Here is a 60,808-nt window from a genome sequence, read left to right as displayed (position 1 = left end):
GTCCACACCAGCCTGACCATGTCATGTCCATGTGGCCGGGAACCAGGGAAGGGGGCAGATCAATGGTTAAAGACACAGACTGGAGCCAGACTTACCGGGTTCAAATCCCAGTTCCAATAACTAGTTATTTCAGCTCTTTGTGTCTCAGTTTCCCCCATTTATAAATGCGAATAATCATGCTATCTCATGGAGTCGTTAGGAGGGTTCAGTGACTGATATTTGTAAAGCGCTCAGAATAGTAACTGACACAAGGTAAACCAACCTGTTTGCTAATTAAAGGCAGATCAGCCAATTGGCCTTGTCCAAGGTGCTGATGCTCCTAAAGCCTTGGTCCTCCTGGAACTCCAGGGCTTGTGTGGCCAGGATGTGGCCTCATCCTCTCAGCTGTTTTAATGAAGCCACACACTCTTTGTGCTGTGTTGTCCTTCCAATTCCAAAACTCAAGGGCAAGGGTTCCACAAATGTAACTGTGGAGCCCAGATCCCCTAATCTTGTCTCTGACACTCCCTGGTTTGGCTCTGCAGTCCATTTGACAGGCCAGAGCTGCAATGCTCTCCTTATGTGAGTGGGTATGCCTCGAATGCCAGCCCTACCCTGTCCGTTCTCCCCATGATAGGGGATTGTTACCACCAAGTGACTGCAGATGTGGGTCAGGGGTCAAAGGCGACTACAGGGAGGCAGTTTGGTTGCCGTGGTGCAAGAAAAGAGGTTTAGCAGGGTCCTGGGAATGGCTCGAGGTGGACGGCAGGCAGGTGCCCTGTTGCTGGGCTGACTGTGACCAGGTGCTACTGCTGTGTTAGGCCTCTCTTCTTCTGACTCCTGTCTGCCCCTCCTGGGCTGGGGTCTGGATTGCAGCCTGGAGCTGCAGGAGTGTGTGGAGCGCTCCCCACCTAACAACTACCCTCTGCTGCAGAGATGGTGGCTTTGTGGCTCCTGGGCATTCCAGGCTGTGACCCTTGCTGGGCCTCCTCTGGGGACAGGGTGGTCCTCCTTGATGTACTGCAGCCCAACCCTTACCCTCATGCCCTGCTAGTCTGACCCGACCCAGCTTTCCCCAGGCCTGAGGCTGGCAGAGCCGGTAGCTGATAAGCAGGACTCCAGGACCCAGACAGTTGCCAGCTCTTCGAGGAGTCTCCCTCTGGTCTCCTCCCTTTCCAGGTCATAGCCAAGACCAGGGCCAGCCTAGAGTAATATCTCCCATGCCAGTGGTCTAATGGGGGCTGACAGCTGAGGGCTTACAGGGAAGCCGGTTCCTGCAGGAGGCAAGGTCTGTGGAGCCTGGGATTTCCAGAAGCTTGAACTTCCTGCCCAGGTGGTTGCATGCACTCAGGCCCAGGGAAACTTGGATTTGGCTACCCAGACCCAAATTCAAGGACATCATCCTAAGGAGGGCACCATCCTAAGGAGGGGATCCAAGAGGATGAGGAAACAGACACTGATTTGGCTTCGTGAAAACACAGTGGTAGCTGGGATGCCTTTGAAATGGGCAGAGGTGATGAGAGGAGGAAATATACATTCATCCTATAGCTGACATGAACCAAATACTCAAAAGGATAAAATGTGTAGGTGATACTATTCTGAATACAATATTAACATTTAATTCTCCCCATGACCCTAGCAGGGGTCACTACTGTCTTTCCCATTTATGAATGATAAACGGAGGCAAAGGGAAGTTATGTGGCTTGCCCAGGGATTCACACTGTGGAGTGATGGAACCAGGTCTTGAATCCAGGTACTGCAGCCCCAGAGAGTTGCTGTAAGTGTACATCACCTTGTTTCACCTTCCTGAAAACTCTCTTGTGGGAATCTTATTCTCACTCTTCAGAAACAAGAAAGCCTTCGGAAGTTTTACATAACTTGTCCAAGATTTCACAGCAGTGGTAAAGCTGAGACTCAAACCCAGGTCTAGTCCAACTCCAGACCCTTCACTCTTTCCACCTAACCAGAGGTCTGCAAACCACAGACCTCAGGCCAAATCCAACCCACCACCTGATACTTATAAATAAGGTTACTTTCATGCTACAACAGCAGCTGAGAAGTTGTGACAGAGACCTTTACAGAAATAGTTTACCAAGCCCCGCACTAAACTTATAGGATGAACAAAAGGCAGCAACTCCCACCTTTATCTGTCACTGTCTGCCTGACAAAGTAGTCATTTACATCTTCATATGAATTAGCCCATCAACTTCATGCCGGCTCCCTGAGTGTATCTCATAGAGTCAGAAACAGAAAGGACTTTAGAGAATCACCCAATCCAACATTCTCATTTCACAGCTGGGAGAGCCAAGGCTTAGCAATGACTTTTCCAACATGACTCAATCATCACATCAGAGTAGTTGGTCTCAAGTGGACACTGGGGGGCCAGAATTTTTCCAGAGCATTGATCCCTAACAGCATTGATCCTTCCAGTCCTGTTTGAGACTGTGTGATGAAGCAATGTTCCCAGTACCCTGCAACAAGCTCCTGTTAGGTGACCAAGTCCTTATAGCCCTGCAGTCTCTTCCCACAGTTCTGTGGTACCCGTCAGGACTTGTCTGGTCCCCACTCTACCTTATTTCCATAGGGCAGTGAATATAATGTGAAGAGCATTGACCCAGGCATGAGGGGACCTGACTTTGCCCTTCAGTAGCTGCGTGACCTTAGGCGGGTCACTTCTCTGCTCCAGCCTCAGTTGTCTCATCTGTCCAGTGGGCACGGTGTTCCTGTTGCTGCCTATCTTGCAGGCTCATTGTCACGGAATAAAATGAGGTATTTGCTGTGGGATGATTGATATGAAAAGTCAAGCCAGGCCCAGTAGCCCGCACCTGTGATCCCAGCTACTCAGGAAGCTAAGGCAGGAGGTTTGCTTGAGGTCAGGAGTTTGAGACCAGCCTGGGCAATCTAGCGAGTCACTGTTTCTACCAAAAATAAAATTAGACAACTGTGGTGGCATGCACTTGTAATCCCATCTACTCAGGAGGCTGAGGCGGGAGGATCACTTTGAGCCCAGGAGGTCAAGACTGCTGTGAGCTGTCATCGCACCACTGTACTCCAGCCTGGGCGACAGAGTGAGACCCTGTCTCAGAAACAAACAGACAAAAAAACAAAGTCAACACAATGCGGGGTGACTGAGATTCAGAAATAAGGTCTATTGTCATCCTCATTTAGTTTGGGGTGAAGGGCAGAGACCGATGCCATGTGTCATCAGAAGAGAGAGGCCCCCAAAAGTAATATATACTTGTGGGTTTTAAATATTTGAAAACTTGATGAATGTATGGATCCTTTTTCCCCAAAATTGAGCACAAATTCATTCAAACAAAAGTTTGAATTTAATCTCAGAAGATTCTGAAAAATTTTGAAACCCATTCATGAACACTTAGTTCTGACCACTCCCGATCCACTGTACAGAGGAACAAATTGAGCCCCAGATAGAGACTACGTGTATCAGTGCCTTTGGGGAGGAGATAAAAATGAAGCTATCCAATCTCCAGAAGTAGGATAGGGTGCAATTAAATTGGGGAAAATTCAGAAGCCCACTAAGTGCCTAAGGTGAGGCTTATCTGTGCTGCTCCGACTTCTCCTACTGTGTTGTCAGCCTAGGGGACAGGGTGGAAGCGTGGGCCACCAGATTCTCCATCACCCCCCACAAAACAGCTGCCCTTTCCTTCTCTGGACCAGCCTCCCTCCCCTCCTCCCACAGGACCACTGCTTACCAGATCTCGTCAGGCACAAGGGAATGCCAGAAGTGCAGCTGCCTTCTGTTTGATTCACTATAATAAAGCCCAACTCCAATTCTGGGTTGAAACAAAATGATCAGAATGATAATAGCCTCTCTGGGATATCTGCCCAACTCTAATTTGTGAGGCCAAACCACTCCTACCCCAGGGTCCTTGGCATGAATGTATTTGCATCTCCCAGTGCTGCTGTACAAGGCAGGCTTATGACTGTCAAAAAAAAAAAAGAAGAAAAAAGAAAAAAAACAACCCTAGGAACTCCAAATGGAAGGAATCTTAGAGGTTGTGCAACCTCCCTCCCCATGATTCCACCTGACATTGCATCCCCAGGAGACACTGCCTGCTATCTGCTTGCATATCTCTAGAGCTGGAGTTACCACTTCCAGCAACAGCCCATTCTCTATTCTGGTAGAATCTTGCAAGCTGTCTTCCTGGATTTCCTACCATTGGCACCATTTCAGCACTTGGGCCCACCACACACTCTCTGACAGCCTTTAGATATTTGAAGACATTGACTGAACAGTTATTTGACAACACCTCTTTTATATTGGTATCACTATCTACTTGCTGGCTTGCATTAAAAATAATTACTTATAAGTTCACATCTTCTCCAAACAATGACAATACTCAGCTTACATCTTCCCCAAACAAAGACTTAGATCTTCTAAGGTCTAAATGTGAATGTATCCCTCTCCCCAGAAAAATTCACACACGCACCAAATTGTGTATTTAATTCAATCCGACAGGAGGTTCTGAGCTCCTTGAAACAGCCTTAGAAATGAAAACTAAACTAAACTAAACCTGGTATCACTTGGTGCCCTCTTTTTATTTAAAAATATATGTTAATCTCAAAGCTAAGATTACAGATTTAACTCCTTCCAATCTCCTTTTCCATAGGTTATAAAAAGAGTTATTTGATTAAAAGGAGGGTCACTATGACCAGACGCTCTTCTTTACTAGTTGGAAGCTGATCATAGACACACCCACCTCCCTTACATAATTTGTAGCATTCCACCTTCATGGAAGAAAGCATTCAGAACTCTGCTACCAGATACACAGCCCAGGAAACATTATTTATTATTCTGTACACTTATATTCCACGAAGAGAACAACTTTTAAAATCCAAATCAGACACAGAAATCTGCATGACATTGGAACAGTCCATGACACAGAGAGGACACAATTGAAACAGTCTTTATTTACACGGAAGCAGAGAGACAGAGGGATGAGGGCAGGCACCCCAAAAGTGACTTCACATTCACCAATGTTTCAGTGGCTTCTGAGACCACAGCAGAGCTGCGGATCCTGGGACTCACAGGGTATGACAACGTGTTACCCTCCAAAGCCTCAAAACAAAAGGGTTGGATTGAAAACAAATACCAAGTGTTTCTGGCATCAGTTGAAAAATATCTGAGAAAGAGGAACTATTGAATGTCCCGAAAAATCAAAGTTCTGGAGGCTAGAAATCTGACATTTCTCTGATAGAGAGATCACTGGTCATCAGTTCATTTTGGGAAATTCTTACAGTTAAGTGATGTGTTTCCTTCATTGTAAATTTAACAGGAGAGCATCATTATGGATACATGCAGGGTTTTCTTTAATGGAATGGGAACTTTGATGATCTGATATAACCCCTGATTTTAAAGACAAAGAATCTTGAAGCCCCAAAAGATGAAGCCACTATCCCCAGGCCACCCAGCTAGTCAGCTGCAGACCCAAGTCTGTAAAACTATATGCTGTGCTTTTTCCGCCACACTACACATCTTCTCTGTTTTTCTCTCTTCTGTGGCTTTCGAAGGAAATAAACAAATAAAGTGAGTTCAATGGGCTTCTTTACTAGGAAATGATTTCTTTGGTAAGAATGCTTCAGTCTCACATTAGCGAGGCTGGAAAACAGATCATATAGCAGGAACTGGCTCCCATCTGAGCGGTAACTCCTTTTGAGAATTAAGGCAGCTTCGGGGATTTCTGTTCAGCAGGATATCTGGCAAGAGTTGGTAGCTCTCCTTCTCCCTTGTCTCGTTTTCATCTAGAATGAAAGCTAAAAGGTGGGTGCTAAATAACTAGACATTGAGTAGATGTAAATGTGATGTTCTTAAACTGATATTTTACATTTCATGAAAAATAATAATTCTTTAAAAACCTGACAAAATATCAAATGCGTCAAGTGTCATATACAGTACACAGCACCCTTGTCCCGGGTGACCTCTGCTATTAAAAACAAGCTACAAAAAGGAAGTCAAAGATGACTTAACGTAAAGCCCATACTCTCTCTCCATTAAATGTCGGTGGAAAGGTAAACCCAAATGATCTCCAAGCACCTCCCCGAGAACTTCCAAGGGCTTTCTGGGTACCCCCACCCTCCCAGGGGACCCAGGCTTGGAGCCAGGTTCCCATCCCAGATTCAGGAGCCAACTTCCGCCGCAAGGCAGCACCATTGCGTTGGTTTGGTGTTGGTTCAGCTAGCACCACATCTCCGATTCACCCCGGGACAAATGTCTGGAGGCAGAAGGGGCCACATGCAGATGGCAAAGAGGAAATGGCAGGCTCTCTCGGAAGCACGACCCTGCTCTAATGCACAAGGCTTTGCTGACTGTTTGCTCTCATTTCAACCAAGTAGACTCAGCTTTTCACATCCAACTATTCAAAAGAGTGATTATTTTCATCAAAAGAGAGCAGCTAAATAATTTCCTCTCTGGAAACCAGCTAGAGGAAAATAAATGGCATTCTCTCGCCCCTTCCCATCCTCCAACACATTGTTCTTTTGCTAAGAAATTTTCCTTTGCTGTTTGAATGAGTTTTTTAAAAATGACAGCCCTGGGTGGGGTGAACCCTATTGTGCAGAGAATATTCAAAATAATCTGGGCTGAGAGTCAGTGGATGTGAATTGAAGGCCCAACTCGATCTGTTAGTTGCTAAAAAACCTTGAGCAAGAGTGACTAAAATGCTGGGCCTTGGTTCTCTCACCTGGGAAATGGGGAGATAGAAGCTATAGCCCTGCAGTCCTCACCGGGCAGATGGCAGGTAATGTGCATAAAAGTGCTTTATTACACACAAACAAACAAACAAACAAATAAAAACAAAAAACGAAAAGAAAAATGGTAACACCTAGGAAGAAGTTACCTTTTATGGGAGGATATAAAGTCACTAATGGGGCCCAGACCCCGACCTGATTGTTCTCCATTCTTAAGCCTCACTGTTCACAGGGCTCCAAGACACCTGCCACCTGGGCTGTCTCAGGCATTCAGCTGACCTTTTTATACGGAAAGATTCAAAGTCTCCTGATTTTCCCTCTTTTCTCTATAGAATGACCTGAGGACCCCGACCCAGCAAGGAAACCTCAGGACCCTGGGAGACAAAACCGTCTCCCTGCCCCACCCTGGTCTCCTCATAATCCTCTTCATGCAGGAACCACCAGGCTCAACAACACCCCAATTTGAGGCAAAGCACCTTCTTGACGTGCGAATGCAGCGGCTTCTTTATTTTTTCCCAAGATCCTGCAACAGGAGCTCCCACAGTCAGAATAAGAATCCCTCCAACAAGGGTGTAAGAGACTCTAACCATAAACAGAAACTCCTCCCAAAGATGCCACCAATTTAGCAAACTAGGAATCATTTCTCTTACGGAACTAAAACTAACCACCACCAGAGGGCACCAAGTGCAAGTTTGTATCATAAGTAGATCCAAGTAGAAACCTAGAAATTCTCTGAAACCACCAAACTGTCCCATCCACTCCCAAAATTCTCCCCTCCACTTGAGAGAGTATTTCTGGGCTGCTTGTCTCACCCTGCCCTCCAAGGTGCCACATCTAGTGCATGAGAGTTTTTGCAGCCAACTCTCCATTTCTCAAGACCCCTGGTCCACTCCAGGTGGGATCCCCAGAGGGAGGCTGTGCAGGTGTGCAAGAACAATAAATTAACACAACAGCCTGTCTGGCTCCCTTTGGGCACCCACCTGGCCTTGTGAGGACAGCACGGTGAAGACACACATGAGGCCTCACTTGGTCCCTGCCCCCGTTTCCCCAGGCAGGTCTCAGGAAGTGCAGATGGGTTTCTGGGCTCCGTGTCTTACAGAGCAAGAGCAGCATGAGGCCTCAGTAGATGTGGCTTGCCATGTGGCCTCCACCAGCTTGTCTGATGTAGGTACCTCCTAGAACCTGCTCACTGTGGTTCATTTACCCTCTTCCTCCTGGCCCCCATATCTCTGGGCCATCTGACCACCAAAAGCTGGAGGAATGTTCCAGAACACACACATCAAACTCAGATTGGCCAGTGTAAAATTAACTATGAATGTTTCTACTCAAAATCCCTCAAAGCATCTATCCACTGACTTCATTTTAGAGACAAATAAATCTAACTCCCAGGCTGAGGTTCAGATATGAGAGGGCTGTCTAGGGTGGGCAAGAGGAGGGTCTATGTACCTTCCCCAACCACCCCACTAAACTCAGCCAGATTTTGTTTGATTTTTGCTTTAGTTTTAGTTTTTGTTTTTTTTGCGGGGGGGTATCTGATCAAAAGCCCATCCTCTCTCTGATTTGGTGGACTAAGAACTTCTGTGCCCAAAGTCTAGGCAAATGTGGTGGGGATTTCCGACCTCATGAACCTAGCTTCGGCAGGATCCCAAAGTGGGAGAGACTTCCCCCAAAACAGCGGGGACAGAACAGAAGTCATTTTCCTGTTTGCTCCTCTCCTCTGAGCTAACAGCCCCCAGGCCAGATGCACAGAAGGTGAACAAAAACTACAGTCACGAAATCATTTGTAAATGGGAAAAGAAGAGAGGATCAGAAAGGACAACTTCCAGGGGAGGAATCCCAAGATGGTGTCCGAGGTGGGAGCGCAGCGGATGCCTGTGACCTGGACATTGGCATGGGGGTTCCTCCTCCTCCTCCAGGCAGGCTCAGATGGCCAGCCAGTGTTGCAACTGCAGAGAAAGACAGCGAGGACTTGATGACATGGTGGGGACAGAAAGGAGCAAGGGCCAGCTGGCGGGGGCAGCAGGAGGTAGAGAGGAGGCAGAAAAACACCCCCTTCCTTCACGGACCTCAGGGAACGTGCAAGTTGATTCCCTAACTGTCACAGAGGCCCAGAAAGGGCAGCAGAACCTCCCCAAAGTCACAGGGCAAGCCTGGGGCCATGGGCTAGAGGGGAGCCTCCCTGTCCCCCATCCCGATGTTTCCAAGGGGAAAAGGCAGCTCACACTGGGTTTCTGGGTTTTCTGGATGTGATGTCTAGCCTTGGGCAGTGCACAGCAGGGAACAGCCAGGGCCCGCCCTTGTAATCTCCACCCCAGGGGTCTAGGCTTCACCCACCTGGAACTGTCTGATGTCCCTCTGAGCCACCAGGTGGTGCTCGTTCTCTGGCGTGATGCCATAGGCCAGTCTCTGAAAGGAAGAGAAGGGGAGGAGGCCTCAGCTTGGCCCAGGGACACCCTTCTGGCAGCCTGGCTGCACCCCCAGATGAGGGCCACCTGCTATTTGATCCTGCAGCCCCACATGGATAGCATTTGGGGTCTGTACAAGACACCTCCAGCTTTGCTTGTGGAGCTGGTCCATTGAGTCACTCATCCAGACACTGTTTCTTGAGCTGCCTACTGTGGTCAGACATGGGGCTAGGCCCTGTGGATCCAGACTTGAAGGAGACCCACACAGTCTCTACTTTGGGGGAGCTTACCGCCCATGTAAGGGACTGGCAATGAACAAACACACACATCATCTTAGACCCAGAATGGAGAAAGTGCAGCAGGGAGAGTGTGGAAGGAAGCCTCTGGCCCTGCAGGGAATCAGGAAAGCCCTCCTGCAGTGGAGGCACTTGTGGGGTCTCAAGCCATGTGTTCTGAACCAACAATTGATCACTGATAGCGGGAAGCCTCTCCACTCCCAAAGTGTGGAGAATAGAAGGCTCAGGTCCCAGTTCCCATGTCTAGAATGAGGTCACTGAACACTGATCCTCCCAGTGACCCGGAACCAGACTTAGGGATTTCACAGACAGGAAATGTATCACAAAGAATGAGGGTGGGGACTGTCTGTCTGTTACTCCCTTCCTTGAGTTTCCGCGTGGCTCCCAAGGATGCCTTCCATCCTTATTTTGTTTACCTGCCCTTGATTAGAATGTGAACTCCATAAGGGCAGGAATTTTTGTCTAGTGCCTCAAATACTACCCAGCACATATCTGCGTCCCAATAAATACCTTCCAAGTGAGTGGATAAAGGAATGAAGGAATGAAATCATCTTTGTTTTGTAAAGTAAGGATATGAGGAAAAGATTATCACTATTAGTTTATGAAAGAAAGGGTATTTTAATCAAATAGGAGTGACATAATTTCAGAATAAAGGGCAGTTTCCTAAATATTTATATAAATGTGTGTGTGTGTGTGTATATATATGTATGTATATACACACACATGTACATATATACATATGTATAAATATTGACATATATGCAGAACGCATAGAAAGAAATAGTTCAGAAATCTCTGGTTTAGGCTGATCAGATTATTAGGTTCTGGAAAGAGGCAGGTGAAAACCAGAAGGAGCAGATCACAGTGGGCTTGGATGGGGAGAGCTGGGACATCTTGGGAAATGACAAATCTTAGACAGAGACATCACAGTGAGCTGGGTTCAGGCAGTCTGTCTAATCAATCCTTAGTGAACTCCAGGGCTGAGCTCACCCCCAAGTAACACGTACTGAACACCTCCTGTGCGCTAGACACTGTGCTAAGTACTTCCTTTTTGTTTTGGGGTACGTAATATTATCCTCAATATACAGATGTGGAAACTGAGGCTCATGGGGGAAAATAACCTGGCCAATGAGGTGGGTCCGTTTGACCCTAGTGTCTGTGTCCCTCTGTCCCTTCCCCCACCCCAACAGGAATGAGAGTCGTCCCGTCTTCCCCCTCAGCCCCCTCCCACCCTGTTCCCCTGGGGAGGACCAGAGCTCACCTCCCAAAGAGAGCCCTGCGTGCTGAGGAACTTATAGATGACGTAGATGGGCACCAGGACCATGGAGGACAGGGCGATGCCCCACCCCACCCAGTTGGCCCAGGGCGGGAAGATGTAGTCGTCGTAGGTGAGTGGCTTGAAGTTGATGATGCTGACCACAACCACGAACTAGAGATGGGCAAAGAAGGGAGAGAAAGGAAGACAGGACAGAAGAGAGACAAGAAAGGAAAGAGAGAAGGAGGTGGAAGAAAGGTGGGAGAGAAATGAAGAGAAGTGAGCATCACAGCAAAGGGAGGAAATAAGGAAGGAGGGGAAAAGAGAAAGAGATGGAGAAATAAGAAAGAATTCAAGAAGCAAGTGATAATCAAAAGGAGGCAGATATGACAGGGAGCAAGAAAAGAGGAAGAACAGAAGATGACTTTGGAGAAGGCATAACAGCCCCCGGGGACCTGGCCCCAGCTGGAGAACCCCCTAGTAAGGTGGATGTCTACCACGTTATCCACAGGGCCAAGCATCCCAAGTGACCCCTCTGCATGACCAGGGCCTCTGGATCCCAGAGCCTCCTCCCCTAAGAAGCAAATATCCTCACCCAGCTCCATCCTGGACACAGCCCCCTCCCCACATGCGGGGCTTCCCTGCAGACACTACACACCAGGAGGAAGGCAGGACTGACGAACTTCCAGCACAGTCTCCAGTATAGACCCGGCCTGAACCCCATCATCTGCTGGATGTCGTTGCTGAACCTGTCCACTCCTGTGCACACACAGGGCAGGCCTGTTACCATGGCCCCCATGACAGCCAGGGCCAGGTCCTCCCATGAGGTTCTGGCCCCAGGTGGAGAGCAGGACAGTGAGGCAAGATGCTGATACCCTGGAACTAGGGAGACTCGGGGATGGGAACTTTGTAATGCAGAATGAGGGAGAGGACAAACTCTAGGACAGTATCCCCTTTCATGTGCCACCCCAATTCACCTGTCAGAGGGAAACCTGGGCTCAAAGAGGTGAGGGGATTTGCTCCAAATTCCAGAGCCAGTTGGCCTGACTCCAAAGCCCAGCTCTTTCCTCTTGGTTACTCTTGCTCTGACAATAACAACAACTATGCATACAGCACATTCCCTGACTTCAATCTGATAGGAGAGCCCAGACTCTTCCATTGAATCTCTTTCTGAGTGGCAGCAGAGTGAGAACAGGACTAACATGTTGGTGTGACACTTGGGGGGGAAAAACAAACAATTAACACATTTAAGGGTTTGTAAAATATTCTCTCAGTTCCGTTCCAGAATAAATTTGCCAGAAAAAATACAAGATACCCAGTTAAGTTTGAATTTCACATAAATAATGAAAAAAATTAGGGTAAGTATGTCCGATGCAATATTTGAGCTATACTTATACTAAATAATTATTTGTTATTTATCTGAAATTCAAGTTTAACTAGGCAACCCGTGTTGTGTTTGCTAAATCTGACAACCCCCTGGTAGGATGAATTATATGACTCAGGGGTCAGCATTTTCCTAAGGGTTCCTCTTTTAGGAGTTGATGCTCAGGGGCCTTTGCAGCCTCCTGTTAAGGGCAGGTTCATCCAAAGATGAGCCGAGGATTGAGATTTGTTCCCAATAAGTGACTTGCTGGACTCTGGAATTTTAGGTGGCTGTCCTGGAAATGGAAGGCCTCCCTGCACCTCCAGGTGCAGGATTCTAGGAGGACTGGGAGCTGAGGCTTTTCCACACACTCACATACCATAAAACCAGGAAACTCCGATGGCTTCCATGAGGACAGCAAAAAGGATGGAGGTGCCCGCAGCAAAGGTGTCCAGGAGGGTCAAGACATAAATTCCACCCTGGCACAGGGAGAGAAGAAGCCAAGAGGCCCTCTTTGGTCAAATGTGGGAACTGATCGTTGTGTCTGTCAACTCTTACCTGCCCCCTGTCCCACTTGCTCGGAGCTCTATTTGAAAACTCAGGGCATAGGGCTGTGGTGCTGTTGTATTGACGTTACAGTCACCTCAGTTTCAGCCAATAAAGAGTTAGATGGGTTCCAAAGGGACTTTTGCTGCCCCTCAAGTCAATAAGCAATTAACAGGGCTGAATGGAATCCTCAGCATCAGAGATGGAAGAAGACTACTGGGCCTAACCCTAGTGGGTCAGGCCGCTGAATTGAGGATGCTGGATCCTGCATTGTTCTCCCTGAGCTCAGCCCCAGTTCTAAGGCTAGGAATGTTTGACTTTATTGAAATGCGGCCTCAGAGGCCCCCAGGTGACCCAGAGCCCAGCCCCTACTTACCTTGGTTATGCAGAACAGGGCGAGAAGGAAAGTGCTGAAGGTGACGCCAAATGTGAAGAGTTTCCGGTGTCGCTTCAGGACCTGGAAGTCATCTGCCAGGCCCGTGATGACAGCCTCCATGCCTCCCATCTGGAGGGAACCAGGAGGGGTGGGGTGCAGGAATTAGGGTCTCCCTGGACCTCAGTCTCAGGCCCCAGGGTTCCTAGAGCCTCCTGCAGCCCAGGACTCATGTAGGCTGCCTTGCCTCTCTCGAGAAATCAGCACGTCCTGCCTTCCCCATCCTCTCGTCACATTTCTGTCCTGTTCTCAGGCAAACTCAGAACTCAGAAACTACGTGGGAGAGGGTGAGGGTTAAGTCAACACCTGTCTCCCCTACTCAACAGCTACCTGTCTCCTGACACTCACTCAGCCTGAGTGGGTACAGATAAGCTGATAGTGGAGTGAAAGCAGTAAAACACCAAAACCCATGTCATACATTTACATGTCAATAAGTGTCTCTGGAAACAACTCCTGCAGAAGAGCTTCTAGTGATGGGAACTTCAGGTAGCAGTTTTTGATAAGGATTTTTGGCTGCCTTTCTAATGATCAAGCAAAGTGGTCACTTCAAACTCCAGACTCTTAGAGTCTGAAAGGGTCTCATATCCCACTGCTATGGGCAGATTGCTTCCTTATGAGGACAATGTGAGGGCAGACAAGAAGCATGCAAGCTACCACTCTCCTCTCCTCTCCCCTCCTCTTGGCAGACACTGTTAATCAAAATCAGTATTCTTCATTATAAGCCCAGAAGCAGCCTCAAAATCCTTCTCAACTCCCTGCTCCTGGCAGATCTGCTGACTGAAAGCAAAAGGCAGTGGGAGGAAAACCAAGTGCCAGCCCTTCCATAAGATTTTTTGCAAATGTCCAGGCATGAGGTACTAAGGGTAGACATAGATTTAAAAAGATGTCAGTAAATCCAATCTTACATTTGGATAAAATAAAAGGATGTAAGAAACTACTGGGTTCAAAATGTTTTTGTTTGTTTGGGTTTTGAGGTGTTTTTTAGAAACCAGGTCTCACTCTACCCAGGTTGAAGTGCAGTGGTATAATCATAGCTCACTGCAGCCTCCAACTCCTGGGCTCATGTGATCCTCCCAACTCAGCCTCCTGAGTAGCTAGGGCTACAGGCATACAACACCATGCTCAGCTAATTTTTAAAATTTTTTATAGAGACGGGGGTCTCCCTATGTTGCCCAGTCTGGTCTTGACATCCTGGCCTCAAGCAATCCTTCCACCTCGGCCTTCCACAGCCCTGGGATTATAGGCGTGAGCCACTATGCCTGGCCTATTGATTATTGATAATAAAATATAATGAGAAAATGCTTGTTTAGAGCACAAGATTTTATCTGTGTTGCCTCTGAATCATTTCCCCACCTGCAAGAGGACAGTGTGGGGCTGGCTTATCTGAAGCCTCTTCTTTTGGATTTCCGAGATGTCAAAGGGGTTCCTATGGTTCTTGGCTTTGGCCTAAGTCTTATCTTTTTGAGTGAGGACTCACTTTTTTTGTCTGCATTTAAATAGGGCCTTCTGGAAACAACTGTTAACCTGGTGTTTGAATAGTGGGAACTTCAGGCCCAGCACTGTGTGTTGGGGCAGGGGGTCAGGCCCAGTGGGATGGGGGATAGGTATCCTAAGCAGGGTCACTCACTGAGCTGTCAAGGCCCAGCGCCAGGAGCATGACGAAAAACACAACAGCCCAGAATGTAGATCCAGACAGGGTAGAAATGGCCTCTGGATACAGGATGAACACTAGGCCAGCTCCTGTAAGAAACATCAAGGACCTCATCAATGGCTGAAACCATTGGTCTGAGCTGCACATGATAGGGGAGTATCTGGGGGCCCAATTGTTCGGTCATGTGTGGGCGGACAGAACACAGGTCTAGAGATAACAGATGAAGTCAGCAGGAACTTACAGCTCACCTGTGCATCGGAGAGGTTGACCCCCAACAGCCAGTCTGGAGAGCAGTTCCCTGCCTGGACAGCTACAGGCTACATGCTGCAAACCCCACCTGCTATACTCTATAAGGGATCCACTCTTACTCACTAAAGCTTGGGGTCCTCGGAGTGCATTAGAGGTAGCCCTTCCCCAGGTCTCAGCTTCTCTGTGGCCATAAGGATATGGGAAGCTGCAGGGAAGGACACAAGCTCCAGAGCTGGATTGATTGGGGTGTGAATACTATTGCACAATTGCTCACTAGCTGGGTGACGCCAGACAATGTATTTAGCTTGCATGTCAGTCTTCCCATTCGTAAAGTGAGTCTATTGACACTTGCCCAGCAGCCTTGTGAGAACTAAGTGGAGGTATGTCAAGTGCTTAGCCCAGGGCTGGTACAGAGAGGACAGTCCAAAATCCGTTCCTTCCACCCTGACTCAGAGGAAGGTTCTCCTACATGCATGGGGACTGTGACTGCCTGGAATTCCCACTAATAACCTCAAAGGAAAGTCAATCACATGGGTGGTTTGGACACCTCCATGGACAACCCAGTGTTCCTACAGCCACGGAAGAGCCATGCAGCCAAGAATAAGGTGGGCTTCTCAGCTCCTGCCTCAGTGGGCTGGGGCCCAGGTGGGCTGCCCACCCACCTTCTGTGGCCACATCCTCAATGTTGACCTTGTGTTCATGGGCCATGTAACCAAGGATGGAGAAGATGGCGAACCCAGAGACGAAGCTGGTGATACAGTTGATGCTGCTGGTCAGCAGGGCATCCCTGGGGGAAGAAGCACAGTGAGGTCAAGTCCCTTGACACCCTCAACCCTGTGTTTTGACTGCTGGACTGGCTATAGAACCTGCAGCCTGGCCCCAGCCTCAAAGGCCATCCCCCCTTCAGCAGCTCTTGCTGCCACATGGATACAGGGCCTCACCATCACTGGTGCAGGAAGTAGGCTAACTGCTTATGGATGCAACAGCCTGATACCAGAGTCTACTCCTGCCAGGGAATTGAGTCATCAGCCTCCTTCAACAAACCTTCCATGGCTGCTCCCCAGTGCCTCCCAAATCCTCATCCTGTCATTCAAGAGCTTTGCTAAGAAGACCCAACCTTCCTTATATATTTATCTTCCATGACTCCCAAGGTGTACTCTGAACAAACCATAAATTGGTCCATAAACAAACCACTTCCTTGCATTTGCCTGTGTTGTCCCCCTTCTCCCCCAGTGCATGCAGTCCACTCCACGTCTGCCTAGCATAATCCTAACTATCCTCCAAGGCTCATCTCAAATTCACCTCCATGCACTGGCTTGTCTTCTATCAGGGGGCTGATCACACCATTTCCTTACCTCCCTATAGCCTGTCCCGCTGGTATGAATTCACTGGACTCTGTCATGTACCAAAGACACTGTGATTCTGCCTTAAGCCTTGGATGGAGTGTAATGGAAGTGGACCCAAATTTGTGCCTGTGCCTGAAGTCCCCACAGCACTGGGCCAGCAGGAGGTAGCATTGAGTGCTTCCTGAACTGAGCTAGATCATGGTCTTCTGAGTCTCAGTCTCCCCTGCAGTCTCACTTCTGACCCTGCCAGGCCCTCAGCAGCTGCGATATTCCACCCCTGCCTGCCTGGGCATCTGATGGACAGAGTCCATACTGAAATCTTCACAGTTCTCCTCTGTCATAACTACCCATCTCTCAGTGGTGGTAACCTCAAATTTCCCAGTTCCACACCTCACATTTGTTTACGAGGCATCCTGAAATGAAATGTGGTCATCAGGACCCTCAGAGGCCATGTCGCAGTTTATAGAATGCCCAGGATGTTTCACAAGAAGAAAATTTGGCTTGCCCAGGGAGAGTTGGCTTCCAGACCAGACCCCTCTCTGCCACCCCACAAGAGTCAATCCCCAGGATTTAGAGCTTCTTGGAATTCTGAGAAGAATCTTACCTGTAACAGTTGTTGTCAAATTTGTTGTAACTGGCAAATGCAATCAATACTCCAAATCCAGCCCCCAAGGAAAAAAATATCTGAGTTGCGGCATCAATCCATACCTGAAACCAGCAGACAAAAGCCATCAGCCTCTGCTTCCTACAACACTGGAACACCTCACTGCTCTGGAAGGGCTGAGAAACCCTGGGGATGCTCTGAGACCAGAGGAAACATGGTCTGAACAAGAGATGGGCAGCCCTGGCAACTCCCTCCCCTGCATCCTGTACAAAACAACTGCAGAGAGAGGCTGGGCCTCTCTAGCATCTCCCAGCCTTGGGTAGTCGTGAGTGAGCTCACCCTGTAGGAACTCATTCACTCAATTTCACGCCCTGATTTTCAAAGAAAGTTAACAAAATGAAAAGTTCTAGGCTAGAGTGTGAATGGGGCAAGAACAGAGGGTATGGCCATCTTAGGAGTTACAGAGATGGCATTTTCAGAAAGCGAGGACCATTCCTAGGAGGCTTCTACAAGCCATAGACAATGGTGACTCCTTGGGGGCCAATGGGGCTTACTTATTTCATCCATTGGGTGATAAAAGCACATGGCTGGAGGCCTGAAGATCTGAATTCCTTTCCACCTTCTCTGCCTCATGTTCTAGCCCTGGTCAAGTTCACTTCTCTCTGTCTGTTTCCTCATCTGTATAATGGGGATAATTATACCTCACCCACTCAGACTAAGCTGCAATTCAGATTTTTTTTTTTTTTTTTTTTAAGCAGGGTCTCACTCTGTCACCCAGGCTGGAGTGCAGTGGCATGATGTTGGCTCACTGCAACCTCCACCCCCTGGGTTCAAGCATCCTGAGTAGCTGGGATTACAAGTGCGTGCCACCATGCCCCGCTAATTTTTGTACTTTTAGTAGAGACGGGGTTTCCCTATGTTGGCCAGGCTGGTCTTGAACTCCTGACCTCAAGTGATCCGCCTGCCTCAGCCTCCCAAAGTGCTGGGATTACAGGCATGAGCCACCGCGCCCAGCCTAGCAATTCAGATTTCAGAGATGCCTGTGCAAACAGAGGGCAACATGATCTGATGGGGGAAGACAGATCTGCTCCTTGAGACTGCACTGAGGGCTCAGCTTCTACACATCTGAAAGGTTTGGCATAAACAGTCACAGAACAAATAGAAGTCTGACTTATTTTGCAATTTACGAGGCTGATTCATGTCTTATGCTCTGTTATCTTTCTGGCTGCTACTATGAAAATAGGTTTTCTCTTGGTTACCGGTCTATAACATTGCAGTGTGTTGGAGCATTACAACTATGGAGATGTATATCGGGATGCATCCCTCTTCATCCTGTGCTGCTGGGGCCTGCCAGGATTATTATGGGTTCAAATAAAGAAACCCTGGAGAATTGTAAGATAGCATGTTGAGGTGTACTCACTGAGGGGCCCTGCAAGAGGAGGCTGGAAGTAATCTCAGCAGTTATCTGAAGATGCTCAAGGTACTGAGTACCTCTGTGATTGTCTCTGCTCCCACCATCACTGCTCTGCGCTGGACTCCACTACCAAATTCACCCACTTTCACCATAGTTTGGGCCTCTGGACAGGGGGAGTGGTTGGATGAGGGTGTTGGGGAAGAGAGTTGGCAGGGCGTCCCTGGTGGCTAAGACTATCCTTGTGCTGACATCACAGGATGGTGGCAAAGACTAGGTTTGGGGATCCAAGAGTAGAAAGAGGGCATGGAATGGCTGGGGTGGGCTAGGGAGCTGTGGGCACAGGGCAAGAGCAAGGTCCCAGGACATCATGTCCTCTTCACAGGGAATTTCTCTCCTCAAAAAGAGTAGTCTGTGAAGACCACCAGATGGAACCACAGAATCCCAGGCCTCCAGACATGGGTGGGCTTATGGAGACTGTCAGGTGCAAATCCGCATTGGTCAGATGGGGAAGCTGCACCTCAGACAGGGAAGGATCCTGTCCAAGGCTACACTGCACATTTGTGGCAGAGCTGGGACCAGATTTTCCATCATCACCTTCTCCTGAAAACCCTCCCACAAGCCTGGCCCAAGGCTTGGTGGTCACTGAGCACTGACCGTGGCCTCTTTCAAGCGGTAGAAGTCGATGTGCAGGTAGGCATTGATGCCATTGGAGGCTCCGGGCAGCGTGACGCCATGGACCAGGAGCACGAACAGCACGAAGTAAGGCAGCGTGGCTGTGATCCACACCACCTGGGCAATGGATAAGTTCAGGTGAGAGCCTCGCTCTGGCCCCAATCCCATGGCGGGCTGGTGGGGCACAGAGCCCTTTCCCAGGGAGCCAGTCATGCTCTTTCCCACCTTCCTTTACCCAAAGCACATGCTACAAGTTCCAGCTCTAGGCAAGGCCCTGAGCCAGAATCCAGGGCTAGACCAGCAAACGGACACAGGTCACACCCTAGAGAAGCTCAGAACCCAGGGTGAGAGTCAGCCGCAGTGGGGATAGCACTATGATGAAAGCCAAGGGCAAAGACTAGGTCCTCATAGCACCAGACGCCTCCTCATCTACAAAGCCACCTCTCCTGACTCCTTCAAGAAAAGACTCCTGACTCCATAAAATGAAGAACTTTCCCAAATATAGAGCTCTCTAAAGGAAAAGAGCCTAGAGAGGTGGTGAGGTACCTGTCATTGAAGTTGTGCGAGTGTTGCTATGAATACAGGCATTGGCAAAGGATTGCCTAGATTAAGGTGTGGTTCATGAACCAGACAGAACTAAGTACACCCACCTTTGTGCTCTCCCCTTTCCCCATCAGTCCTGTGTCCATCACACCATTGCTACTGGTTGCTGCATGCACCTATCTGACTGGCAGGATATTTAGAAATCTCAGCCTCTCTCTCTCTCTCTCTCTCTCTCCCTCTCCCCTCCCCCCCTTTTTCTCTCTTCCCATCCTCCCTCCCTCTTCTTGCTCTCCCCTCCCTCATCTCCCTCTCCTCCACTCTCTCCCTTATGTTTACCTCTTCCTTTTTTTCTTTATCCCCCTTTAAGCATATTTTCTTTCCTAAGCACATTGCCCAGGAAGGAATGTGGCTGGGCAGAAAGCAGAACCTCTGACCATTCTTTATCTTAGTGGGAACAGATGTGGGACACAGACAACGTACCTTATTCAGAAACACACAAAGGAAGAGATTACTCCAGACTAAAAAGAAACACCCCATCCCCTTGTCCGGGTTGGAGGAACAGAAAAGAAACGTAGAGACAGGGATTGGGGTGTTATATAGGTTTCCTTGCTGTTCCTTCTCACCCTTGGCTACACATTCAAATACCGTGGGGGAAGTTATAGGTAAAAATGTTAAAGCTCAGATTCTATTCTTGGAGTTTCTGACTTAGTTGGTCAGGGGTGGGCCTGAAATGAGTATTTTTTTTTAAAGCTCCCCAGATGATAAAATTGTGCAGCCAAGGTGAGAAATCACCACTTTAGGCAGAGGCAGCCATGGGTAGCCTTGCTGAAAGAAGGCTGTGCCCCAAGTGAAAAATCAGGCTAAGGTCAAGGTAGTCAGACTCAAGGAGGACTCAGCTGAAACATGAGAAGGCCTATAACTTAAATGCCAGATGGTTCCACCCCTCAAATCCCTGGAACTACGTAGCCCCAGGAATCTTCACATATCCCTAAGGGGAAAGTGGAAACCTTGAAACACGAAAGTTCTTTGCCAGGCTAAAAAGATATGGGCTCTAAACAAAAAATGGAGATATAGAAAATAAAGCCATATGTTTCTCATACTTATGTTTAAGGATGGGGATTTATCCTCTTTCTTTACTTGTCTTTCCCACTAGATCATGAGCCCCTTAGAAGTAAAATCCTATATTTTTCAAACCTGAATCCCCAGAACCCGGCACATGTGAGTCCAAATAAATGTTTATTGTACGAATGATTGGACTGGGCAGTGGTGTAGATGAATGATTGGATTGTTAGGTAAATGGATGGATGAGTGGATGGCTGGATTATGATTGGGTAGCTGGTTAAAAGGATGGATAAGATGATTAGGTGGGTGGAGGGTTGAGTAGATGGATGGATGGATGGATGAATGAGTGGATTAGTGATAAATCAGAAAGTTAGTGGACGACTAAGTCAAATAATAAATGCATGAACAAGTGAATGAATGAGTAACTGGGTCAGCATGGGAGCGAGTAAATGCATAGTGGTAGTCACATCTTCTGGGCTCAGAAGGAATCAGGAAAGCCTCCTCTGTTTCATGTTATCCACTTGTTTCTCCATCACTCCCTTGTTCTAAGAAGGTCTTTATGGAAATGGGATTTCCACTTGTTTTCTTTCAGGGAGGCAAGAACAGGAAGGACAAATTGCATAACAAATAAGGAGGGAAACATGCCCTGGAAAGTGAAGCTGTTGCATCTGGGTGACCTCACGTTAATCAATCTTGTATTCAGTCTCCTGATCTGGGACAAATAGGTGTAAGCCCTTGGCAAAAGGCACAAGAAGGAGCTCTCACATCTCCTTGAGACTGGTCCTAACTGCTCTGGTCTCCTAAAACTCATGTCAATAGCTGCAGTCCTGCTGCAATGCCCAGCCCAGCAAACCAGGTGGGACTACACTCCTCCCATCAGAAAACCGTATCTTGACCTCTGACTCCAGGGAATCTCCCATGGGGCCTGGAGGTGGTCCTGCATTGGCCATGTTTGTTGGCCATGGATTCAGTTTCCCTAAGGAATACATCAGGCCATGACTGAGCTGAGACCCTGACTATAGTTCAAGCATCAAGAAAGCAGGGAACTTGTTTTGTCTGTGCCCATGTGTTCAAAGCTAAACCATCTGAGTCTTGTTGAAGATTCTCAGAATTGGCAGTGGGTGTTACTTCAGCTGCCTAAGATCTTGTGTTGAAAGAAGGATTCCTGGATCTTTGGCTAACAGTTCACTCATGCTCAAATGTGCCCTGAATGCACAATGGGTAAACAGAAGAAAGGCTTGGGCTCTGTCATCTCCACCCCAGGCTTCTCAGCTCTCAGCATTTCAACTTGCAACACAGCTCTGGCCATGAGAACCTAGACTTGGTCCAATTTTGAGCACAACATCAAGAAAGCAATGAGCAGCCCATTGGTCTTGGCAAATGTCCTTAGTCCCTAAGGGAGGTCACTGCTTTCTATCACTTTAAATCCATACCTGCTGGTATTTCTATGGATAATTTGTGTGGTTCCAGGGTACCAAATTCAAGCCAATGGCTCACAATCAAAATGAGGACCTTGGCTCCATAAAAGAAGGAATTTTCAAATTGATAGAGCTCTCTCAAGGGAAAGAGCTGCCCAGGAAGGTGGTGAGGTGCTTGTCACTGAAGTTGTGCAAGCCTTGCTATGAATCCAGGCATCGAGAAAACGGCTGCCTAGATCAAGGTGAGCTCCATAGACCAGCAGCATCAGCATCACCTAGGTGCTTGTCAGAAATGCAAATTCTCACCTCATCCCCACTGAATCAGACTCTCTCAAAGAGGGACCCAGCAATCTGAGTTTCAGCAAGCCATTTCAGTGATTCTTACACCCATGAGAGTTTGAAAAACGCTGCCCAGGACCTACTCTAAGGTTGACTTGAAAACAGAGATGATAAATGTCCGCACTTTACCACTATAAATCTGCATTAATTTACCCTTTACTGATTTAGAATTTGTGATTTTAAAAAGGGAGATTTATGGGGTGTGGGGTATGCACTGATGTTACTGAAGAAAACACCAAGCTACAAACATTTTAGTCTATGCCTCACTCATGTGTGAATGATGCTGTTCATTATAATTGAGTCCAATCAAGTCACTAAAGCAAGCCAGGACCAGCACAACCTTCACTTGCCAAGACCGGAGGTATGAACATTTGCAATTCATTTGAGGCCAGCTCTGAGGCTATGGAAGCCTGCTAAGAAAGGCTCAATGTCCTGTTCCAGGTTCAGTCTAGAAAGAAATAAGCAACACTCTTGGTTTCTCATAAGCCAGTTTATAAAAACAATTAAAGACAGAGCACAGTAATGTCCTAAGTGAAGCTCCCCATTCTAAAAATCTCCTCTCCATGGACTGCCTGTGGCATACCTGCTTAGTGGTCAGAACACTGAGGGACTTATGCAAAATGTGGGTTGTGGTTTTGGATGACACATGCAGAGGGGACTCATATTCCTTTCTCATTGTGTTTCTACATGGGGGCTTTCCTAGTGTAACACTCTGGTTCGCCCCTCATTACCTTCTCTGAAGGTGTATTTTGGAAAGAACTGAGCATGCTCAGCCTCACTCCTCCCAGTCTCTTTTGCATCAGCCTGCCTGCAGACAACATATACTCCACTCTACTCAGAAGCTAAACTAGGCGGGGCAGGCTCTACCCTCTTTGGTGATGGCATTGGGGAACCCAATCTTGGGGTGCAATGTTAGAAGTTTGTGGTGGTCCTATGCCAAGGCCAGAAGCAGTATAAAGCTCATATATCTTCTGCAATTCACAGGGTTGAGCCCTGTCTCCCCTCAGGGTCTCTGTCTGTGCCTGCAGAGGCCAGGAGAACTCTGCTCCTGGTACCCAGGAAAGGCACAGAGAGTGCTAGACAAGGCTGGCCTGGGGCTTCCACATCTCTACAGTTTTGCTCATGTAGTTCCTTCTGCTAAGAATCCCTTCCTTCCACCCCACCTCTACCTGCACCTGACTTTGTAGACCCAGCTCGAATGCCACCTTCTCTATGGTCTTTGGAGACACTTTCAGTTGAAAGAGCTTCCTTTCTCCACTAATGCAGCATCTCACACTTTTTGACCACAACTCATGCTAAGAAATGCCTTCAATATCAAGACAAACTACACATAAACTTAGAGATTGCTGTAACTGAAACAAAAATCCCAAGAGACAGCTCTTACTTTACTTGTGCAATGATCTCTTATTATCTAGACTTTTTCATTTTTGAAAAGTGTATGTGATGACCCATTAAGCTGATTTAATTACAGTTTTGAAACCCACAGTTTGTATTTCTGTTGAAATGTAATTTGACTACTGGATGTGAAATTGACTTCAAGGTAAAGTTAAGCTTAAAAAATAGCAAGATATATAATAGTGCACATAGTTTGTGACCACAGGTTTTTATTAAATGGGGACACACACATATGTTCTCTGGATAGAGACCCAAGAAGCTAGTGACATTGGTTGATCCATAACCTGCCTGTAATACACATAGACTAAAGCAATTGAAGAAGGAACCTGTCTTATTCTTGCATCACTAGTACTAGCATCAAGCCTGGTACACAGTAGGTCTCCTATGTTGATATTTTGAACTAAATTCAAAAGAATACTTAATGAAGTTCCCCAAACTTATATACCCACCCATCCTTCAATTACCCAATAAATATTTACTGAAGACCTACTAGGTGCCAGGCATCAGAATGTTAGTGGTCCTATCCTGGTTTTGCTCAATGCTAGACTTTCTCCAAGCCCTGCTCTGCATTTTGTTTGAGTGCTTTCTTAGGGTAGACACTGTGTCCCCAACATGCTGATAGGAAGTTCTCTCTCCAGTTCTTGATGGATTTCATCTCTACTGGCTGCTGCTCCCCTGCTACTTTCTTTGCACTCAATGGCATGACCAAGAACTCTAAGAGTATCAGAGAGAACTCTGGTGCACCCCCCGCCTTTCCAAAATCAGTTGCCTAATGAGGATTCTCCCAAATTGATACCCACCTGATTAAGGTAGACTGTTGTGCTGTGGCCCCCAATGAACTCACACCTGTGTGTAATCCCCTCCCATATGGACGGTGGGTTTTACCTCAACACTTGTTTTGGCCACTGGGACAATAGCAAGAATGATGCAAGCAGTGACTGGAATAGCTACTTGTACATCACTGGGGCTTGTCTGCTTGGGACATGTTCTTGGAACTCAGCCGCCGTGCTGTGAGAAGCCCAAGCACCATAGAAAGGCTATATGGAAACATCCCAAGATGCTGTGGTTGGCAGCTCCAACTTAGATCCCAGCTAGTGCCGAATGCTAGCAATGTGTATGCACCATCTAGAATATTCCAGCCCAGTGAAGCCATGTAGTCCAGGGAATATCACATGGAGCAGAAGAACCACCCAGCTGATCCCAATCAACCCATAGAATTGTGAGAGACAATAAAATGGTTGTTATTTTGAGTCACTACATTTTGGGGTGGTTTGTTGCACAGCATTAGCTCACCACAACACTGGAAAGAAAATTTCCCATCCACATCCTCTTTAATAGTCAAGCTTCTAAATAGACCCTGTAGAGTCCAAATGGGGTTGTTGTTCCCATGATGTTCCTTGGGCTAAAAATCAACAGGAGCCATTTCCTGAATATTCCCCACCCATGAGAGGCTGACTATAGGAGGACAGTGTCACCCAAGTTCAGAATGCCAACTCCAGACTGGCCCTCATGGGTCATCTAAACCTATGCTCTTCTCTCCAAGGCACCTGGAACCCTGGGGGCACTTATTTCTGTATCCGAGGAAACACAAAATCCAGCATACATCTGAATATCTTCTAGAGCATCCTTTTTTCTCAAAAATTCAGAGGGGGGATTTATTGATTTTATGGTCATATTCCAGAGTAGGATGCAACATTTGCATGAAGATTTAGGTCAAGATTCAAGATTTATCAAGGGCATGTTGATAGTATCTCTAGACTTTGTCCTGAGGCCCTTGGCAGTATCCCAGTCCCTGGTCTCTGCTATTAGGGAGGTTTTGGCAGGAAAATATGAGGAACTCTGATCCACTTATACCCCTTCAACCTATTGTGGTGGAGACACAGATTTGGGGAAGGGAAAGGAAAGGAAGGGAAGGGATTTGTCCAAGTCAGTGGCAGAACAGGGGCTCGAACCCAGGCCTTGCACTTCCAGCTCCATCTTTTTTGTCCACCAGCTACATAATTATTGCTAGAAATAATCACACCCCCCAAGGTTGATCACCCAAGTAAGTGAAAGAGAAACAAAGAGATATTACCTTTCCTGATGTCTTCACCCCTTTCCAGAGGCTAAAATACAAGACGATGACGACGACCATCAGACAGAGCAAGAGCTGCCACTGGGGCAGGCCGATGTCATGAATCCCGCTGCTCTCGTGAAGGTGCAGGACACCACGCCTGCCCAGAGGAGAGGGGAGGGGACCAGGGTAAATGTCGTCAGGGAGGACGACAGAGGCCATGACCACAGACCAGTCCCTGCAAATGCATGCTGATGGAGACAGGACCTGGCCACTCTCCCCTAACTCAGGGACCCTAGCCACTGCCATGCACCACATGGGCCTGACCTGGTCAGCCATGGCCTGTGCCCAGGACCACTCTGTCCTAGAAGAGGCAAATCATCTGGGGAGATTCCAGGCTCATGGCTGCTTTTAAAAGACAAAAATCTCTTAAGTGCCTATTGCTCGCCTGGCCTTGGAGTAATAAATAGGGAAGGTTCCTGTCCTCACAGAACTCACACTATAAAGAGCAGTTCTCAGCAGGAGGGAAGACTGTTTTGTCCCTGACCCCCACTCCGGAGGATATTTGGCAATATCTGAGATGTTTTTGATTGTCATGACTTGAGGAGAGGTGGTGCTACTGGCATAGAGACTATGGGTGCTGCTAAACATACTGCAATGTTCAGGACAGTCTCCAATAACAAAAAATGATCCTGCCCAAAAGGTCCATATTGCTGAATCTGAGAATACCTGGTCTAGAGACTGAGACAAGAGTGAACATTTTTCCTATTGGGGAATAGCTACTAAAGCTAAAGATATGCTTATCCTGTGCCCTAGGTATTGACTCAATAGAATATTGTACACATGTTCATCAAAAGACATGCTCTAGAATGTTTATGGCAGCATTATTCATAATAACCCCAAATCGCAAAGTACTCAAACATCCATCAACAGTGGAATGGATAAATTAGGATATATTTATAAAGTGGAGTTTTGTTGTTGTTGTTGTTGTTGTTGTTTTTTGAGACAGGCTCTCACTCTGGTGCCCAGGCTGGAGTGCAGTGGCACCATCACGGCTCACCGCAGACTCAGCCTCCCCAGGCTCAGGTGGTCCTCCCACCTCAGCCTCCCAAGTAGCTGGGAATATAGGTATACATCACCACGCCTGGCTAATTTTTGTATTCTTTTGGTAGAGACTGGGTTTTGCCATGTTGCCCAGACTGTTCTTGAACTCCTGGGCTCAAGTGATCCAACTGCTCCAGCCTCTCAAAGTGCTGAGATTATAGGTGTGAGCCACCACACCTGGCCTAAGTGGAGTATTATACAGCAATTACCTCCAGAGGGATGGCTCTAGCACACACTGCTGAGAGAAAGAAGTCAAAGCCAGAAGAGCACTTCCGTCTGACTCCAGTCATATAAAATTCAACAACAGGCAAAACTGACCTAAAGGATTAGAAGTCAGGAGAGGTGTACCCTGGGATGGGGTTGAGGGGGTTACTGACTAGGAGAGGACATGATGAGGACTTCAGGACATTCATCATGCTCTTTCCTGAGCTGGGTGAGGTTACTGGATGCGTTCAACGGGTAACATTTGCTGAGTTGTCGCTTGATGATAGTCACTCCTTTGTAATATGTTAGCTATCAATAAAGTGTTTGGGTTTTTTTTCTTTTGTTTTGTTTCTTTTTTTGTTTGTTTGTTTGTTTGTTTGTTTGTTTGTTTGTTTGAGACAGAGTTTCACTACTGTTGCCCAGGCTGGAGTGCAATGGTGCGATGACGGCTCACTGCAACCTCCGCCTCCCAAGTTCAAGTGATTCTCATACCTCAGCCTCCTGAATACCCGGGATTACAGAAGCCCACCATCATATCCGGCTAAATTTTTGTATTTTTAGTAGAGATAATGTTTCACCATGTTCGCCAGGCTGGTCTTGAACTCCTGACCTCAGGCTATCCACCTGCCTTGGCCTCCCAAAGTGCTGGGATTACAGGCATGAGCCACTGCGCCAGGCCTGGTTTTTTTTTAAGTAAGAAAAACAAACAATCCAAGGTGGTCTGAGAATATTGGGGTCCCTTGTACAATCTACAATGAAGAAATGATAAAGAGAATTGAAAACAAAATGACCGTTTGCTAATGAGAATCTAATCAAATTGGTTAGGAGCTAAGGAAAGGTCAAATAAGACTGACTGCTGAAACAGTACAGCAGGTCCCAGGAGAGAAGGGTTCCCCTGACCACTCTGCACCCTTGCAAGGCAAAGCAAGCAGAAATGGGAACAACTTAGTGTGGTATTTCCTCTGCACCCTAATCATTCATTTGTCACTGAAGGCCCGCTGTGAGCCAGCCCATCTGGGCCTCGGACACACACAGGAACTGCTCGTGCACCGTCCTGACTCTGCCTTGGTGGGCTTGTACTGTAGCATGGGAGGCAACACTGCACGCACATTCACAATAAAGCATGACACATGTTGGGAGGTTCAAGGGAGCTGCAGGGGCCCCCAAAACGAGTTCCCACTGGGTTCTTCTCTGTGCCTCACACTCAGAGGCAACAGTCAGCTGCACATTGCCCAACACCCTTCAAAGCCCAGATCCAGTGTCACCTCTCCTGGGAGGCCCCCCAATCATCCTTGATAGGCATCTTTCAACTCTTCCAGTTCCTGTGGCTCTTGAATCAGTTGCAAGGAGAGCCTGCCTGTTCCTGCAAGGTCAGGGCTAACTGTATACAAGGGTCTCCCAGGATGAGGAGGTGAATTAACCATTCCTGGTCCCCAGTGCTAAGCCCAGAACTGGCAGTTAGACCTGTTAGCTCATGAGAGATCATAGGATTAGAAACAGATAAATGCTCCCAGCCTTTCTTGCTAAACCCAACAATCCCTCTACTATAGAAAATGAGATCCCAGGATCACCCCAAGGAGAACGAGTAAGGAAAGAGGGTCAGTCTCCCACACACTCTCAATCTTTCTCTTAGCAACTCCTCCCATCACTTGTGGCAAATTTCTAACCCTTTTGCCCAGATCTTTCATACTGCCCAGGGCACCACACATTTTCCCATACGGAAACTTCCCTGTCTCATTCTATAGGCATTTGCGCTCAACTAGAGGTCCATTCAGAAAGCAGCTGCTTAATAGATTTATACAGCCAGGCATGGTGGCTCATGCCTATAATTCCAGCACTTTGGGAGGCCAAGGCAGGCGGATCACCTGAGGTCAGGAGTTCGAGACCGGCCTGGTCAACATGGCGAAACCCTGTCTCTACTAAAAATACAAAAATTAGCTGGGTGTGGTAGTGCATGCCTGTAATCCCAGCTACTTGGGAGACTGAAGCATGAGAATTGCTTGAACCTGGGAGATGGAGATTGCAGTGAGCGGAGATCTTGTCACTGCACTCCAGCCTGCGAAACAGAGCGAGACTCCATCTCAAAAACAAAACAAAACAAAACAAATTTACACTAAAGTGTTAAAGGCAAACAGCTTAATATATCGTCCTTCCCTGGAAGGTGGCTTTAATTCCAAAACACACATTAATGGCAACATTGTACACACTTGCAGGGGATAAGATCAATTGTCTGTCTGCCAGAGGCAGATGACAGCCCTTGCTGGAATCATCCCGAATGATGCAGGAAGATTCCAGGCTTGTAAGGAAAACATGTACCCTGAGTCTGGAAACTTACTTAGCTTACCCTTGGGTAGGAATTAAAATTTGTTTCCAGGCAGGTGAAAGAAAGGCTGAAGACCACCAATGATGCTGTTTCATTCACTCTTTCATCATTTACCCACTCAAAATAGATGTATGTTATTTGAAAGAATATGAAGGAAAACAGAAAAATGTGGCACAGAAATTGTCTGAGCTTTGGGGTCAGACAGACCTGGCTTCCCATCCTAGCCCTTACCACCAGCTCCTGTGTGACCCGAATCCTTTCATCGATTCCACAAACTCTCTCTGCACCTCTGCTCTGAGCCAGGCAGTGTGCCGGGGGCTGGTGGCATGGCTGTGGAGAAGCAGGTGATGGCTCCAGCCCCCTGGGGATCACAGGAAAGGGGACAGTAGTGCGTGTAAGCATTTCCCATCACTGAGTCTTTCTCTTTTCAGTGAAAGGGCTGTGATGAGGGCTGAGTTACAGAATATCAGATAATAATACCCAGGAAATGCTCAATAAATGGTAATTATAATGATCATTATGTTTGAGTCCTAGGTTTCAAGGAGCAGCAGGTGTCAGCAAGAGAGTCAAGGGTACCCAGAAAACTCAGCAGAGGGGGTCGGCTGGGGAGACTCCGCTGTGAAGGTGGCAGGTGCCTTCTCTGCTGGCCAGAAAGCTGACAGGAGGTGCACAGGTGTAGGGGAGGGAGCAATGGGGAGAGGGGATGTGAGCATGCGTGAATGAATGAGCACTTGGGTGGGTCATCAAGGTCTACCCAGACCAATGCCCCCTCCCCAGAATGGCTCCCATCCCTGCAGCTCCCAGGCCAGCTGTTGTGGCCTTAAACTCTCACCCTGCATCATCTTCCCCATGCAATCAGTTGCCGTGTCTGGTCCCCGCTAATCCTGTCTCTTGGTTGCTCCCTCCACCCCCACCCCCACGGTCCCCATCCCAGGCCAGACCCACATTCTGTCTGTGATGGTTAATATTGAGTGTCAACTTGATTGGATTGAAGGATGCAAAGTACTGTTCCTGGGTGTGTCTGGGAGTGTGTTGCCAAAGGAGATTAACATTTAAGTCAGTGAACCCGGAAAGGTAGGCCCACCCTCAGTCTGAATGGGCACCATCTAGTCAGCTGCCAGTGAAGCCAGAACAAAAGCAGGCAGAAGAACATGGAAAGACTAGACTGGTTTAGTCTTCTGGCCTGCATCTTACTCCCATGCTGGATCCTTGCTACCCTCGAACATCGGATTCCAAGTTCTTCAGCTTTGGGACTTGGACTGGCTTCCTTGCTCCTCAGCTTGCAGACAGCCTATTGTGGGACATCACCTTGTTATCGTGTGAGTCGATACTCCTTAATAAACTCATATGAGATCTATATCATTAGTCTGTCCCTCTAGAGAACCCTGACTAATACACTGTCCTTCCAGAGCTATTGTAAATGACTCCCACCCTCTCCCAAACCCAGTCTCTCTGCCTCCTGTCAGCCCCCTTAAATCCACTGTCTGTGCCACTGCAGAACCATCCATCCAAAGTACTGTTCTAACCTTGCCACTCTCCTGCCTCCAAAGCCTCAGAGGCTTCTTAGCACCTAAAACAGTGGTTCTCACTGGAGGCAACTTTGCCCCTGCCATCCAGAGACATTTGGCATGTCTAGAGAGATATTTTTGGTTGTTACATCTGGAGAGGAGGGAGATGCTGCTGGTATCTAGAGGGTAGAGGCCAGGGATGCTGCTAAACATCACAGATACACAAGACAGTGTGCACCCCTGTCCCCAACAAAGAATCATCCAACCAAAAAAGTCGAAAGCATCGAGGTCCGGAGGATAACCATGAAAGTCTCTCAGAATCTGAGGCCTTCCACAGTCCATCCCGTGCCAAGTTCATCCCTGGCCTTGCCACACCCTGCCTTTCACCCCAGCAGCAGCAAGCTACTTGTCAGTCCCCAGTTATAGGGTGCATCCATGGCTCTGGGCCTTGGGACCTTCTGTTCCTTCAGCCAGAACACACGTCCGAGCTCAATTTGTCTGCCTGGCTAACTTCTCATCCTGTTAGTCCTAACTCAGAACAATCCCCTGACTTAGACCCCTCTGCTATGTCCTAAGAGAGAGAGAAAAAGAAGAGGAAAGGGTGGCAGGGCGTACGCATATTTAAAAAGACAGAGGACCAGGCTGGGTGTGGTGGCTCACGCCTTCAATCCCAGCATGTTGGGAGGCCAAGGCGGGTGGATCACTTGAGATCAGGAGTTCCACATCAGTCTGGTCAACATGGTGAAACCGCCTCTCTGCTAAAAATACAAAAATTAGCTGGGTGTGGTGGCACACACCTGTAGTCCCAGCTACTTGGGAGGCTGAGGCAGGAGAATCACTTGAACCCGGGAGGTGGAGATTGCAATAGCCAAGATTGAGCCACTGCCCTCCAGCCTGGGTGACAGAGTGAGAATCTGCCTCAAAAAAAAAAAGAAAAAGAAAAGAAAACCAGAGGCATGTACTGACCCTATCTGATGCTTAATTCCGCTTCTTCCTGTGCCTTTATGGGACAGGTGTTGAATTGTGTCAATTGTCATTTGGTTGACTTGACTATCCAAATAATGGGAATAAAAAGGCATGGAACCAATCATCCTTGCCCTGAAACTTGCCAAAATGCCTCTGGTGTCCAATCTCATGGTTGAAATGCCCCCCAACAGGCCCAGCTGATGTCCCATGCATTCAAAGTCCACTTTCAGGGTTGTAGAGGTTGTCTAGGTATTTCATCAGTGAAAAGATCTGGACTCCCAAGCTTACACCCAAGAAAATCAATGAGAATGCAGCCTCCTTCCCCCAGCAGGCCCAAGCCTTGGGGTTTAGTACAAGAAACTTACATCAGTTTTAGTTTTCCAGAAGTTTAATGAAAATGAATCATCGTTAAGTGTACTGTCCAGGCTTTCTGAAGTCTACACACTAAAAAAGCTCAATTTCTCACTTGATATTTAGCACAGATGACTAATACTAGGCTGGAGGGAGACTTTTCTTCCTCAACAGGGACCGGCATGGGATGGAAGTTTTCTATTGCCAGGCACATGTTCACCAAAGGTGGCCTTTTACAGATAAAGTTACAGAGCTGCAGAGTTTCTTTTAGCTGTGGGGCTGCTTGGCTTCAGGCCTGGAGCCTGGGGAGAATAGCAGTTTTGTTCCCTTGAATGATATGCTCAGTCCATCAGCCTAAATGAGTACAGGATGGTAACAAAATTGGCCAGCAGGTTGGCAGAAAGAGAAAAAATTTTCTATTTCCTCAGGGTTGGCACTAGGAGTCCCACTCACTGGGTCCCCAAACTGAGTTGAGGGGATGTTTTTCAAGCAGAAACATTTAGACAAAAGGGCATCACGCCATTAAAAAAAAAAAAGTCCAGAGGCAGCTGATGACAGTGCTGTGCATTACAAAGCACAGAGGCAGGCTCCAGGCCAGAAAGGGCAAGGGCGGCGTGAGAAGAACTCCTATCTACTTGCAGAGGCCCCTGCACTCCCAGCTCTGCCACTTACCTAAAACCTGAGCCTACACTCTCTTATCTGTAAAATGGGAATAATTTCCACCTCCATGAACTGTGAAGATTAAATGGGATTTGGATGTGAGGAGATCCTCAGTGCTTGGCTGATGGTAGCAATGAAAGTTTGCATGGTTAGTGGAGGGAAGGTTAAGGAGAGGAAAAAAAGAGGGAAGATCTGTAGGGCAGAAGGCTCCTAAAATAAGCCCTATAGGCTGGGTGAGGTGGCTCACACCTGTAATCCCATCACTTTGGGAGGTGGAGGTGGGTGGATCACCTGAGCCCAGGAGTTCAAGACCAGCCTGTGAAACATGATGAAACCCCATCTCTACAAAAAATATAAAAAGTTAGCCAGGCGTGGTGGTACATGCTTATAGTCCCAGCTACTTGGGATGCTGAGGTGGGAGGATTACTTGAGCCTGGGAGGTCAAGGCTGCATTGAGCCGAGACTGTGCCACTGGGTGACAGAGCAAGACCCTGTCTTTTTTAAAACAAACAAACAAACAAAAAACAACTCTGCATTCAGTTCTACCTGCATCCCCCAACCATTTCAGCCTGAGGATGCCATCTTTTCCCACCACTCTCCTTATAGCTGAGCCTGGAGGAAGCTTAGGGCTGTAATTAAAGTAGGGTCTCAAAACCTATCTCACCTCTCCCTCTGGCTGGGTGTCTCTGCTGGGGCCGACATACTAGCCATGAAGACATCAGCGGAGGAATCAAATGCTAACTGGACTAGAGGCAAAGCTATCATTTCCCATTTTAATTTGTAAAACAAGGGTTGCCAAGAGCAAAAAGAAAAATCACGCTTTTTCCTTTATGAGAGGATGAGGGGGAGAGGGTGCAACCAATCACATGTGTCGGCAGCACTCTGCTCCACTATCTTTACCACCTTCCCCTCCAAACCATGTTCATAAGACAGAAAGGCCTAAAACCCCCACCTGCAAGCTCTCTGATGGTTCGGGAATTTTCTGAGGCCATACTCCTCCTCAGAAGAGTGAAGGAGGCCCTAGATTTTCCATGACATGAGACTATAGAGATGTCAGCCTGACTCCAGTAGGAGTCCTACTCCAAGACAGAAGAGCACAGTGTGTAAACAAGGGCTTCCAACGTTGGCTGGATGTTAGAATTGCAGGGGGAGCTACTGATGGAAATTTCTGTGCCCTGGTTGTACCCGGACCAATGAAATCAGAATCTCTGGATGTAGAATCCAGGCATCCATGCTCTCCAGGTGATTCTGATGTGCAGTCAAGGTTTTGAACCCTGGGCTAAGAGCTTGGGCTTTGGAGATAGACTGCCTGGATCCAAATAGACTTTTAATGCCACTTATAAACTCTATGACCTCAGACAAGTCACTTACTGATTTGTGCCTGTTTTCCCATTCATAAAAATAATCTTAGACCACAGTGGTCAGGATTAAAATGTAGTATAGAAAGGGTGCTTTGAACTATGGCTGGAATACAATCCAAGCTGGGTAAATGTGATGTGTGACCATGACAATATTTCTGCATAATAACAAACATGTATAATGGGTAGAGGCCAACATAACACAGAGGTTAAGGGTGCATGCTGTGAAGTTTCCCTGCCAGGCAGGGCTGGGGTTAGAGTGAGGAGAAGTAAGCTCCTACAGTGCAAAATGGGAGATGCGCATTCTCAGGGTCTTGCAAATGCACACTGGCTGGGTCCAAATCTTGGCTCTGTGCAGTAATAGTTGTGTGGTTGTGGACTGTACTGTCTCAACTGTGAAATGAAGCCTCCCCAACAGTGTGATAAGGATAAGAGTTACAAAAACCTCATTAGGTGGGTGAGGCTTAAATCAAAATAATACATAGGAGGAAGTTAGCAGAAAACCTCATACACATGGTAAGAGGTTAGCTATTAATGTGATGGTGAGGAACACAGGTTTCTTACAGCAGATGCTGACGTTCAGTGACAGCAGTGATTCAGATCCTCTGGGAGGGCTGCAGAGGTATTTGAGAATTTGATGACAACTGCAGAACCTCTCCAAGAAAAATTCTAAAACACATAATTTTTACATATGCCTGTTAGAAGTCCATGGGAATCATGGATGGAGACAGGTGGATGCAGGTACAGGACCCTTAGCAAATTCTCTGCAGTGAACCATTGAGGGTATTTCCTGGATCCTGAGAACACTGATGCCCCTCAGCCCCAGGAGGCAGTAGACTTTCCAGAGGTCTCTTTCAACCAAACTAAATCCCCCTGGCCCTGCTGCACCAAGATGGCAGGGAAAGAGTTGGTCCCAGGATAACCCCAATCTCCAGATAATCTGGACTCATTCCCAGGTTCTGCGCTTGGGGAATCCATAGGACTGAAGGAGAGGAGCCCTAAAGTTTTGTTGTTTGTGAATATGTTTTTATTTTTCCACATTTTTTTGCACTGCCCAATACAGTAGCAACTGGCCACATATGTCTATTTAAAGGTAAATAAATTAAAATTAAATTAGAAATATAGCTCATCAGTCACACTAGCCCCATTTCAACTGTTCGGTAACCACCTGTGGCAAGTGGGTACTCTGGTGGATTGCACAGATATAGACCATTTCTATCATGGCGGGAAGTTTTATTGGGAAATCTTGCACTAGGCCAGGAATCAGCACACCACGGCCCCCAGGCCAAATCTGAGCTATGGACTGTTTAGGTACGATCTGTGAGCTAAGAATGGTTTTACTTTCCAGAGGTAAAATAAAACAAAGAACATGCAACAGGAACATATGTGGCCTGCAAATTCTGCAATATTTACTCTATGATCTTAAGCAGAAAAGTTTGGGGACCTCTGCTCTAGACCATGAATGCCCTGAGGGTGGAGTTCAGGTGGAATCTATCCTGTCTGCCCCACAAGTTGTATCAGGTACTTTCTGCTTACCTGCTAGCATGTTTGTGTAGGGATTGATAAAATGGAATTGACCCACGCCTGAGGGATGAAGACAATGGATGCTACATTGTGAACAGAGTGCTATGCAAACATTTTAAATCAGGTGGCTGAAAACGAGTCAGTCATCGCCCTCCTCAAGGACATAAATGGATGAAGTAGAGGCTGAGAGGATTCAGGCTCTACTGACGGTTATAAGCTCACACCCAACAGAATGGCTATTATTTAAAAAATCAAAAAATAACAGATGCTGGCAAGGCTGCCGAGAAAAGGGAATGCTTATACACTGTTGGTGGGAATGTAAATTAGTTAAGCCAATGTGGAAAGCAGTTTGGAGATTTCTCTAAGAACTAAAAATAGAACCACCATTCGACCCAGCAATCCCACTACTGGGCATCTACCCAAAGGAAGATGAATCATTCTACCAAAAAGACACCTGCGTGTGGATGTTCATTGCAGCCCTACTCAAAATAGCAAAGACATGTCATCAAACCTAGGTGCCCATCAATGATGGATTGGATAAAGAAAATGTGGTGGCTGGGTGCGATGGCTCATGCCTGTAATCCCAGCACTTTGGGAGGCCGAGGCAGGTGGATCACCTGAGGTCAGGAGTTTGAGACCAGCCTAGCCAACATGGTGAAACCCTGTCTCTACTAAAAATTCAAAAATTAGCCAGGCGTGGTGGTGGGTGCCTGTAATCCCAGCTACTCAGGAGGCTGAGGCAGGAGAATCACTTGAACCTGGGACACAGAGGTTGCAGTGAGCCGAGATCACACCACTGCACTCCAGCCTGAGTGAGAGAGAGAGACTTGGTCTCAAAAAGAAAAAGAAAAAGAAAAAGAAAATGTGGTACATATATACCATGGAATAATATGCAGCCACAAAAAGGACAAAATCATGTCCTTTGCAGGGACATGGATGTAGCTGGAGGCCATTATCCTAAGTAAATTAATCCAGGAACAGAAAACCAAATACTGCATGTTCTTACTTATAAGTGGAAGCTAAATATTGAGTACACATGGACATAAAGAAAGGAACAGTAGACAATGGGGACAACAAGAGTGAGGAGTGAGGGAGGCAGGGGGACAAGAGTTGAAAAAGTACCTATTGGGTACTATGCTCATTACCCGGGTGGCAGGTTCAATCACACCCCAAACCTCAGCATCATGCAATGTACCCATGTAACAACCTACTTGTGTACCCCCAAATCTAAAATGAAAGTTGAAATAAATAATAATAACAACAACAATAATAGTTATGAATTAAGACTACAGAATAAAATAAATATCCAGGAACCCATACTGATATAAATGAAAAACTGAAAAAATAAATAAACAGGGGAGAAGGGACAATTCTTCCTTAAAGAAGAATTCCAATTAATCTAGAAGGAATGATAAGCTGGGGTGGTGGCTCACGCCTGTAATCCCAGCACTGTGGGAGGCCAAAATGGGTGGATCACCTGAGGCCAGGAGTTTGAGACCAGCCTGGCCAACATGGTGAAACCCCATCTCTATTAAAAATACAAAAATTAGCCAGGCATGGTGGTGTACACTTGTAATCCCGGCTACTCAGGAGGCTGAGGCAGGAGAATCACTTAAATGTGGGAAGTGGAAGTTGCAGTGAGCTGAGATGTTGCCACTGCACTCCAGCCTGGGCAACAGACCGAGACTCTGTCTCAAAAAACAAAAAAATAAAATAAAATAGAAGAAATGATGGAAATAGGAAATTATAACTAGATAAACATCATGGTAATAGTCCTTACTTGCAAGAATCATCAACGAATGCTAAGAAATGTGGACAAAAGTATGATGAGAATCAAGACATTTGCATAAATTCAGTGTATGTCCTTAAAAGACACATTACTTAAAAAAGGAAAATAACTTTCTCTACACAGGAGGAAGCTGGCAGTCTCCACCTTAACCAAGTGTGCAAGGTTAACATCACAAGTAACAAGATATTGACAGCATGTCTCCCCACCCCCTGATGGAATGCACTGAGGAGGGCACAGCATCATTCCTAGGGTAATCTCACCAAAATGCATAACCACAGTTTAATTATGAGAAAACAACAAACAAACTCAAATCAATATTTCACAAAGTAACTGGCCGTACTTTTCAAGTGTCAAGGTCATGAAAATCAAGGAAGAGCAAAGATTGGAGAAGATTAAAGAAACATGGCAACTAAATACCTGAAAAGAACACGAGTGGGAAAATTGGTGAAATTCAAGTAAGGTCTGCAGCTTGTTAGCTAACAGTGTATCAATGTTAATTTTCTGGTTTCAAACTCGTACCATGGTTATGTAAGTTGTCAACATTAGGGGAAACTGGGTGATGGGTATATGCACTATTTTTACTACTTTTAATGTATAACGGTATTTCAACATAAAAGTTTCTTTTTTTTAAATGATATTCTGTCTTGCACCAATGGCCAGTGCTTCTCGTGCACACATGGTCCACATAATTTCTCAGAGCTGCATACAGCTGGCCTGCTTCCCACTTCTTGAATTTTCTCCAAGCTCTGATTATGTTCCCCCATGGGAACTCCAGAAGGACAGCAGCCCAGAGTGAGTCAGACTACAGCTTCAGGGTCAAATCAACTTGGGTTCAACCTGCAGCTCATCGCCTGCCCTGGAGCCCCAGCTCTTCCCTTCTCTGACATCATCAGTTCCTATGTCACCTCCTCAGAGAGGCCTTTCCTGACTACCCACGCAACCGTCCTTTTCCCTCCATGATTGATTTTTCCCACATACCTGGTTTCAGTTCTTTAAGAGCAGTTACACACCCCAGAAAGTGTTGCATTCCCCGAAGTGCACACACACTCTAAAACATTCTCACTCCCTTACCTGTTTATTTGTGTATTATCTTGCCCGCCTCCACTTCCCTGCCCCAGAACGCAAGCTTCTCCAACTACCTCGACCGTGGCTGTGTCCTCAGCCCCTCACCCAGCATCAGGCCAGTGGCTGCTCAGTAAACATTAATATCCTGACGGCATGCGTCTCCTTGGTCTGTGACTTTCCTTAGTGTTTGGCTCAGGTCATACCAAGCACTGGCCTCAACAGGCCCAGCACAAGGGGTCTGTGACTTACTCATAAAACTCGGCTGCCGGCGTGAACTTGTACTTGGAGTACTTGGTGTGGTTGCCAAGCACGGAGCCATTGAGGAGCTTGGGGTCGGTACAGTTGGGGCTGTTCCATGTGTGGCCACAGTCGGTCCAGGGCAGGTTGAGGGTGAAGGAGGAGAAGAGGTAGTAGAGTGACCAGGCGATGATGACGTTGTAGTAGAAGCCAACGTACAGGGCGATCAGGATGACAGCATAGCCAACGCCTGGGCGGGGACAGGAGGTAAGGTAGGAGTCTCCCAGGCCCAGCCCCACAGCCACCTCTCCTTGGGTGTGGCTCCACCACTGCACTCCCATTCCCTCTGTCTCTCGTTTCCTGCAGAACAGCGGTCCCCAACCTTTTCAGCACCAGTGACCTGTCGCATGGAAGACAATTTTTCCACAGATTTTGGGGGTGGGGGTAGTTTCAAGATGAAACCGTTCCACCTCAGGTCATCAGGCGTTAGTTAGATCTCATAAGGAGCACACAACCTAGATCCCTCGCATGCGCAGTTCACAGTAGGGGTTGCGCTCATATGAGAATCTAGTGCAGCGGCTGATCTGACAGGAGGCGGAGCTCAGGCGGTCATGCGAGCGATGGGGAGCAGCTGTAAATACAGATGAAGCTTCACTTACCCGCTGCTCACCTCCTGCTGTGTGGCCCGGTTCCTAACAGGCCACCGACTGCACGGTTATTGGTCCGTGGCCCGGGGATTGAGGAAACGTGCTATAGCAGATGGCCAGAGTCCATAGGCCCCTGCCATCTCTTTGCCCGAGAGCTCTCTCTTTCCACTGGAGCTCCCCTGCCCACTCACCACCTGCTTGCCCCCAGTGGGCAGCCACGTTAGGAGCTGGATTGTGAGTACCCAGCTCCCTCGCCCCCTGGGCAGGATAACACTGACAGGTGTTCACATTCTCCCCTGATGGGACTGAGCTCCCTGCCCAGAGTGGCACTGACTTGGTGCCCACCCTTTATGGCTGCCTCCCCTTCCCTATCCCCAGTTGCTGCTCCCTAAGGATCACTTCCAGCACTAACTCTTTACACTTATATCCTTGTCTCCTAACTGCTTCTGGGGAAACCCAAGCAAGCACTCCCTGATTGGAACTTCAGCCCTGTGTGCTTTCTGGGTCCTACTCTCAACCACCTGCTTCGGGTGCCAGTATCATGTTCCTCAATGTATCAGAAGCTCCTTTAGGGGTAGTTCTATAGCTTTTTTCTAGGGTAGATGTATTGTTTACCTGCCCAACATTGCTTTTCAAGGAATTAGCCTTAAACTAGATTAGCCTGTAAGGTGTTGACGAGGCTACTCCCCACTCTTCCTCCATCGCGAGATGTATGCCTGGCCAATCAGAGCACTGCTTCCTGACAGCCACAGTGATTGGTTAGTAGATGGGCATATGACTCAAGTTAAACCAATGAGAATCTTCTCTGGGACCTTTAAGGAAGCTATGACTCTATAAGGGTTTTTGTTTGTTTACTTGTTTGCTTTTGGTAAAATTTAAACTTGGTAAAATTTAAGCCTGGGGTTGCTGATGGCCATCTTTGCAGGTACTTGAGAAGAATTTACCTGAGACTGATGCTAACAGAAAACAACAGATCTGAAACACAAAAAGAGCGATAGATTCCAGACAACATTATTTGGGCATCTGGATCTATCTATACCTGAAGCCAATCCCTGGGCTTTACTGTAACAGAAGTCAATTCTCTTTTATACTGAAGCCAGTTTGAGTTGAATTTCTGACAATTAACAACAAAAAAAGTAACGAATGCACATGTCTAATAAGACTCTTGCACCAGCTGTATCTCCCACAGGACTGAGTACACAGGAGGTACTCAGGAGGCACGTGCCAGCGGAGAAGAGGCTCATGGGAGTCACACTGGCCCTCGTTGCCATCTGTGCCCAGTTCTCCAACCAATGCTTGGGAGAGACTAACTCTTCCTCCATGCCCTTCTCCCAGCTGCATAGGGGCCAAGAAATAGCAGTTGCTCTGGCTACTTTCTGCAGATGTGTTCTTAGTCCCAAATGCAAGTAGGCTTCATGTTATATTTCAGCTGCAATCAACTAGTTGTGGCTATTGTACTAAGGATTTTGAATCAGCTTTCCGGCTGGGCTCAGAAAGATCCATGATCAACTTCTAACGCCTGCCATGGGAGCAAAAGGAGAGAGTAGTGGTGTATGTGCTGGGTACTTCTGATACTTACATAAAAATTTCCCATACAGGAAATAGATTCTCTGGGTACTCAGCAGGTAAGCTGGATTAGAACCCAGGTTTCCAGAATTTCTATGCTAATGCTATTCCCAACACACTGAATGCTCTCCATGTAACTTGGAATGGGGGACACTGTTGACCTTGTCAATACCTGTGAATCCCATATGACAGGAGGTCTACCTTAGATCTCACCACTGGAGCAGATTCCCCAAGGGCAACAGGGAAGCCTTTATGAACAACCGTGAAACTTTCTCCCACCCCTTCTTTACCTTTGAAGAATGGGCAGATTTTCCAAACGGTGGCAGCCCCCTCCCGGTTGTACTGTCCCAGAGCCAGCTCCATGTAGAACAGGGGCATCCCCGCGATGATAAGGAACAATGTGTACGGGATCAAGAAGGCACCTGGAGGACACAGGGGCAGAGTGTGACCTGACAGACCCCTGCCCCTCCCAGTCTTGGATCCGTGTCTGCAAGAGCTGCAAAGATCCCGGGCATCTGCTCAGCTGGCTGTTTCCAAAGGTGACGTGCAGCAATCAATACTAATTATCATAAGATTAAGAATATTTGTGGTAGTAATAATCATAACCATAATAGTGAGGTTCTGTGGTCAAATTAGTAAAATCTAGGTTAAGGAAAGCAAAATAGGTTTGCTTCTTGCAGGCTTCTCTTAGCCTTTGATACACAAGTGCATGCTGTGATGTGCCAGGAGGGGGATCACAGGTGTAGCCTTTACCAGATTTATTTAAACACTGAACTTTTTCTTTTATGAATCATCACTCTGGGAATGCCAATCTAACCCAAACCCTTCCTTTTACAGGCAAGAAAATTGAGACCAGAGAAAAAGAGACAGTGCCTAAATTTACATGACGGAGTTTCTAATTTTGCTGGCATCCTATCACATAGGGGTATATGTGGCTTTCCCAAACATGATCTCACTGGATTCTTCTTAGAGTTTCACAACAGCCTGCAAACATAATAACCAGTCAGGGTCATTACGTACCCCCAGGGCAAACTGAGGGGCAGAGAAGGGAGTCTAATGGCTCCTTTTGGTGCTGCTGGTAGGTGATGGAAGCCGGATTCACATTCCGGCCTTGCGACCCACTAGGTCCCCACTGTTACAGGCGGCTGAAGCAAAGGGGCAGAGGTTCAAGTCTCTGACCAGGGAAGTTACCCACCCAGAACATCACAGAAACTTGATGGGGTCCCTGGGCACCAGGCAGCAATTAATTCCCGGGAGAATTCCTGGTGGACTTAGGCGTGTCTGAGTTGCAGAGACAATTCTCAGTACACCCTGGCAGTCCGGGATGTGCTTAGTGGATTCTGACTCTGCGAGGTGACTCACTGGGACACATGTCATATGAGCCCCAGCTTGCAAGTGTGCCCAAAGCAACACACCAGCTCCTTTCCACGCACAGCTGGAGGTGGCCAGGCCAGATCCAAACTCCTGTTACCACTGGCCTTTAGCTAAGGTGTTGTAACCCTGGAAACCAAATACTCTCTGACCTACCCACATCAAGAAAACAGGAAATACTTTAACAATGGTAACATTAGCAATATTAACAATTGATACCAGCAGCTCACACTTGCTCGTCCCCTTCTGAGCTCCAAGCACTTTCATTCAATCCTCACCACAAAGATCAAAGATCATTATTATTTCCATTTTACAGATATGGAAACTAAGGTTTCAAGATAGCAAAGAACTGTGGCAAAGTCACATGATACCTAGGGTCAAACTCACTCAGCTACTCAGACTATCAGTCTCCACTTGTTTCTCAGGGTGCCTCTCCTAAGTAGGAAGCATGAAGTGTTGGCCCTAATGCTGAGAGACCTAGTCCCTTGTGAGTAGAAGATGGATCAGTGGTGGGGGGCAGGGCAGAAAGGGGGAAAAGGTAAAACTACTGGGAAATGAACATCTCCTGTGTATCAAGCAGGACCTGGGCTTGATCCCACTTACACTACCCAGAAACCCTCTGACATAGCAACTGCTATACCCATTTTTCAGATGAGGAAACTGAGGGTTGGAGAAATTAAATGACCTGACCGACCTTATCCTGCTGGTAAGTTGTGGATCTAGGATTTGGGTCCAGGTCTGCCTGGCTCAAGAGCTCCAGAGCTGTTTCCAACATGCCCTACAGATTCTGGAACATTCCAACCTAGATGAAGGACATGAGTCTGAATAGGATCAGAGGGTAGGTTGTTCTGAAATGGGGGATCTGGGACCAGCTAAGCCATGTGGTCTATTGGTCATAGGCTGGCCCAATGCTACAGCCACTGCTCCAGGCTGGAAGTCTCTGGAGTGGCCATGTGCTATTTCTCCCCTTCCTCATTTCTTCCTTTCATTCTCTTCCTTTCTCCCTCTCCCACATAGAAAGGGCTGGTTTGCCACCTGACCCATGTCCCTATGTACATTGCTGACAGTAATGGTGGTGCTGGTGTGCTGATGTAGATGGAGGTAGGCAGTGGGGTTGGTGAAAGCAACAAGTACCGTTTGTTGAGCACCTGTTATATGCCAAGTTGCACACAAGTTTTTACATAATTATTTATTTAAAACCACCCCGAGAGAGAATTACCACAATCCCTTTTACAGATGAGGAAACTGAGGCTTAGAAAGGTTAAGTTGCTTGTCCAACTAGCAAGTATGAAGCTTGGCTTCAAACCTGGATCTGGTGCAGCCCCACTCTGCCTTGTGGCCAACTGCTACTCCCCTTGAGGATCTAGAGCCAGGGCAAGGGGCAGTTAGATAGGTGTATTAAACTGTTTAATAGGGCCAGGCACGGTGGCTCATGCCTGTAGTCCCAGCACTTAGGGAGGCCAAGGCAGAGGCTTACTTGAGCCCAGGAACTCAAGAACAGCCTGGGCATCAGAGTTTGAGGCTCAGTGAGCTATGATCATGCCACTGCCCTGCAGCCTGGGTGACAGAGTGAGATGCTGACTCAAAAAGAAAAAAATTTAGAGAGAGAGAGAAAGAGAGAAGAAAACAAAACAAACAAATAAACAAAAACTCTTTGATAGGCCTGAAGATGGAAGTCAGTGGCCCAAGGGAACGTGAGGAAGGAAAAAGCTAGGAGTCGCTGCTCAGACCTCACCACTGTGGGTTGCCCCCAGTGACTCAATACTCTGCTGCATGGCCAAGGAAGGGGAAAAGCAGCATCAGCCAGTTAACCAGGCATCTCACTTTGGCCAGTTTCCTCAATTCTAAACCTCTGAGTGACACTGCCAACACATAGGTAACCTGCCCAGTTTGGAGTTATTCTTCCTCCGCTGGCTGGGAGGCACAGTAACATGAGAAAAGGAGGGAAGATGATGGGTCTGCATGTGCCCGCGGCTCTTCTCTGTGAGTGCATTTGATGTGGGCCAGCCAAAGCTTCATTCAGGTGGAAACAGATTAAGAAGACCAAAGAGTGGTGAAATGGCTAAGTAGGAATGAAAAAACAGCCAGCTACCCGTGGCCAGTGCCTTATTCTAAAAGAGGACAGCTAGCTTGCCCAAGGACTCTTGCAGAAGGAAACCTGGGAGAGTTTCCTTCTCCTCTTGCAGAAGTAAACTCTTCAGGTTGAAGAGTCAGGAAGGGGCTCCAGGGATGAGTGAAGTCAACTGAAGTTGCCTCTTTTATAAACAGCTCTGCAGTGGTTCTCTGGAAACCGAGGCTGGTTGCAAACCCCCTAAAAATTACTGCTCTGCAAGGCTTGTAACTGCCATACTCGTGTGGTCCTGCTCCATCTCCATGTGTGGCAGTGCCAGCTGCAACCAGCCTCACACAGGGTCCGAGAGTCTTAGAACTGCAAGGCCAGAATCTTATCTTGGAATGCCCTGGCTGCATGGGTGCTGGGCTGGTGAGGGCAGACCTGGAAAAACACAGGCAGGGCATGCCTCATGAGGAGCTCAGTGCCCAGTGCCTGGGAGTCTCCAAAAACCATATGCATGCACACAAATGCACACCTGTGCATACTCATGCAAATGGACACACACTTTTGCATGTCAACACACTCACACAACCACATGAGAAAAAGAACTGTCAACCATGAAAGAAACTCTGAGCAGTGGCCTTTGGGTGAATTTAGTAAGAAAAGCATTAGTCCCATCACCTCTGGCCCAACCACACTGCCTCCCATCCCACTGTTAGAGAGAAACTCTTCTGGGTACAGAAGGGCTCTGGAAGCCTCTGTGCAAATGCCAAGTACCCAGGAAGGGAAGCCCGGGGTCATTAGGTTTAGAGTGGGATGTGCTGGAGCAGCCCCCAGCAGGTGAGGAGGACCCCAGGTAGAGGGCTGGAAAGCCTGGAGGAAGGGTTCAGTGAGGGGTGCAGTGGCCAAGATCTGCTGGGGATCTCGGGGGAGGTGGAGGGAGTGTGGTCAAAGAGGAGCTTCAGGAAGGAGAGAGGCTCCCCTGACACCTAGTTTGTTGAGGACAGGATTCCTCAAACTGTGAATTCTGGCCACACCCTGATATATGCAAGAAGTGCCAATCCACAGAATAGTTCCCTTGATACACACAGCTCAGCTACAGGCTGTCGCTGCTGCTGTCATGCACCAGAGCCCCCAAGAAAACCTTGGTCCACGCTTAGGGAAGCTAGATTTGTCCCCCTTCCCCAACACCCCAAGGGTGCCCTAACAGCACAGTAGGCATCAGGAGAAGGTGAAACTTTAGTCAGGAGACAGGGCTGCTCACACTTCGACACATTTAAAGGTGACAAATCAACAACTGTTAAATAAAACATGTTCTGTCTTTCTACTTTGACAAAGAGACCTTTGTAATAGTTCTATTATAAAGTTCAAGGTTGGAATTCTCAGCTCTTGGAGCTCCAGGCTGGAATGTGGAGGTACAGGGGAAGACCCGTTTGCCCTGCCCCTACTTCCTCCCAGCTCAATCTAGCCATGTCAGGGCTCTTGCACATAGGTGTCCAAGCTATGTCCACCCGCCTTGCAGACACCCCCACCTCCCGCAGCACAGCCCACACCACAGAAGAGGGAACCCAGCAAGAGGTTCATGTAGACCCAGAAGGGTGCCTGAGGCTGTTTGGGCAGGGAATTCCACCGTCCGGGAATTGGAGGGTGGTGGGGTATTCGGATGGGGAGTGTGCTGGGTGGGCAGGCACACTTGGCTCCCATGAGATGGAAAGGGGGCAGAGTTGTGCTCTCTGAAGCATGGAGGTAGGGCAGGCCTTCATGCCTGGACCTAAAGATAATCCTGTCCCTCAGCCCTGCTATGTATAGCTATGTGACTTGTCTAAATGTGCCTTCTCTGAGCCTTAGCTCCCCCTTTGTAAATGCGATAATAATACCTGTGTCACTGGTTTGCTGTGATAATCAGAGATGACAGAGATGAAGTGCCAGGCACTTAGTGGGTGCTCCGTAAATGGGACTCATGTCTTGTCATTATACTCAAGAGCAGATGTGCAGCAGCTCTGTCCACTGGAAACAGGAAGTAAAGGCTGTCTTGTGTGGTGGAGGGTGGCTGGGCCCTTTGTGGAGCACAGCATGAACGCCGGCTGGAGGCCACACACAGGACTCTGCGGCAGTGCTCTGGGATCCTCATGTCCCTGTCCCAAGTGGGGCTGGCTACTCTACTCTTGTGTGCAAACAAGAGTGCTGACCATGAGCAAATGCAGGACAAAGGATGCCCCCAGGCCACAGCCAGCCCCATTACCTAGAAAGAATGCCCTGTAGTGCTGCATGAAGGATGGCATGAAGGTAGTGGGAGGGGGGTGCATGCAGTGAAGAGATTTAGGGAATGGAAGCACCGGCCAGAGCGGGGGACAGGATATGCCAGGCCAAACCTTAGCTGACCCTAGAAGAGTTCTGAAGCTGAGATGGCCCCTCAGACATTTCCTACTCAGGAACCTCCATGTGTTTGGCTCTCCTGAAGCTCCTGAACCCTGTCCTCTTGGGCCTTCTATGGAGATGTCATTGGATAGGCATGTTTGGCCACCATGATTGAATGGAGTACGATGTAATACTAATAAGCTGAGTGGGAAAGCCCAGCAAGGCCTGTCTGTTCAGATTCTTCTCGGTCTCCCTGTGCAGCATTCCTTCCCCCAGGGCCTGGGGCAGGACTCCTTCTGAAATGGGGGTTTTATGACTCACAATTAGAAAGTGGGTCAGAGAATTTTGTTACTGCCAGCTCCAAGAAAGAAAAGCCAGGGAAAAATCCTACCTTGGAGAGATAAGGGAGCAGATGGAAGGAGGGCAGGAGAAGGTCAAAGAGAGAGAGGTTCTGTTTTCTGAGGCCTAAAGTGCCCCAATGTTACAACAAGGGCTATTGGTATTTTGAGCCAGGAACAATAGAACAATAGATAGACAGATGGATAGATAGATAGACAGATAGGTTTCATAGTAGTACACAGAGCTATGGTAAGACCTCAGCTGGAGGGACCCAAGGTGAAGGTGAGGGAGTGCCTTGGTCTGTTTAGCATTGCTATAACAGAATACCTGAGGCTAGGGAATCTATAAAGAAAAGAGGTTTATATGTCTCATGATTCTGGTGGCTGGAAAGTTCAAGGTTGGGCAGCTGTATCTGGTGGGGGCCTCTGGCTGCTTCCACTCATGGCAGAAAAGGAAAGGGGATCAGGGGTACAGAGATCACATGGCAAGAGGGGAACCAAGAGAGTGGGGCGAGAACTCACTTACCCTCTCCAAAGGACATTAATCCATTTATAAGGGATCCACTCTCATGACCCAAACACCTCTCGCTAGGCCCTTCTTCCCAACACTCCCACACTAGGGTTCAAACTTCAACAGGAGTTTTAGTGGAGACAAACAAACCATATCTAAACCATAGCAGAAAATGTAATAAAGTGTTCCTCTGAGTTCTGTGAGCCACTCTAGCAAATTAATCAAACCCAAGCAAGGGGTGGGGGGAACCCTGATTTATAGACAGTGGGTCAGAAGCACAGTAAAACAACCTGGGACTCATTATAGGAACACAAAGTGAGGGGCATTCTTGTGGGAATGCCTCAACCTGTGGGATCTGATGCTATCTCCAGGTAGACAGCACCAGAATTGAATTGAATCGGAGGCACTCAGCTGGTGTCTGCTGCAGACTTGATTACTTGCCTGATGTGCTGGGAGAAACCCCCAAACATGTGGTCACAGACGTCTTCTGTGTTGATTGTTGTTGTTGAGCGAAAGACCTGGAAACAGGCCCACTGAGGGAACACACCCACTCCCCTGATGGATTAAACCCAGCTGCTCTAAGTAGAAAAATGGGGGTGGAATTCAGGGAAACTGGTGCCGGGCTACCCCTCCTCATGTGGTAATTCTCCATCTGCTCGTCACTTTGGAGGATCTGGACTTGATTTTTCCTAATAAAGCTGTGGCTTTAGTAAAATCTCTGTGAAGATTCTGGTTTCCATTTCCTCCATCTTAGTCTCTTTAAGAGAAACACATCAGAGGGTTGCTCAGAACTACATCACAGAGGGAAATATGACCCACAAATAACAGAGCAGGACCTCACCTCCCCCATTTGGGATTAATACCTCCAATATTGGAATCGAAAATGACAAACTTTTAGGAGATCTACAGCAGATCATGAGCCCCTTAAAGGCAAGGATTTTCTTTTGCTCATCACCATATTCCTGGCATATGATAGGCATTTAGTAAATTTTTTTTGGCTAAATAATGGATCTCAGCAGTGACTCACATGAAGGATGCAGCTAATGAAAGCCCCGGGGCCTTTCTCCACTTGTGCTGTGGCCTAATCCTTACTTAGGCAGTTAGGTTTGGGACTGCAGGGCAGGATATAACATTTATCCCTATTAAATCCCAATCTTGTCAGGAACAGCCCCTTTCAGATCCTTTTGACAAGCTTGGAGTAACAAGCCAAACCATGCCAGTGACCTCAGATCAGGGTCCCAGATGAGCACCACATTTCTGCCAAGGGATGTACAGACTTGTCAGCTGAGTGCCACACCAGCTGGCTGGCTCATTGTGCATCTGAGCTGACAATCAGTGTCTGGCTTGGCAAGCCCGGAGTGTAGATAGCCCCCTGCAGCCAGGCCAGATGTAAGAGCACTGAGTTTGCAGACTCCTGACCTCTGTAGCAGCTACTGCTTCATACTCGGTATTAAGGATCCCAGATATTTTGGCCACAAGGGCTCCCAAAGGGCTGGGGGTCCCTAAGACTCTGAGCTTCCTTGGGGAGAGGAGAGAGTCCGCTGGGGACGCAGAATCACAGAAGGTCATGGGACCCCATGCAGGAATTATAAACCCCATTTTCCAGGTGATGAATCTATTTTGAGATAAGGTTAGGCTGTCAGGAAATGGAGCAAAGCCCAACCCCTGATTCCTGAGTCTATCATGCTTGGGCTCCAGACCCAAGTGGGACTATTTTCCAGCCTTATTTTCTTTTATCAATTTCATCTTAGGATGAATTCTGCTACTTCCAAAATCAGGATCCTGCCCCACTCCTAAGTCTAGCATGCAGTTAATATCATTGAACAATAACAAAATACTAATGACTACATTTATGGAGCCCCTACTATGTGACATCATTTCAAGGAGTTTACATATATTGTCTCTGATGCCATCTCACCCTGCAAGAAGGTGCTGTGGTTATTCTCCTCTTCTGTGTAAGGAAACTGAAGCTCAGATCAGCAAAGGTGAGTGATTTGTCTATCGTTACCTTTCTAGCAAAAGTTAGACTCAGACCCTGAACCTAAAGACTATATTTCTCTACAATGCACAGCTCTAAGCTGGCCTCAGGACAGGACTCAAACAGAAGCAGCCATGTGCAAAGGTTAATTCACAGTGGCCACTTCCCTGGAAGAAAGGCAAAAATGAGCACCCAGTCAATCTTCCTGCTCTTCCCCAGGGATCAGCACAGACCAGGATCACAGGTGCAAAGGGAAACTCTAGAATCACCGCCTGATACTGCCTCCTCATGGAGACCAGCTATTTGAGAAGGTTCTGAACAAAGCTCCGGAATTTCTGAGAGTGGCTTTCCCCTCCCAGAGCCTCCCGCAGCCCGTGCGTCCCAGCAGCTGGCCATGGGGAAGATGTTCAGACAGGCTGATCTTTTCCAGTAATTCATTCAGAAAACATTAGCCAGGGGCCTAAACCATTGCCACCTTCATCATTTCAAAATATCCTCCATTCTGGGCCAGCATGAACAGTCAGAATTGCAGAGGTTACAGTGTTAATATTGGCACCAGAAGAGCACACTGAGGGCTGTTAAATAACAGACCGGGTGAGTCCTGGCTTCGGTGTAACCCTGAGCCAGGGCATTGGAAAGGAATAAATCTTGTAGTGTTATCTCAGGTCATGTTCACCTATGGCTGGGAACTTGAGGCTCAGAGAGGGGCTGTACTATGCCCGAGATCACACAGTGAGAGGCAGAGCTCAGACTCAAACTCCAGTCTTAAACGGCTGCTTCTGCAACCGCAAAGACCCACCTTCCTGACCACTCACTCTCATCTCTGGGGCTAATTTGGGAATTACTGGATGAGAATTGATCCACAAAAAGACAGAGAAGCCAGGAGGCCTCCGCAGAGACAAAGCCCAGAGGGGGCTAGCTGAGCATGTCTGAAGGGATGAGGGGTAAGTGAGAGAAGGAGTTACCTCATAGTCTGAGATGGAGGGCTGCACTGCTCCCTGACACCAACTGTGAACATCCTAACCAGAAATGGAAATTCACTGGTATAATATCCCCACCCCTTAGCCTGGCTTTCAAGGCCTCTGCAGCCTGGCCCCAACTTGCCCCTGCACCCTTATCTCTCCTGGCTTGCCCTGCAGCCAGCCTGCACTCCTGTTCTCTGAGATGATTCCATGTACATTCCTGCCCCAGGTGCACAGCTGGAGATCTCCTCCCTTCTCACCGCTTGTCTGCACCTTCCCCATCCAGAGCAGCTGAGCTTCAACCACAGCCCACCTCCTCCCAGCCCTTCCTAAGCAGCCCTTCCTCAGGCCTTTAGAGCATTTGTCTAAAGCACTTGTCTCTCCATCCATTTCATACATCATCATAATGACATTAACAAAAATCAGCAGCCACCTTTCCTAAGGCCACAATCCATGCCAGGCTCTCCATGAGTTATTATATTTGGTCCCCACAACAATGTTCTGAGCTGAGCACCATTATTTCCATTTGACAAGTGAGGAAACTGAGGCTTGGAGACTTGCCAAAGCCTTACAGCTAGAAACTGGAACCCAGGACTCCACAGCTAAGACCACTAATGAATAGGCTGCCCCTGCCCCACTGTTGTATGTGGCTTCACTTTATTAGTTACCACTGAGTGTTTCTGTTGTTGTTTCTGAATACGGTTGGAGGTCTCTGAGGGCTTGGAGCATTTCATTAGCTTATTCAACAGCAGTTTCTTGGGCACCTTCTACCACATTCCTGTGATCTAGGCCTTATCTTGGGCATTAGAAACACAGAGATTAAAAAGTCACAGTCTCTGCCCTCATTGTGCCTTTTCCTGTTTGGGAGACAGACCCACAAAGAGACAAACCACCAAACAACTTGGAGTGAGCTGTGTTTTGAGATAGCAAGCCCGGGAGAAAGTGCCCTCGGTCAGCTTCACCTAAAGACTGGAACTCGTGACAAGTTTGCTCCATTTTGCATCCTAAGAACCTGGTTTATAGTACCCTGCATACAACAGGTGCTCTTTATTTTGCTGGCAATGACTAAAGAGCACACAGTGTCAATGAAAGCCCTGGAATATCCATCTAGCTGACTTGTCAAATTGGCCATCTGGATGCTTTTAGTTTCAACAAACACATAGAGCAATGGGAAGAACTTCTAGCAGCATGACAATAAAGACTCGGGTGATTAAAGCTCCTGGCAGGCAGAAGTGGTGGTTCATGCCTCTTGGTGACCGTGACCCCTGCAGAGCCTAGCATTGTGCCTCACACCAAGAGGAACCAGAAAAATATTACTGATTAATGACAGAGCCTTCCACTGTCTAGAGACAAGCAGTCTTGGGCGGTCACTGAGGACAGGCGGGATGGCAGGTCTTAAGGTCTCTCATTCGTCATCTCCCTGCCTCTTAAAAAATACAGAGAATCTGCATTTTCTCCCTTCCTGGGCCCAAACAGCCATGCTTAAACCTGCCCAGTAACGCTTGAGAGGCTGCAGCCGCCAAAGGTGGGAAAGTTTCACCTCTGGATTAGCTTCTCCTTTTCTCACCTTTGTCTCTCTGCCCATGACCATCCCAGGGCCAGATACAAACATTGAGCCTGCAGAGTCACAAGTTGTTCCCCCAGGGATCAGGCCCCAGACCTCAGATGCTCCTGAAGCTCAGGACTGCTGTCCCAGCTATCTGGTCTCAGAGTATCTGACAATGACAGACCCATCTCAGGAGGTGTCGGGGAGACCGTGGACGCAAACCTCCATCTGTCAGCTCCAACCTTGGGTTAACTTTCTCGTTGGAAGAGCTAACTGCTTTCTTACTCAGCATCCTCTGCTCAGAGCCACCTGTGCTCTATGGTGATCCCACTCCTTTTTTTTGAGATAGAGTCTTGCTCTGTCACCCATGGTCCAGGCTGGAGTGCAGTGGCGTGATCTTGGCTCACTGCAACCTCCACATCCCGGGTTCAAGTGATTCTCCTGCCTCAGCCTCCTGCATAGCTGGGATTACAGGCATGCACCACTACGCCCAGCTAAGTTTTTGTATTTTTAGTAGAGACGAGGTCTCACCATGTTGCCCAGGCTGGTCTCGAACTCCTGAGCTCAGGCAATCTGCCCACTTTGTCCTTCCAAAGTGCTAGGATTATAGGCATGAGCCACCATGCCCGGCCCCACTCCTTTTTTGCAAACACCAAGTATTGCCCGTCCCAAAGCAAGTGTCCAGATTACACATAGAAGCAGAGTTGTAAGTCCTAGAGCCTGTGAACAGGTCATGAGCTTTCCCTCTACCCAGCTCCAAATTCTTGCCCTTCCTCCCTCTGACCTCCCTTAAGTCCAGAGTCACAGCTACCGCCAAGCAGTGCAGCCCAGTGGAGAGAGAGAGGCTTTCAGAGCTGGGTCCCCCTTCTCCAATTTCTTCCTCAAAAGGTCTATTTTCCCACACTCTTTGCAGGGTACCTCTGAGCTCATCCCAGCAAAAGTGGCAGGACTGGGCACCCCAGGAGCAAAGCCCCTCAGGAAGGAGCTAGGGGGTGGGGGCCAGCACCCTGACTCCCAGGCCGCTTCCCTGGCCCAGGGTTCTATGTTATTCTTCCTGGATTGGCTGTAGGTGATCTCTAGGCTCTCATTTTCAGGCAGGTGGCCAGTTGGACCACCCAGAAGAAGGGGGAGAGAGTGCGGCTGTTCCACTGGAGTCTTCTTCAGGCCCCTCTCCCACTCCTCCCTGCAATGCGGCTAGAACTTGAGGAGGTAGAGGTTTCACCCCAATCATCTGGGTCTCCTGCCTTGAGGACCAGGCCAGTTCTTGGCACCTACTGGCCTGATTCCACCTGGGCTGTGCTCCCTGAGAATGGCATTATTTCTGATACTGGCTTCTTCTTGTGTGTTTCTATCCCCAAGACCACAGGGCCTCCCTAGGTGCCTTCAGAAAACCGAAGTATTCCCACTGCTCCTGGCCCAAAGGTTCCTGCCCCCAGGCTCAGAGTGCTAGATTTAGGGTCACTGTGGGCCTGGTTGTCAAATCCCACCCACTTCTGGTGCCCCTTCAAGAGCTCTTGGAACCTCCACCTCCCTTCCAGCAGACCATCAAAAGGTCAGGCTCCCCCACCCAACCTGGCACCCCAGATTCTGTCCTTTCCATCCATACCCCTATCATGACTTTAGGGTCATGACTCGATTTCACTCTTCTGCTGTTTTGCTTCCAGGGTGCCCAATCCTGACACTTCCGCTGGAATGAGCTCGAGGTACTCTGCAAAGAGCCTGGGAAAATGACCTTCCAGAGGACTCCAATCTTTTTTTTTTCCCGTTAGCCCTGTCCAGTTCTTTCCGCGCTCCAGATTTGCCCCTGTCTCCTCGCCTCCCTTCCGTGTGTATTCCAGCTCCTGTCCCAGCCACCGCTGCAGACAGTGGACCTCCCAGATTCAAATTCCCAGCCCGACCCCACGCTCACCGCCGCCGTTCTTGTAGCAGAGGTAGGGGAAGCGCCACACGTTGGCCAGGTCCACTGCGAAGCCGACTACGGACAGCAGGAAGTCGATCTTCTTGCCCCAGGTCTCCCGGGGCTGCGCGTCGCCGTCGCGGGGCGCCAGCAGGCACTGGACGCCGTTGCGCTCCTTCACCACCAGCAGCTCCGCAGTTTTGCGCGCCCGAAGGGGCTGCTCTGGACCCGCGTCCGCCCTGTTGTTCTCGGGCTGCACCTGCGGGTTCATCCGCGCCAGAAGCATGGATGCGGCTGGCGAGAGGAACTTTACCGGTCCTGGGGGCACGCCGAGGCTCTGCTTGGATAAAGGGAAAAGAGGTGGTTACCGGGCCGTTCCTCCCTACTTGCAACTCCCAAGACCACCTGGGAGCGCCTTAGACACTGGGATGAGCGCGCGCTGAGCGGACGCAGGGTTCCCAGAAAAGGGCGCGCGTCCGCTGGAAAAATTTGGAAACAGAGGTTGGGGCACGCCGGAACTCAAGAGTTGGAGACTTCTGACAGCCCTCTGGGGGCGGCTGAAGACCTTGCAGCACTTTTCCTCGTTCACCCACTCTCGCCTGCCCCAAATGGCTGGGATTGAACTCACCGAGGCTGAGGGCAGCGTGACGACCCCCTCCCCAGCTCAGGTCCGCGACACTTCAACAGCCACAGGAGCCTTCTCGGACACTTAACGTCACTGCACTACAAACTCGCTAGCCCTCTGCTGGCGCGTCTCGGCCCGGGCCTCCCAGGCAGACCTAGCCCTGTCCCGCGCTCAGGGCGCACTCACGTGTCCGGCAGCGAGGGGATCCCTGGTGCCTTGCGCCCTGCCGGCCCCCGACCGGCGGCGCCTTGGCAGGCTCTAGGGCGCGGGCTGGGGCTGGGCTCCGCCGTGTGGCGTTCGGGCGGGGCCGGGGAAGAGCTGGAGGCGCGGGGCGGCCGGCAGGGCGCGGGCTGACTGGTTCTGGCCGTGCCTGGCGGGGGCCGGGCTGGTAATGTAGCCTGCGCCCCAGGTAACGCGCGGATTGCATTAACCCAGCGCCCGGCCCGCTCCGTCTGGAGCCTGTTAGCGCTAATGGAGACTGACAGCGCGGCCGGGGATGGGCAGGGGCGGGAGGGTGGCGCGGGTTCCCAGGGATCTGGGGGACTCGGGCGCGCACTCCCTTTCTATCCTGCGCCGAGCACAGCTCGCCGCTCCCAAGGACACCAGGCCTCTGATCTCCCACCACGGGGAGCGAGTGACAGACTCTCCAGAACTGGGGTCTGCGTCGCGTCAGAGAGGAGGCCAAAAAAGGACTGGGGAAGCAGCGACCGGTGGAGCACCAGCTCTGTCTTCCGCAGCAGGCCACTTAAACTATCTGGTCAGTTTCTTTATCAACGAAATGGGAATGTGCGGCTCAGGGCCCAGTGCTGCAAATAGGCGGCCAGCGGGCTGTTGAGCAGTTTTGTTTGAGCGGCTTAGCATGTTGACAGGTCACAGCCCAGCACTTACTCCTGCATCTCTGTTATTTATGGGCAGGGTAGCAGGTCATTTGAGGTTGTGACCCGTGTTCTATGAGGCTGAGAACTACTATTTATTCTTTCAATTATTCATTCATTCACACCTTCACACATTTGTTCTTCTATATGCCCGCTGTGTGCCAGGCACTGTTCCGGGCTCTTGGATTACACTGGCGCAACATAACTCGGAGATTCCTGACCTCATGGAGTTTACATTCTGCTGGCGGAGACAGAGGAAACGGGAAACATAATAAATACACATGTTATATGATGGGTGAGGGAATGGGGGGACAGTGGGGCTGCAGTTTGCATACGGGGTCAGGGAATTTGAGAAGGTAACAATTAGACAAGTAAAGGAGTGAGCCATTTGGACCTGAGAGTCGTTTTCTCATTCATTCACTCATCTATTGATTAATGTATTAATCCCTTTAGCAGATGCTGATCATCTGCTGTGTGCGTGAACAGTGCTGGCTAGAGAGGAGATAGCCCCTGCCTTCAAGGAGCTCCCAGACCAGTGTATAGAGTCTATCACAACCCAGTGTGGTCAGGATGTGTTGTGACCACAGATGTGTGGAAGTAGGGTGGAGATGAATCAGCAAGGGAAGCATCTTGTTGATCCAAGGAGGCTTCAGAGAGGTGGCCGTGCTAAGTGGGATGGGTGGGGCTTGGATCAGTCCAGCCACACTGACCTTTCCATTCTGTAAACATCCTAAGCTCAAACCCACCCCAAGACCTTTACACTTGCTGTTTTCTCTGCCTGAGCTGTTCAGGTCTCAGTCCAGAGGTCCCTTCCCGACCACTCAAATCGAAAATACACGCTCACTCTATCCTATCACCCTATTTATTCATTTGTTACATCGCTATCCGAATTTGTCCTAGTTGTTTAATTTTATGTCCCCCCTTGGGCGGTATGTGAGCTCCATGAGCACAGGGACCTTGTCTGTCTTTTACAGCACGTGTTCTGGTACCTGGAACATACTAGAGCATCAACCAGCCTGTGAAGTGAATGAGTTAATGAATGAAAGAATGGTGGTGCGTGGCGGTGTTTAGAGCATCTGTACCAGAGGGACAATCATGACAAATGTCCTCTGGGCAGGATGCAGAGGGGAGAGGAAGGGAAACCTAGAGGGGCATGGGTTCCCCTGGCTTCTGGGGAAGATGACAGAAGGCAGGTGAGGGAAAAGATTGAGCAGAGGTTTGAGGACAAGAGCTCAGAACTGTAGGTTTCCACACATGAAAGGTGTTTATCTCCTTTGATCTATTGGACCATCATGACAATCCTGTAAGGAAAGCAGGAAGAGAATCATCTTTCCACGTATCAGGTCAGGAAACTGTGGCTCTGTGGGCTAAAGGGACTTGTCCAAGGTCCCACAGATTGGAAAGAGTGGAAATGAGAACCCAAGTCTCCTGGCCTCCAGCCTCTGCTCCCTCCACCAAGTCATGGTGGAGACACTCAGAATCTCTCTAGTAGTCATGGTCCCCTTCTCTCCTCTACCCCACACCCCATCCAACTAGTTTTCAAGTGCTGAGAATCCCACCTCTGAAACACCCTGCAAAGCCACAACAGAGGACCCTCATCACCCCTCACTGCAGCAGCCTCCTAGCTGGTCACCCCACGTTCAGTATCTTTCCAGCTGCATGATCGTCACCAGCTGCCAGAGCTCTACCTAGAACTCAAGTGCGACCACCTCACTCCTCTGCCTGAAACTCCTCTGAAGCACACCAACACATAAATGTGATTTAATTAACTCTGGATTTGAGGTAATTTTATTTTCTTCTCTATACTTCTCTGTATATGCCAACTTTCCCACAATGAGCATTTGATATTTATGCAATCAGAAAAAGATAACCCACAATTTAAAAAAATCCTCCAACCTTTCCAAGATAATGCCTAAACACTTTGAGGAGTATAGACAAGACTCTGGCTATTTAACCACACCTCCTGCTATTCTAATTCTCTCCTCATTTTTCCTACAAATCCTTTATCACCTCCAAAATATGCTTTATTCTCCAGTAGTATGAGAGATACTAAACTACTAGTGGTTCCCTGAGTACCTTGTGCTTTTTTACACTTCTGGGTTTTTTAATATGCTGTTTCCATCATTCTTTTTTCTACCTGGAGAACTCCTATCCATCCTCCAAAACCTCCAGTCACCCTCACTGTGAAGCCTTCCCTGATAACCACCTCCTACAACAAAGTCAAACTCCTCTTTTATACTGCTGTTTATTTGCCTGTACAGTTATTTGTGAGACCTCCCTACCAGCGTCAAGGACACTGCGTGATGTATTCTGTTACTTAAATGGTGCTCCAGAAACATGTACAATACAGAACTAGAAGAGTTCTCTTTCTTTTGTTGGGTTTGGTGTCTTTGATTGGTTTCGTTTTGTATTGGATTCCTCAAGAAACAACTGGAAACAAAGGTTAGAATACAAGTAATTTATTTAGGAGATAATCCTGGAAGCAATCGTTGGGGAGAGGAGAAGTGAGACAGCAAAGGGAAGGAAACCAAGAGAAAGTAGATTAAAGAGCACTTGCTGCTGGGGAAACTGGTGCTCAGTCCTGGTGGGGGCCTCGGGAGACTGCATAGAGCACGCCTTGGGGTTGTCTCACTTGAGGGGCAAGAAAACTAGAGCATTTATCCATGAAGGCCGCCCCCAGAGTGTCAACTTCCCAGCAAGTCCAGCCTGTCTGATGAGAGGGATGAGCCTGTCCTGCTGCCAGAGAAAGGCTACCAGCAGAGCCCCAGGTACTGGCAGCAGGAAGCCATTGGGTTGGGTCTGCATTGGCAGGAACAGTGGATGATAAGGGGTGTGGGCATGGAGCTGGAAGTGTTTGCTACAAGGGTGGAGGGAGGCATTTCCTCCTAATGCGCACGCCATCAGGGGGGCCAATCAGCAAGTCTGGGAGCTCCATCTGTGGTTTCAGAGACTACCGGGGGTCAGCAGTGAGGACACTAGGCTGGGACTGGGCTAAAAGGGAAGGCGTCTCTCTCCATCTCTGGCCCAGACTCACTGCCATGGGGCCATGTGGCTTCTCTGGGAGCCCTTCTTCCTGCCCAGCCAGGTGGCCTGAGGGCAAGTTGTGCACGGGAGGCTGGAGCATTATCAGAGCTAATGTGATCTCTGGGGAGGCATCACTTCCACTTACCATGGCACTTGGTGACACAGGCCATGGGGTAAAAGGCAATGGCTGATGCTGTGAGTCCATCTCTGGCCATCTCCCCACAGACACTGGGGCCCTGACACACAACAGCTGGGCTGGGACACATTTAGAATCCAAGGGCCTGTGTCCGCTGAGGACGCTATCAGAACCTACACCTCCATGGCACCAATGAGGAGACTAAGGAAAAAAAGGAGGAGAGGTTTGCCTACATATTTGTTTCCTCCCTCCCTCTTTTCTTTCCTTCCTTCCTTCCTTCTTTCTTTTCTTTCTCTTTCTCTTTTCTTTCTTCCTTTTTTCTTTCTCCTTTCCTCCCTTTCTTTCTCTCTCCTTTCCTACCTTCCTTCCTTTGCTTCTTTCCCTCCCTCACTTCTTTCCTTCCTCCTCCTCCCTCCCTCCTTCCCTCCCTCCCTCCCTTCTTTCCTTCTTTCCTTTTCTTTTTTCTTTCTTTTTCTTTCTCTTTTCTTTCCTTTCTTCCTTTTTTCTTTCTCCCTTAGTCCCTTTCTTTCTCTCCCTGATTTCTTTCCTTCCTCTTTTTTCCCTCCCTCCTTCCCTTCCTTCCTTCCTTCTTCCTTTTCGTTCTGTCTTTCTGTCTTGATCAGGGGACAATAGGCATATGTTACACTGCAGCTGACCTGCCCTGAATTCCTTCATCATTGGCATAAGTTGTGCTGGATTTACAAATAGCATAAGACCTCCATGAACTGAAATCCGCCTCCTTCAGGACACCACCCACTAAAGTGCCCTTGGGATACCTGAGACTTCCGATCTGTGCGGTGTGGCTCAGTCCTTAGATTTTTCTCTTAATTCCTAGCCCAGCTGACCATATTCAGGCACTGGCATTAAAGAGCATCTGTTGCCTGCTGACTTCACATTCACATCCTCTCCCTGGGCTGCTCCCCTGAACTTCATGTGCCTTTATCAAACTGCAGACTGGACATCACTACCTGGGTAATCAAAGGCACCTGGAAGTCACTATGTCCAAAGTAGGATCCTTGGCCTCCCCTTCCTGACCCACACCACAACTGCTTCCCCACAGTCTCCCTACCAAGGTGATGGCATCTTCTTCCTTCTAGTTCCTTGGGCCACAAACCTTGGAGTCAGCCTGGACTCCTCTTTCTCTTGACCATCATCCAATCCTACTGCAAATGACTGGTTCCAAATCACATCACACCTCCCCACCTCATGGTGGTGTCCCTGTTCCAAGCCATGTCACCTCTTGCCTGGATTAATGTCATAGCCTCCGAATGGGCTTCCTGACTTCTCCCCTTATTCCATGAAGTTTAAGTTCCACATAGCAGCTAGAAACACCTTTTGGAAACAAGTTCAGAGCCTATCACTGTCTCTCCCCAATGGCTTTTATCTCCTTCAGAATAAAATCCGAAGTCTAATCTCAGCACTTTGGAAGGCTGATGTGGGAGGAGTGCTTGAACCCAGGTGTTCGAAACCAGCCTGGGCAACATAGTGAGACCCTGTCTCTACAAAATTTTTAAAAAAAATATTAGCCGAGGATGGTGGGGCACACCTGTAGTCCCAGCTACTCAGGAGGGTGAGGTGGGAGGATTGCTTGAATCCAGGAGGTGGAGGCTGCAGTGGGCTGTGGTCGTGCTACTGTACTCCAGCCTAAGTGACAGAGTGAGACCTTGTCTCAAAAACAAACAAAACCCAAAGTCCTTCCGTGGGTGACAGGGATGAATGGATAAATGCATTCTTTGGTGGACTTGCCAATGCAAGCCCAGCTGAGCCCTGCAGTCCCCATGGGAAGCCAGATCTGACAGGGACAGAGGTGCTGGGGGAGAAAAGAATAGGAGTGACCAGTGGCGTGGCAGAAAAGCACTGGGCTGTGAGACAGCACCATGGGTCCTGACTCAGGCTCTGCTGTTCTCAGGCTGTGCAGTAATGGCCAAGTCCATTAGCAAGATGCGGATGGACCATAGAAAGAAGAAAGAGGCAGAGCACATGTCGAAGAGCCAGGGAAGGAGAAAGGGAAGGAGGTGCCCAGAGCAAAGGGACTCAGTCTCCCAGGAGGAAAAGAGGAACTTGCCCTCCCCTACATGAGACCCCAGATACATCCTTTGGC

At 48.4% G+C, this 60,808-nt stretch overlaps 1 protein-coding gene across 3 annotated transcripts; it reads right to left on the bottom strand.

The window, feature by feature from the left end:
* Positions 1-4,765: 4,765 nt before the first annotated feature.
* Positions 4,766-54,586, bottom strand: SLC6A2 (solute carrier family 6 member 2). Of its 3 annotated transcripts, none has more exons than XM_003811475.7 (14): positions 54,060-54,586; positions 41,324-41,455; positions 38,833-39,070; positions 25,753-25,891; positions 18,904-19,038; positions 16,836-16,939; positions 15,548-15,672; positions 14,613-14,725; positions 12,929-13,057; positions 12,386-12,485; positions 11,302-11,402; positions 10,650-10,817; positions 9,022-9,093; positions 4,766-8,633 (listed from the first exon to the last, which is right to left on the bottom strand). In XM_003811475.7, the coding sequence occupies exons 1-14, from the start codon at positions 54,331-54,333 to the stop codon at positions 8,610-8,612; spliced, it is 1,854 nt and encodes a 617-aa protein (XP_003811523.1). In that variant the 5' UTR covers positions 54,334-54,586; the 3' UTR covers positions 4,766-8,609. The 3 variants fall into 3 exon arrangements, with proteins under 3 accessions (XP_003811523.1, XP_003811524.1, XP_054955178.1); XM_003811476.8 differs by having other exon boundaries at positions 4,766-5,742; XM_055099203.2 differs by lacking the exon at positions 18,904-19,038 and having other exon boundaries at positions 4,784-8,633.
* Positions 54,587-60,808: the final 6,222 nt, after the last annotated feature.

The sequence above is a fragment of the Pan paniscus genome, chromosome 18, assembly GCF_029289425.2.
Source record: "Pan paniscus chromosome 18, NHGRI_mPanPan1-v2.0_pri, whole genome shotgun sequence".
Lineage (NCBI taxonomy): Eukaryota > Metazoa > Chordata > Mammalia > Primates > Hominidae > Pan > Pan paniscus.
This window is presented reverse-complemented; position numbering and strand designations above follow the sequence as displayed.

Coding starts and splice junctions, on each gene's coding strand:
- SLC6A2 (XM_003811476.8), bottom strand. CDS start 54,333: ATGCTTCTGGCGCGGATGAACCCGCAGGTGCAGCCCGAGAACAACAGG. Junction 13,058..14,612: donor CGCTGGGCCTTGACAGCTCA/GTGAGTGACCCT, acceptor GGTTCCCTCCAG/ATGGGAGGCATGGAGGCTGT. Junction 10,818..11,301: donor TCAGTCCTGCCTTCCTCCTG/GTGTGTAGTGTC, acceptor GCCCATCTCTAG/TTCGTGGTTGTGGTCAGCAT.